Genomic DNA, 71450 nt, shown 5'->3' with positions numbered 1-71450 from the left:
AAAGAGTGTTTGGTCCAGGGAGCGGGGAAGAAGGAGAGAAGTGAAAGTTCTTTCTCACTACCATTCAAGGCCTCCTGCGATTTCCCAATCTGTCTCCACTTCCTCCTCTTCAAAATGGACCTGTTGGTGAGGTGAGGGTGTGGTGGGGAGGGGTGGGAAGGAATAGAAGTGGGAGGAGGCGCTATTTCAACAGAAGGACTGTCTGGGCATTCACATCTCTGCCTGTGGTGATCAGAGCTGTGCATGTGGACTCGCTCCTCCCAGTTATAGAAACACCCCTCCAGCCTCTCTCCTGGAGGGCCCACAGCGCCCCCATGTCCTCAGCCCCACTCAGGAGTGACCTGGGTCGCCTCTGCACCTACTTGGAGGAACTGGAGGCCGTGGAGCTGAAGAAGTTCAAGTTATACCTGGGGACTGCGACAGAAATGGGGGAGGGCAAGATCCCCTGGGGGCGGATGGAGCAGGCAGGTCCCCTGGAAATGGCCCAGCTGCTGGCAGCTCATTTCGGGCCACGGGAGGCCTGGCTGCTGGCCCTCAGCATCTTTCATCAGATCAACAGGAAGGACCTGTGGGAGAGAGGCCACAGAGAGGACCAAGGGAAGGGTAAGGAGGTGGTGATGGCCCGGGCTGAAGCTGCCGCCCACTGATTCCCTTCTTCTGTGTTTTTGTTTTGCTGTGTTTTTTTTCAAGATTTTTCTCCTGCTTCCTGTTTTAAAAATTAATTAATTTGTCTGCACCTGGTCTTACTTGTGGCATGTGGGGTCCTCATTGTAGCATGCCAGTTTCTCTCTGTAGTTGCATGGAGGCATGTGAAATCTTAGTTCCCCCACTGGGGATTGAACTTGTGCCCCTTACATTGGAAGTCAGGTTCTTAATCACTGGACCACTGGGGAAGATCACCCCTTCTCCTTCCTGATGATTGCTGGGCTCCCAAGAGCCACCTCTAACCCATCCCTCTGGTGCCTGGAGTATCTCCCTCTATCTTCTTCACCTGGAAAACTCCTATTCATCCGTCAGAACCCTGAAGGCACTACTTTCTCTGTGATTCCTTTACTCATTTTCTCCCTCCCCCTGCTCAATCACCCTGGCTGGCTTGAAAACCCCACTTTTCATACTAAGTGCTTAATAAATATATATTTTGGAGTCCATGAAAGAATAGAAGGTGCTCAATAAATAAGTACTGAATAAAAAAAATATGCCAGTACACATGGATAAAAGACATTTCAAAAACGCTAGTTTCTGGTGTGGGGCTGAAGGGGAGGAGGGATCCAAGCCGACTCAGAATGCCCTGGCTGAGGGGTTAATCAGATGGATGGAGGTGCCAATCACTATGATCGATACCTGTGGGCAGTGAGTTATTACCATGTAGACAGTTTGATGTAATGGAAGTTACTGTCGTGAAGGGCTAGTCAGATACGTGCCAGCTGATCTGGCCAAATTCCTCTTCCAGACGCTCCATCTGGTGGCCCACCCTCACTGGGCAGCGAGTCAGCATGTTCTCTGGACGTCTTGGCTGCCGCTCCGAGAAAAGGTGAGCCACGAGCCATGTAAGCTGGTGGAGCCACTATGGAAAACAGCATGGAGGTTCCTCAAAAAACGAAAACTAGAATTACCATATGACCCAGCAATCCCACTCTGGGGCATATACCCGAACAAACTCTAATTCAAAAAGATACACGCACCCCTTTGCTCACAGCAGCACCAGTCACAGTAGCCAAGACATGGGAATGACCTAAATGTCCATCGGCAGTTGAATGGATAAAGATAAATATATATATTACATCTTCTTTATCCATTCCAGCCTGAAGAAGCTGGAATGCTATTCAGCCATGAGAAAGAATGAAATCAGGCCATTTGCAGCAACACAGATGCAACTAGAGATTATCGCTCTAGGTGAAGTCAGAAAGACAAATACCATATGATATCATTTACGTGTAGAATCTAAAATATGGTGCAAATGAACCTATCCACAAAACAGACTCACAGACCTAGAGAACAGACTCCTAATTGCCAAGGGGGAGGTGGGTGGGGGAGGGAAGGACTAGTTTTGGATTATCGGATCCAAACTAGTCTATGTAGGATGGATAAACAACAAGGTCTTACAGTACCACAGTGAAGTATGTTCAGTATCCTGTGATAAATCATAATGGAAAAGAATATTTAGAAAACGAATGTCTATATGTGTATAAGTGAGTCAGTTTGCTGTACAGCAGAGATTGGTACCACACTGTAAATAAATCAACTATCCTTGCCTGTGTGCTCAGTCATGTTTGACTCTTTCGAGACCCCATGGACTGTAGCCCACCAGGCTCTTCTGTCCATAGTATTCCCCAGGCAAGAATACTGGAGTGGGTTGCCATTTCCTTCTCCAGGGAATCTTCCCAAGCCAAAGACTGAACCCGCATCTCCTTCACTGGCAGGCAGATTCTTTATCACTGGGCCACCTATTAACGTCAAGTGTGAAAATCGCTCAGTTGTGTCTGACTCTTTGTGACCCTATAAACTGTAGCCCTCCAGGTTCCTCTGTCCATGGAATTCTCCAGGCCAGAATATTGGAGTGGGTAGCTGTCCCCTTCTCCAGGGGATCTCCCCAACCCAAGGATCAAACCCAGGTCTCCCGCATTGCAGGAGGATTCTTTACCATCTAAGCCACCTGGGAAGTTAAAAAAAACAAAAAAAAAAAAAAAACAACAACAAAAAAGAATAGTTCCCATGTTGCTTCGGCTTGCCACAAGAAGGCAAGATCTGTGGTGTTGTACCGAAGTACCGAAGTTCCCAGGCTCCATCTAGAAAAGACTTCCAACGTCATCGCAAAGCAGATAGTTCACTAGACCACAGTTTGCATTAATGCATGCATTCATTAAAGGCTGCTGACCAATCTATCTTTCACGGTCCTTCATTCCTCTCCGTTAGATCCCCAGGAAACTTACAGGGACTACGTCCGCAGGAAATTCCGGCTAATGGAAGACCGCAACGCGCGCCTGGGGGAGTTCGTCAACCTCAGCCACCGGTACACGCGGCTCCTCCTGGCGAAGGAACACTCCAGCCCCAGGTGGGCCCAGCAGAAGCTCTTGGACACGGGCCGGGGACACGCGGGGACCGCTGGCCACCCGGCCAGCCTCATCCAGATCGAGGCCCTCTTCGAGCCAGATGAAGAGCGTCCGGAGCCCCCGCGCACTGTGGTCCTGCAGGGCGCGGCGGGCATGGGCAAATCCATGCTGGCCCACAAAGTGATGCTCGACTGGGCCGACGGGAAGCTCTTCCAAAACAGGTTCGACTACGTCTGCTACATCAACTGCCGGGAGATGAACCGGGGCACCGCAGAGCTCAGCGTACGAGACCTCCTGGCCAGCTGCTGGCCGGAGCCCTGCGCACCTCTCCAGGAGCTCGTCCGCGTGCCTGAGCGTCTGCTCGTCATCATGGATGGCTTTGACGAACTCAGACCATCCTTCCACGAGCCGCAGGGCCCCTGGTGCCTCTGCTGGGAGAAGAAAGCGCCCGCGGAGGTCCTCCTGGGCAGCCTGATTCGTAAAAAGCTCCTGCCCGAGCTGTCTCTGCTCATCACCACGCGGCCCACCGCTCTGGCCAAGCTCCAGCGCTCGCTGGAGCATCCCAGGCACGTGGCGATCCTGGGCTTCTCCGAGGCCGAGCGCAAGGAGTACTTCCACAGGTATTTCCACGACAGGGAGCAGGCCAGCCAGGTCTTCAGCTTCGTGAGGGACGACGAGCCCCTCTTCACTCTGTGTTTTGTCCCCATGGTGTGCTGGGTGGTCTGCACCTGCCTCAAGCAGCAGCTGGAGGGCGGGGGGCTCTTAAGACGGAGGTCGAGGACCACGACGGCCGTGTACCTGCTCTACCTCCTGAGTCTGATGCAACCCAAGCCAGGGACCCCCACCCTGCCGTCCCCGCCCAACCGGAGGGGGCTGTGCGCCCTGGCGGCCCACGGCCTCTGGGAACAGAAGATCCTCTTTGTGGAGCGCGACCTCCGGGAGCACGGCCTGGACGCTGCCGACGTCTCTTCCTTCCTCAACATGAACATCTTCCAGAAGGACATCATCTGTGAGACGCTCTACAGTTTCATCCATCTGAGTTTCCAGGAATTTTTCGCGGCCATGCACTACGTCTTGGATGATGGAACGAGCGGGTCCGGCCCCGAGCGGAACCTCAGCAGGTTGCTGACCGAGTACGCCTTCTCCGATAGGAGCTTCTTAGCCCTCACAGTCCGTTTCCTGTTTGGACTCCTGAACGAGGAGACCAGGAGCTACCTGGAGAAGACGCTGGGCTGGAAGGTGTCGCCTGGCGTCAAGACCGAGCTGCTCGAGTGGATCCGCCGCAAGGCTCGGAGCGAGGGGTCCACCCTGAAGCAGGGCGCCCTGGAGGTCTTCGGCTGCCTGTACGAGCTCCAGGAGGAAGAATTCATCCAACAAGCCCTCAGCCACTTCCAGGTGGTCGTGGTCAACAACATCACCACCAAGATGGAACACATGGTGTCCTCCTTTTGTGTGAAGAGCTGCAGGAACGCCGAGGTACTGCAGCTCTTCGGGGCTGCCTACCAAGCCCATGGAGAAGACGGGCTGAGATGGCCCCTGGCAACGTCGTAAGTATTTGCTGGGGCTTGCTCCCCGAGTTCATGTCCTTAGCCAAGTTCATGTTCTCAAAGCGGGTGACTTTTCCCTCCATCCTAGGAGATATTTGGCAATATGTGGAGAAGGATTTCGCTGTCACAGTTAGGGGAGATCAGACAGATGCTAGAGGTCTAGTGGGTGGAGGTCAGGGATGCTGCAAAAATATCCTATAATGCACAGGACAGCCTCCATCACTAACAACTATTTGGCTCCGAAGTGTCAACAGTGTCCAGGTCATTTTCTAGTTATTAAACAAGAACAAAAACACTAACAGTTGCTCAGTGTGTCCAGCTCTTTGAGACCCCGTGGACTGTAGCCTGCCAGGCTTCTCTGTCCATGGGATTTTCCAGGCAAGAATACTGGAGTGGGTTGCCATGCCCTGCTCCAGGGGATCTTCCTGACCCAGGGATGGAACCCAGGTCTCATGCATTGGCAGGTGGATTCTTTACCACTGAGCCACCAGGGAAGCCCTAAGCAATACTTATTAGGACTAAATAGTGGCCTATGTCAAGGAGAATGTATCCAGTCAACATATATTATCCAGGGTCTTATATCTGTGAGCTGGGCTATCCCTTTTTTTCAGTTTTTTTTCCTTGTTCTTGCCCTGCTGGGCTTAGGAGATCTTAGTTCCCTGACCAGGGATGGAACCTGGGCCCCTGGCAGTGATAGCACACAGTCCTAAGCACTAGACCTCCAGGGAATTCCCAGTGATTTTCTAATCTTACTATATGGTCTTTTTTTTTTTTTCTTAAAAGTTTTTTCACAATGAGGTGTAGTTGATTGACAATGCTGTGTTAGTTTCAGGTGTACAGCAAAGTGACTCAGATATATAATACATATATATATACTTTTTTCAGATTATTTTCCGTTATAAGTTATTATAAGATATTGAGTATAGTTCCCTGTGCTATACAGTAAGTTCTTGTTGCTGGGCATTTTTTTTTTTTTATAGATTGAAGACAGTATCAATAAGCCAGCCAGTGCCCCTAACAGAGCAAACAGTCAATGGAGAAGGAAGATAGACAAAGAATAGTAAATAAATCAATAGGCAAATGAAATGAAATTGATTAAGGTAGTTGCAAACAGAGTTATCTATTAGGAAGAAAGTAAAACCGGGTAATATTGTATAACAGACAGTGACTTGAAAGGGGAAGGGCAACATGAAAGGAGGTGGTCCGTGAAGGAAACTCTGAGCAAGTGACATTTTCTGTGTGTTTGTTTGGCTAGGACTTTGTTTTGGTTTGGGTTCCCTGAGGAATCACCTTAGAAGCAAAGATTTCAACGTAAGTGGAGTGGAAAGGAAACATTCTTGTTCCCTCTCCTCTCTTAGGTTGTGAAACTGGGGACTTATAAATTAGACTTACAAAAGACGAGATTCACAAGCTAAAAAAAAAAAAAATAGAAGTTTAGTGGCACGTCCATTCCTACTTACACGAGAATGGACCCAGAAATGAGTAACCCTAAGGGATCTGTAGAATTTGGGCTAAGGCATATATATATGGAACCTAGAGAGATGGCACTGATGAATCTATTTGCAGAGCAGCAGTGGAGACACAGGCAGACAAAGGGAACAGACTTGTGGGCACAGTGTGGGAAGGAGAGGGTGGGAGGAGTTGAGAGAGGAGCATGGAAACATACATTGCCATATGTAAATTAGACAGCCGGTGGGAATCTGCTGTCTGACTCAGGGAGCTCGACCTGGTGCTCTGTGACAACCTAGAGAGGTGGGATGGGGTGGGAGATGGGAGGGAGGTTCAAGAGGAAGGGGACATATATATACCTATGGCTGATTCATGTTGCTGTAAGGCAGAAAGTAACATAATGTTGTAAGCAATTATCCTTCAATTAAAAATAAATTTTAAACAAAAAGAATTTGGGCTTATGTACAGTCTTAACAAAAGAACAATATGTTTGTAGGGCTATGACAAGACTTGAGTTTCTGGTGTGGCAAGCTGTGGAAAGGCATATATGTGGGAAAACTGATGGAATAATCGTTTGTGCAGTCTCACAATGATTTCATCAGCTTTGGAACTGCGGGGGAAGAAGAATCCTCTTCCTTGAGGTTAGGGTCTCTGACTGGGCCTAAGAATTAAATTGACATAAGACAGCATTATGGGGGAAACACCCAAACTTTATTAAAAGAATGAAGACCGAAGAGCAGGTGATGCTGCTGGCCTGGGGACCACACTTGGGAACCACAAGTACAGATGAAAGGCTTTAAAGACCTCCCTGGGGCTTTCCCTGGTGGTCTAGTGGTTAAGACTCCGTGCTTCTGCTGCAGGGGGCACGGGTTTAATCTTTGTTTGGAACTTAGATTCCCCCACGCTGCATGCACTGCCAAAATAAATAAACCAATAAATTTAAAGAGCTCCCTGATAGTAACTCAATCAAGTAGTGGAGCTCTATGGTTTTCTGCCCTCTCTGAGTTGCTTGCTAATGCTTTTGGAAAAAAAAAATTACAATGGAATATTTCAAATATACACAGAGTATTTATATAGAGATAGATAGATGAATATATATATTCATCATTTATTTGACCAGTTAGCAACATTTTGCCAAATGTGCTTCATCTATTGTTCCCTGTCTTGCTTTTTATTTTTCCTCAAAAAAAAATTTGGGGGGGATTGTTCCTGCTAGGCTTGTGGAATCCTATTTCCTCAACCAAGGATTGAACCTGTGCCCCCTTCCCTCACCATGGCATCATCATTCCTAACAAAATTAACAATTCCTGGGAATTTCCTGGTGGTCCAGTGGTTAGGGGACTTCCCTGGTAGCTTGGACAGTAAAGCGTCTGCCTACAATGCAGGAGACCCAGGTTCAATTCCTGGGTCGGGAAGATCCCCTGGAGAAGGAAACGGCAACCCACTCCAGTATTCTGCCTGGAAAATCCCATGGACAGAGGAACCTGGTAGGCTACAGTCCATGGGGTGGCAAAGAGCTGGACACGATTAAGCAATTTCATTTTCACTTTCCAGTGGTTAGGGCTTCCTGCTGTCACTGCGAAGGGCCTGGGTTCAATACGGGATTGAACCCAGGAATCGATCAGCATAGCAAAAAACAAAAGCAACAACCAAAAAACACAATTCCTTAATATCTTCTAATACTCAGTCCATATTCAAATATAGAGCTTCCCTGGTGCATGCATGTGTGCTAGGTTGCTTCAGTTGTGTCTGACTCTTTGCAGCCCCGTGGACTGTAGCCCACCAGGCTCCTCTGTCCATGGGATTCTCCAGGCAAGAATACTGGAGTGGGATGCCATGCCCTCCTCCAGGGGATCTTCCCAACCCAGGGATCGAACCTCTGTCTCTTACATCTTCTGTATTGACAAGCAGGTTCTTTACCACTAGCGCTGCCTGGGAAGCCCTCAGGCTCAGTGGTAAAGAACCCACCTGCCAATGCAGGAGACACAGGAGACGTGGGTTTGATCCCTGGGTTGGGAAAATACCCAGGAGAAGGAAATGCTAACCCACTCCAGTCTTCTTACTGGGAAATTCCACGGACAGAGGAGCCTGGCGGGCAAAGAGTGGGAGACGACTGAGGGACTGAGCACACGTTCAAGGGCCAAACATCTCCGTAAACTGACCGTCCTGTCTGTCCTTCCCGCAGCCCCGAGAGGCACATTTTACCCGACATCTACAGCGAGCAGCTGGCTGCTGCCCTCAGCACCAACCCCAGCCTGGTGGAGCTGGCTTTGCACAGCAACGCCCTGGGAAGCCGGGGGGTGAAGCTGCTATGTCAAGGACTCAGACACCCCAACTGCAGACTGCAGAACCTGAGGTGAGTCCAGGCTGGTCTGTGAGCTTCTGGGGGCCCTACCGTTCCATCTCAAGGGGCTCCGTCAGAAAGAGCATAGGATGGGACTTCCCTGGTGGTTCAGTGGTTAAGACGTCCAGCTTCTACTGCCTGGGGCACGGGTTTAATCCCTGGTTGGGGAGCTAAAATCCTGCAAGCCACGTGGTGTAGCCAAAAAACAAAAAATCATAGGATGATGTTTGCTTGAGGTCCCATAAGAAAGCACCACAGGCTGGATGACTTAAGTGATGGACTTTGATTTTCTCAAAGCTGTGGAGGCTGGAAGCTCTGGCTCAGCGCGTCGGCAGGCTTGGTTTCCTCCGGGCCCCTCTCCTTGCCTTGCAGACGGCCACCTTCTTCCTGCATCCTCTCAGGGTCTTTCTTCTTTGTGTGTCTCTGTCCTAATCTCCTCTCCATAGAAGGACACCCGTCATATTGCACCAGAGTCCACCCTCATGACCTCACTTTAACTTAATTACCTTCTTGTAGTGATGGAGAAAAGAAGAGAGAATGGGGAGAGGAGGAATAAATTAGGGGGTGGAGATTAAAATATACACACTGTGTTGTTTTTGTTTAGTTGCTGAGTCAGGTCCCATTCTTTGCGATCCCATGGACTGTAGTCTTGACAAGAATACTACAGTTCGTTGCCATTGCCTTCTCCAGGGGATCTTCCCAACCCAGGGATCGAATCTGCATCTTACATCTCCTACGTTGGCAGGCGGGTTCTTTACCACTAATGCCACCTGGGAAGCCCCTTTACAAAACAACCCCAAACGAAATCACCTGGCTCTTTTCTTCTTTGCGTCTCAGGTTGAAGAGATGCCAAGTTTCCAGCTCTGTCTGCCAGGACCTGACGACCGCACTGATCGCCAACAAGCACTTACTGAGGATGGACCTCAGTGGCAATGCCCTGGGGCTGCTGGGTGCGCAGCTGCTTTGTCAGGGGCTCCGGCACCCCAAGTGCAGGCTTCAAGTGGTGCAGTGAGTGTCCCACCCCCCCCTCCCCAGGAACACTTCCTTCACCTCTGTGACCTCCTGGGACAAGCTGGTTGTGTCCCAGGGCTTGAAGCATCTCCCCAAATGCCAATCCCCAAACCCCTACCTCTCATCACAGCTGCCCTTAGACCCGTGACCTGAGATGCCACCCCTCCTGGCCTCTGCACTTTGTGCGAGTTGCTGAGTCACTTCAGTCGTGTCTGACTCTTTTGCCACCCCATGGACTGTAGCCCACCATGTTCCTCTGTCCATGGGATGCTCCAGGCAAGAATACTGGAGTGGGCTGCCATTTCCTCCTCCAGGGGATCTTCCCAACCCAGGGTTCGAACCCAGATCTCCTGCTTGGCAGGCATATTCTTTACCACTGAGCTCAAATTAGAGCTGCCCTTAGACCCTTGACCTGAGACCCCTGCTCTGGACTCTGCATTTTGGAGAACCTGTTTTTGGCCTCTTCTGACCCCAGTCATTTCCACATGGTGAGGAGTCCCTGGGGCCACCTGCCCACCCAGAACCCACACCCTATTTATTGACCACATCCTGAGTACTCAGAACCCCAGAGGTCTCCGTGCAAAGATCCTTTTCTTGTGCAACTTCCTGTTTGTTCAGTGCCACTGTTTTCCAAAAAACACCCTGCCTTCCCCCTCTATGTCTTCATAACTACTTCATTAATACTACTCATAAGAACGCTCCATTTTTTCCCCATTTTTTAAGACTTTTTTTTTTTGAATGTGGACAACTTTTAAACTCTTTATTGAATTAGTTACAATATTGCTTCTGTTTTGTATTTTTGGTTTTTTGGCCACAAGGCATGTGGGATCTTAGTTCCCCAACCAGGGATCAAACCCAGACCCCCCCCCGCAATGGGAAGGTAAACTCTTAACCGTTGGACCTCCAGGGAAGTCCCCCAACACTCTACTTCTGACAGTTTTATATGTGGAGTTATCCCCACACGAAGGCATGTGACACCAACTGGGTGTCCTGGAGTTTATCTTGGTTCTAACACTATCTACCTGGAGATGGCATCAGAGTAAGGCTTCATTGCCTGGAACCTGTGTCCCCTGCATTGCAAGGCAGATTTTAACCACTGGACCACCAGGGAAGTCCCATGTTTTTGCTTTTGTTTTATCACTTAGGAAATTAGAGATTTAGGAACTCTGTGCCAGGAGCCAGAGCAGAGACCTATGTGTGTGTGTATTTTTTTTTTTTTCTATTATCTCACTGCCCCTCATCTTATTCTTCCAAATCAACTTCTATTTACCCTTCAATAACCAGCTCAAATTCTCCCAGAGAGCCTTCCCTCATTGCACACCACTTGCCAAAGCTGGGTGAGGAGGCCCCTCCACCAGGATGTTCAACAAACAGTAACTCACGTTGATGGAGCACTGACCATGTGTCAGGCTGGTTCTACACCCACTGCTTTTAATAAATTATGTAATCCTCACAACAAACCTGAGGCCGGCATAATTATTATCCTTATTTTAGTCTGTGACTTGAGACATGGTGGCACATGTAACAGAAAGCTGAGACCTGATGAAAACTCTCTTGAGGGAATTCCCTGGTGGTTCAGTGGTTAGGACTCTGTCCTCTCGCTGCCAAGGGTCAGGGTTCAATCCCTGGTCTGAGAACTGAGGTCCCACAAGCCACTATAGGGTGCAGCTAAATAAACAAACAAAAAACCCCCCAAAAAAACAAAACAAAATGCTCCTTTGAGGTCAAAGTATGGGGGGTGGGGAACAGGTTGTTGAACCCTAGAGACCTTGCTCTGAACTATTACTCTGTGTACAGTGCCTCCATGAGACCACCTGTGTGTGTGTGTGTGTGTGTGTTGCTTAGTTGTGTCCAACTCTCTGCAACCCCATAGACTGCAGCCCACCAGGCCCCTCCATCCATGGGATTCTCCAGGCAAGAACAGTGGAGTGGGTTGCCATTTCCTTCTCCAAAAGGAACTGTAGAAAGAAAGAAAGTGAAGTCACTTAGTCGTGTCTGATTCTTTGCGACCCCATGGACTGTAGCCTACCAGGCTTCCCCATCCATGGAATTTTCCAGGTAAGAGTACTGGAGTGGGTTGCCATTTCCTTCTCCAGAGACCACCTATACTGGATCATAATTACTCACTCATTTGTCTTATTAGACAGGATTCTCTATCTGGAAGTGACAAAATCCTGTTTGTCTCTGTAACTTTAGGGACAATTGTAGGTTCGTGTCCAGCTCTTTTGAAACCCCATGGACTGTAGCCCACCAGGTTCCTCTGTCATGGAGTTTCCCAGGACCCAGGAAAGAATACTGGAGTGGGTTACCATTTCCTCCTCCAGGGGTTCTTCCTGACCCAGGGATAGAACCCACATCTCTTGCATTGGCAGGCAGGTTCTTTTCCATTGAGCCACCGGGAAAGTATGTTGGCTGATTAGATGGGGCAGGGCAGGAACCATCAGGATATGGAAAAGCAAAATGGCTCCCTCTTCAACTCTTCTCTTTCCTCCCAAGGTTGAGGAAGTGCCAGCTGGAGGCCGGGGCCTGCCAGGAGCTCGCCTCTGTGCTCAGCACCAGTCGCCATCTGCTGGAGCTGGACCTGACAGGAAATGCACTGGAAGACTCAGGCCTGAGGCTCCTGTGTCAAGGTTTGAGGCACCCAGTCTGTAGGCTGCGGATTTTGTGGTGAGTTCTACTGGTGTCTCTGTGAATCTGACTCCTCTAGGGACCTCATATGGGCTTCACTGTGGCTCAGAGAGTAAAGAATCTGCCTGCAATGCAGGAGACCCAGGTTCAAACCCCGGGTGGGAAATATCTTCAGGAGAAGGGAATGGCAACCTACTCCAGTATTCTTGTCTGAGAAATCCCATGGACAGAGGAGCCTGGCAGGCTACAGTTCATGGGTTTGCAAAGAGTTGATCACAACTGAGCACAAACACACACACAGTTATTTTTAACTTTTTGAGGAACCATCATACTATTTTCTGTAGCCACTGGACCATTTTACATTTCCACCCACAGTGCAAAGAGGTGCCAATTTCTCCATATCCTAACACCTGTTGTTTTCTGTTTTTTGGATAATGTCTATCCGAACGGGTATAAGGTGATATCTCACTGTGCTTTTGACTTGTGTTTTCCTAATGATTAATAATGTTGAACATTTTTTTTCATGTGATTTGTGGTCATTTATATGTCTTCTTTGGAGAAATGTCTATTTAGGCCTTTGGCCGTATTTCGAACAAGTCGTTTATTTGAAAACATTACTTTTAAGATTGGGGGCAGCCATTTGCAGCAACATGGATGGACCTAGAGATTATTGTACTAAGCAGTCACTCAGTGTTGGGGATTTTTTCCCCGGGACTTGGAAACGACGAACCTGAAAGAATGACACTCGGACAGTCTCTTGCAAGGACTGACAAGTTTATTTCTGCAATCAAGCCTGTTTATAAAAGCAGGAACAAAGAGCTTAGAATATACAGCCAACAGAATGCATACAGGGTTAACATCTAATCAGTAAAAATATTTCAAGGACAACGCGCTCTAAGTGACCCATGTGCTTATCCCATAACTCGTTTTCTCAAATAACATCCTTAATATTTATTATTAAATCTTGGCGCCGGGCATAACCAAAGGCAGGAAATGTTTTTCTGCCCGCAGCACACCAAGCCGGGATATTTCTGGCCCTTCGCCATTTTCCCAAGGACTTCCTCCAACCGGCTATTTTGTACTGCGCTTCCTAACAACTTAGAAAGAGAAAGACAAATAATATCACTTACAGGTGGAATCTAAAATGCTATCACCTATACGTGGAATCTAAAATATGACACAAATAAACTTATCTATGAAACAAACAGAGTCACTGTTGCAGACAACAGACTTGTGGTTGCAAAGGGGAAGGCAGGGTGGAGGAGGGAAGGACCGGGAGTTTGGGGTTAGCAGATGCTATTATAAACTGAATGGATAAACAAAGTCCTACTGTACAGCACAGGGAACTATCTTCAATATCCTGTGATAAACCATAATGGAAAAGAATATGAAAAAGAACACATACGTATAACTGAGTCATTTTGCTACACAGCAGGTATTAAGAGAACATTGTAAATCAAGTCTACTGTAATAATTTTTAAAAAAAAGATTGGGGGAAGGGAGGATAGCATCAGCATTGTACAGGAAACACTCCCAAACTGGATTTTCTGCAGGTTGAAGATCTGCCTCCTCACTGGTGCTGCGTGTGAAGACTTGGCGTCCACCCTCCGCGTGAACCAGAGCCTGGTGGAGCTGGACCTAAGCCTGAATGACCTGGGGGATCCCGGGGTGCTGCTGCTGTGTGAAGGCCTCAGGCACCCCCAGTGCAAACTCCAGACCCTCCGGTGAGTCCCCGCTTTCCTCACTTTCCTAGGAGTCCAAAGTCACAATTCCTGCCCTCCTGCCTGGGCTCAGGGGGGCTGTCTCCCTCCCCTCCTCTCCTAACCTCTAGCTCCCTCGGCCTCCTGTCAAAGGTTTTTCTGCCACAGGGCCTTTGCACAAACAGTTCCTTCTTCCTGGAATGCACTCCTTTTTTTTTTTTTCTTTTAACATTTATTTTATTATTTATTTATTTATTTAGCTGCCCCCAGGGTCTTACTTGCAGCATGCAGGATTTTTAGTTGTGGCATGCAAACTCTTAGTTGTAGCATGTGGGATCTAGTTTCCTGACTAGGGATCAAACCCAGGCCCCCTCATTGGTAGCCTGGAGTCTTAGCCACTGGACCACCAGGGAAATCTCCCTGAGATTTACGTCTGCTCTGATTTCTCCTTTTTTTCACCCTGATAATACCTGTTTCATCTGTTAGGATCCAAAGCAAATGCTTCTTCTTCATGCACACCTTCTCCAATCCCTAGATAAGATTACTTTTAGGATCCTATTTGACCTTATTTTTCTGTGTCACTTATCAGAATTTGTGTGTGTGTTGTTGTATTCCAGAAGTACAGGAACAACATTGTGGCAACAACGTGTTCCTGTGACTAGCATAAGATCTGGCTCAGAGATTATATTTTTAAATGATGAAACAGATGAAAAAGCAAATTTAAAAAAAAGAAAATGAGAAATTCCCTGGTGGTCCAGTGGTTAAGACTCTACACTTTCACTGCTGGGGGCTGAGGTTCAATCCCTAGTTGGGGGACTAAGACCCCAGAAGCTGCTGGGTGGGGCAAAAAAAAAAAAGCAGCAGGACTGTCAATTTCATCTTGCCCCTCCCCCATTCCCTCTCCCCACCTGTAAACACTAGTTTGTTCTTATATCTTTGAGTCTGCTTCTTTTGCATAATATTCACTAGTTAATACGGTAGCATTTTCGACCCCATTAAGCTGAAGACATCTGGGAATTCCCTTGTGGTCCAGTAGTTAGGACTTCCTGCTTTCACTGCTGAGGACCGGGATTCAATCCCTGGTGGAGGAAGTAAGATTCAACCCCTCTCTTTCCCCCAAAAAACTTCAGAAGAAATGAGACAGCTCTCTCCTGTCCTTAATGTCTTCCCAGGCTCTGCATTTGTCGGCTCAGCTCTGTGGCCTGTGAGGGTCTCTCTGCTGTGCTTGGGGTCAGCTCCCACCTTCGGGAGCTGGACCTGAGCTTTAATGACCTGGGAGACCGCGGCATGTCCTTGCTGTGTGAGGGGCTGCGACACCCCACCTGCAGACTCCAGAAACTGTGGTGAGTGCCTGGGAGGCAGGACTGCTGGGTGTGATGCTGGTCCCTGGCGGGGTGGGAGGGGATCTGTCCTGATCTTTTTTTCTGTTGGACGGTTATCCTTCCATGCCTCCATCTCTCTGGAAGATACGAGATGCTCAGAGGTGGAAAGAAAAGCTGTGTGAATGAGTCGCAGAGTAATTCATCCTCTGGAATGCAAACAGAGAGGCTATTTTTCCATCCAGTAATTGCCTCTAAACATGTTCTGTAAAACTCCCCTTTTCTCTGGGCATTTACTTGGGCAGATTTATAGCTTTCTGGTAACCTTTATGTAATAAAAGTTCAATCTGGGGCTTCCCAGGTGGTCCAGTGGCTAATAAGTCTCCTCGCTCCCAATGCAGGGGGCCTGAGTTCAATGCCTGGTCAGGGAACTAGATCCCACATGCCTCAACTAAGACCTGATGCAGTCAAATAAATAATAAATAAATAAATATATTTTTTTAAATTCAGTCTGGTCCAGAATAAACTTCAGTCAAATGTTAATGAACCTTTCTTCCTTCCCCTTTCTCCCAATACCAGCCCATCCCTTCCTCCCAAAAGACTTAGAATGAGAGGAGGCTGTGTCTATTTTTTTTTAATTAATTGTGTTAATTAATTATTTTTGGCTATGCTGGGTCTTCACTGCTTTTCTCTAGTTGCAAAGAGCAGGGGCTACTCTTTGTTGTGGGGCAAGGGCTTCTCATTGCCTTGGCTTCTCTTCTTGGGAGTCTATGCTGGTGGCTCAGATGGTCAAGAATCTCTTAGAGGCTCTAGGCAGGCAGGCTTCAGTAGCTGTGACTCACCGGCTCTAGAGCTCTGACTCAGTAGTTGTGGTTGCTCCCTGGCATGTGTGATCTTCCTGGACCAGGGATCGAACCCCTGCTCCCTCCATGGGCAAGCAGATTCTTAACCACAGGACCACCAGGGAAGCCCAGGCTTATCTATTTTTAATTTTCTTCCCTTCATGAATCTCTTGCTTATCTGGGGCCCTGGGTAACTGGAAACGAAGATGAGAGCTTAGGGACAGCATGTCTCCCTTTTATTTATTTATTTTTGGCCGCACTTGGGTCTTGGTTCCTGCGAGAGGGCTTTCTCTAGTTGAAGTACACAGGCTTCTCACTGCGGTGGCTTCTCTTTTTGTGGAACACAGGCTCTAGAGCACGGACTCTGTGGTTGTGGCTCATGGGCTTAGCTGCTCCTCAGCATGCGGGGTCTTCCCGGACCAGGAGTCTAACCCACATCTCTTGCACTGGCAGGTGGATTCTTAACCACTGGACCAAGGAAGCCCCATCTCTCCCTTCACTGGTGCGGCTAGGTTCCCTCTGGGATGTCAGTTCCACCCCCTCCCAGTTTGGCAGGTGTCCAAATGATACCTGTCTCATGGGGATCATATGTGTGTTCTCATGGGGACCCCAGAGGAGGTGCTCCTGACATGAAATGATCTGGGTCAAGCTCTTTCCACAATCCCCTCCCCAGCTCTCACCATATGTCCTACTCCTGACCCTTCTGTGCCTGTGAGGTGCGTGATTATACATCACCCACCTGGGTCTTTCTCTTCCATTTCAAGTCCTGAACTGTTGCCTTATACGTTGTTTGGAGGCACATATTGCTTCACAGCCTCAGCCAAAGATGAAAACATTTCCATCTAACATCCCAACTACAACAGCACTTCAATGCTACCTATTTTTACTGTAACAGCATGGAATACAAGAAAGAAACACAACTGAACAGAATAGAAACCAGAGAAAATCAGATGGCATAGTGTTGGGGGGGGGGGGCAGGAAGCAGCCCAAATCATGCTGACTTCTTTAAAAAAAAAAAGAAGAAGAAGAAGAAGATGGGGAAGAGCATTGATCAAGTTGTGTAACTGGAAGTGTAGGTTTCAGGTATGGCTTGATCTAGGCATTCAGATACTTGATCTCCATTATCTTCTCTACTTATTGCTGTATTGTCTCCATTATGAGTTAAGGTTAGCCTTGATCCAGTACATGGTGGCAAAATGCCTACAGCTCTATAGATGACTTCTTTTCAGGTGCAAATTCTGAACAAAAAATTCTCTAGGGAAAGCATGATTCTGATTCACTGTTTTGGATGGATCCTGTGCCCAGAGGGAACCACTTGTGGTGGCTGGGGACAAGGAAACCAACCAGCTTAGTCCTTGACACTATATCTACTGCTAGAGCTTGTAGACATTAATCCCTGAGATGGGGGTTTCAATGAGAAATTGGGATAGAATTACCAGAAGGACAAATTCTTGGCTGCAGAACCAGGATATCTATTACAGATGGAGCTATGAATTCAGAAATCTTTTTTCTTTCTTTCTTTCTTCTTTTGTTTTAAAAAATTAATTTTGGGGCTTAAATGGTGACTCAGTGGTAAAGAGTCTGACTGCCAATGCAGGAGACACGGGTTCAATCCCTGGTCCAGGAAGTCCTCACATGTCAGGGAGCAACTAAGCCTGAGTGCCACAGCTACTGATCCTCAGCTCGAGAGCCTGTGAGCCACAACTACTGAGACCATGAGCTGAATCAGGTGAAACCCAAGCTCTGCAACAAGAGAAGCCACCGCAATGAGAAGCCCAAGCACCACAGCTAGGGAGTAACCCCCACTTACCACAACCAAAGCCCACACAGCAACAAAGACTCAGCACAACCAAAAATAAATAAAAATAAATAAAATTTAAAACTTGAATTTTTATTGGAGTATAGTTGCTTTACAATGTTGTGTTAGTTTCTACTGTACAGCAAAGGGGACTGTCTTTAAATGCCTTTATGAAATGCTTTCCCTCACCACACTGCCCTTAACCTGGACTGATCTGATTCTAGTCTGCTTCTTTCTTAAAATGATCCCTAAAAACGTCACTCTGATTCCCTATGAAGCTGACACTTTCCAACACAAACTGCTGACATTTTCAACCACTTCTCGTCTTCCACAGGCTCGACAGCTGCAGCCTCACAGGCAAAGCTTGTGAGGACATTTCTTCTGCCCTGGGCATCAACCAGACCCTCACAGACCTTTATCTGACCAACAACGCCCTGGGAAACACAGGTGTCAGGCTGCTGTGCGAGAGGCTGAGCCACCCGGGCTGCAAACTCCGAGTCCTCTGGTGAGAGATGGTCCCTGCCTTTGGAGGAGACAGGACCCGGGGCTTGGGGTCAGGAGTCGTGTCCGACTCTTTGTGATCTCATGGACTGTAGCCTGCCAGGCTCCTCCGTCCGTGGGCTTCTCCAGGCAAGGATACTGGAATGGGTTGCCATTTCCTCCTCCAGGGTATCTTTCCCGGCCAGGGATCAAACCTGGGTCTCCTGCATTGCAGGCAGATTCTTTACTGTTTGAGCTACCAGGGAAAGCCCTTCCGTAAGATGATTATAAATTAAATTTGTTAACACAGGCTAGGGTCTTAAAAATGGGATGTAGCTTAGAGCAAGCTTATCTCCCAATAAGATTTGATTTACAATGATGAACTACTTAATGGAATTAACATATTGTAACCAAGCAGGATGTATAAGAGATTTGCTGTAAGGACTGAATGCCACGATAGTGGCCTGGAATATTTCCCTTCTTGTGTCCTCAGGTTGTTTGGAATGGACCTGAATAAAATGACCCACCGAAGTTTAGAGGCACTTCGAATGACAAAACCTTACTTGGACGTTGGCTGCTGAGTAGCTGGGCTGCTGGTTCTTCTCTTGAAGTCAGGACAGAAGAGGACCATCCCAGGACCCATGAATCAACGTTGACCTCTGTCTCTTTACTTCCTCAAGAGACAAGATCCTCTGCAGGATAATCTTTGCTGCTTGGGGTTTGTGCGATTTCTGGGCAAGAGGGTGGAATTTTAGTTTGGAGAATTGGTGCCATGGAGAGAATTCAAGGCAGGGTCCCAGATGATTCTAGAACAGAAGCTCTCAACTGAGGGTGATTTTTGTCAGCCCCCCTCCAACCTCCCCTTTCCCAGGACACCCGGCATTGTCAGAGGACACTGGGCTGGGAGAGTTGTTGGCATCTTGTGAAGTCCTGCTATAAATATCCTAGAAAATAAAAATACACCGACAGTCCCCACAACAAAGTGTTAGGGAACTGTTGACCATAATCACCCTCCTTGGCCAGGTCTGCTTGCCTGAGTTTTCTCACAACAGGAGGTCCCAATAAGGAACTTGGTGCTGCTTATTGGTTATCCATCTTAAATATAGCAGTATATTATCCATCCCAAACTACCCCTTCCCCTCTGGCAGCCCTAAATTCATGAGCAAGCTGAACTAGAGGTAATCTGACTCACTTAAAGCAATCCCTAGGCTGTCATAAGGGCTTCCCAGGTGGCGCTAGTGGTAAAGAATCCACCTGCCAATGGAGGAGATGTAAAAGACGCAGGTTTGATCCCTGGGTCAGGGAGATCCCCTGGAGGAGGGCATGGCAACGGTATTCTTGCCCGTAGAATCCCACGGACAGAGGAGCTTGGCAGGTTACAGCCCATAGGGTCACAAAGAGTGAGACTGAAGGGACTTAGCACATGCACAGGCTGTCATAAAGCTGAAGGCTAAGGAAACTTGTGGGCATACAAGTTGAGAGTACACCTTAAGGTGAAGGTATGAGTTTTCTGGCTTTGTAGTCAGAACTGCGTCTCCAGCATTACAGGCTGATTCTTTACTGATGAGCCGCCTTAGTTTAAAACTAGCAACACAGGACTCCAGGATTTAATTACTGGACACTCAAGGTTCCATGGCTGGAGTGGTTTGGGGAGGACTACAGGGCACTTCTGAGATGGGATGTCCCAATTATAATGATTTCCCACTACGAATGAGGTATAACATTTAGAAATTGTGAATCACCATTATTACACACCTATAACCATATCAACTGCATTTTAGTAGATTTCAGAATTACCTAATTATGACCAATAAAACTTTACATGAAGTTGTATCTCTAAATTCAATTCTAAGCACAGGAGTCCTGGCAACTGACTTTCCACATTTACCTATAGGTTAAGCATCTTGGCAAACTGCTAGTCCATTGATTCTAAGATCATAGTTCAGCCACTTGAACTTCTGAACAAATTTAATTCTTAACATTGAGTGTTAAATAGCCAGACTGTTTAGTTGCTAGGTCATGTCTGGCTCTTTTGGGACCCCATGGACTGTAGCCTGCCAGACGCCTCTGTCCACATTTTCCAGGGAAGATTACTGGAGTGTGTTACCATTGCCTTCTCCAGGGGACCTTACTGACCTCTAGGACTAAACTCAAGTCTTTTATGTCTCCTGCATTAGCAGTTGGGTTCTTTACCTGAGCCACCTGGGAAGCCAACAGATACAAACTGCCACTGTAGGCAGATTCTTTACTCCTGAGCACCAGGGAAGCCCTAAATTAACACCATTTAGGCACTTGTTTCGGAGAAGGCAATGGCAGCCCACTCCAGTACTCTCACCTGGAAAGTCCCATGGATGGAGGAGCCTGGTAGGCAGCCTACCAGGACAGGACTGAAGTGACTTAGCAGCATGCCCTTGTTTAACACTGCCAATCTGTGTGGAGCTTGTCAGAAAGCTAAATCCCCTTTTTAACTCCCCCTTTTTAAAAAATAACTGGGTATTTTATGTCCCAGGTGCTACTAGCCAAAACTTGGGGAAAATATGTTGAGACCACGGCAGCCATCCCTAAAACACTAGAGATGCTCCACCCCAGCTGCAAAGGGATGGAGGATCACACAGGAGGTGAGAATTAAGCAGAGCTTTATCTGCTGCTCACAATTTCTGACTCAATGAGCACATGTCCCCATCCCCGTGGTAAAACTGCACCCACAAAACTAGTCCCTGGTCCCTAGTTTGGGAACCAGGAAGTTTCTGGACATAGTTTGTGACCTTAGTCCCCAACCCAGGGAGAGATTGCTAGAGGCCTAGAAACCACTTCCAGGGATTAATTAATCCTATGAGGAATTAATGTTTTCCCCACTAGGGATCGAAGCTGCACCCTTAAGAATGGTCTAGGGACCCAGAGATCCCTGGAGGCACCCACTGAGATAGTCCCACTTTCCAGCAAGCCCCCAGAAACTCCTCATAGTGTTCAAGGACCAACTTTGGAAATAAATGACTAGAAAAATAAACAGGACACAATATAGGTATACTGTTTTATTAACATTTATGACGTTTATATATGACATAACATTTGACATTAACTAATTGAAATAAAATTATGATACGCAGAGCTTTTAATTGAGCAAGGGACGGGGTCGCACAGAGTAGGACACGACTGAAGCGACTTTGCAGCAGCATATTGAAGACGGCAAATTACAAAAACCCTGGAATTGGAAGTAAAACCCACCATTGATTAAACAGAAGTCCTTGGTTGCTGACAGAATCTCCGACTTGAGTCAGTAATGAAGAGCAGGATCGGTAAACGCGAGCAGATATCGCAGATTCCAATCCTTAGATGGTTTTCCCGAGCAGGGACGCTCGAAAATGGGAGCACTTTCCAGTCACAAATCGGCAAGCACCCCCATTTTGAGCATCCCGGTCTGGGTTACTGGAACCAGTTCTGACCCTTATCCTAGCAAGGATCTCTGTTAAAGTCACTGGTGATCTCTGTAAGTCATTGGTGTAAGGAGACGTTAAGCAAACTATAGACAACTTTCATACCAGGCCCCCAGTTAGTTTTCACCAAGTGGAAGCTACTCTCTCAACCGGTAACACTCAAAACATGGCGGCACTTCCCTTCGTAAAACGGAAGTGCCCCCACAGTTTGAGTACCACAGGCTGAGAAGTTGCGGGCCAGGATCACTAAGTAAAGGAATTAGAAGACAGAACGCTTCAAAGGATTAACACTAACCCAAACCGCAAGAGCAAGAGGGAAAGCTAACATGAAGTCCGATTATGAAGCTCGTGTTTACCCCCCGCCCCTGCACTATTACCATAGTACTACAACCTCGGTTAAGGAGAGTTAAATGCATGCTGAGGTTATTCGACTACACTTTGCCTTGGACTTCCCAACCAAGTCCTCTGCATTTGAAGCACGGAGGCGGGGAAGGTACAATCCCTGGTTGGGAACTAGGACCCCTCATGCCACATCGCGCGGTAGTGAAAAGTTCAGGCTGCCTCAATTTTCGCTGAAATGAGGCAAGAAAATTCCCCTCCCTAGATGTCGCTGGCTAAACACTATACCAACTTTGGGGACACAAAAGGTCAGCCACCAGAAGAGAATACACTAGGCTGGGCGAGTCGGGGTGGGATTCTCGGTGGTTACGCCTCTGTACTTTCAATGCAGGAGACGTGGGTTCGATCCCAAGTTGGGAATATCCTGCATGCCTCCTGGCTGAAAAAAAAAAAAAAAACGAAAAAAACTATTAGAATACATAAGTGCAGTTTAAATGAGAAAAGGTAGCTTCGAGTCAAACTAAGAGGTAACAACCCAGTGCAATTTCAGAAGACTGAAAGCAATAAAACTTACTGAAAATAGACGAGCAGCTGGAAAGAGAAAAAGGTGAACAATTTAAGGAAAAGAATGTGCAGGTGATACTCACAAAAAGCAGGATTTCATTGCTTCTCTAGCCAGGAAGTAAGGTCTCAGACCTGCCGACCTCTTATATAAGCCAAAGACCCAGCCTTTGCGGGGAAGACCACTCCCCTCCACAGGTCTCCACCCAGACCCACCCTGCCCCATTCTGAGTGAGACCCATCCTCCAGTATTTTTTTTTAAAACCGTCGACTCCTTCATTGTTTATACCATCAAAACAAACAAATTATAAACAAACTAGGAAAATACATAGAAGTACCCCCTAAGAACATAACTGTACCTTCTGGGGACTCAGTTATTCATTCAACTACTATTTACTATTTAGCAATATTTGTTGAGCACATAAGACATGCCAAGGCATGCTTGTTAGTGTCTGGGGTGTTTGGGGTGAATAAAACGACGGATTTTATAGTCTAGAATACTGTTTTTCGACTGAGGGTATTTTTTTTCCCTCCCCAGGGGATATCTGGCAAAGTTTGGAGACACATTTGGTTGTCACAACTGGGGAAGGCAATGGAGTACCTTCAGCCTTTTGTGGATAATGCCAGGGGTCTTGGCAAACATTCTAAACTATGTACAGCGCTTTACAATGTGAATAGTGTGGAAGCTGAGACTGAAACCTAGAGGAAGGGTGATGGAAAAAAAACGATCAAGAACACGTCTAATTCTGTTCATGTTATCTCTGAATCTCTGTGTATTCATACAAAGCATTGGTGTAGGGATCGCTTCGGAGTTCTTTAAATCCAGCACCCCATTAAAAGGTATTTTAAGTGTTTCTTTTTAACAACTATGAATATTACAATTTCTCAAAATATTTTCAGTATCTTTTAAAAATGTGCAGTTTTACTAAATTTATGCGTATTATTGAGATCTGAGTATTCTCCCTGTAAGAAATTCTGGACAAAGATAACAAGTCCATGGGATTTACTAAAGATTGTTGGATAAATTTCAAAAACTATATAAATAAAATGGTAAAACCAATAAATACATGTGCCTTAATGCTTAATGGCAATACAGAGTATATCTTTAGCCTATTTCATTAAGCCCCTGTTAGACATTTTCAATTTTTACAAATTTAGGATAATTTATTAATAGTGCTATAATGAGCATTTTTAATTAATATTTTTATTGGCAAATAGTTGATTGGCAATGTTGTGTTAGAATGAGCATTTTAAAATATTTCCTTTTCTGTTTTTTCTTTAAAGAATTTTTTTTTTTTTTACAATGAGCTTTTTTTTTTTTCCCGGCCACCCTGAGAGGCTTGTGGGATCTTAGTTTCACAACCAGGTATCAAACCTGGGCCCGTGGCAGTGAAAGCATTGAGTCCTAACCATTGGAACATCAGGGAATTCCCTAAAATGTGGATTTTTGAGAGCAGCTTTGGTAAAAATGGAGACATTGGTTTCCACCCAGATCTAACCTCGCCACTCCTCTCCACCTGGACCCTCTGCTCTGTCCCCAAACCCAGCAAGGTCCTTTTCATCACCTTATTTTCTCAGCCACTGACAGCTTTTTCTTCCTGCCCTTCACCCTCATGGAGCACGTTCAGGGCCGACCCCTATGTGTCTCTCACATTTCAAGGGCTTAGCATTTCTCTTTGTCTAATCACTAGCCACCAGTTCAATCACTTGTCACAGTTGTCCTTTGAGCTCAGCTCCCAGGGGACAGTGGTTGGTCTTATTCACCTATAGCCCCCCACCCCCAAATCAGCCCTGGGGCCCGCACTTAGTCAAAATGCAAGAAGCATTTGTTCTTAAGGGTGAAAAACTATTAATGCAATTGACTTTAAGAAATGTGAAACAAAGACTTCCATTCAAAGTTGATTTTAAGTAAATCCCGTGGAGAAGGAAATGGCAACCCGCTCTGGTATTCTAGCCTGGGAAATGCCATGGACAGAGAAACCCGGTTGCAAGAATCAGACGTGACTTAGCAACTAAACAACCACCAACATGCCCATTAAAATCTCAAGTTAATATGTTTATTAGCTGCTTTTTTCCAATTTTCCCCCAGCTTTATTGATGTACAATTGATTTGTTAACTATTAAAGTTTTATTGATGTATACTTGATTTATTAACTGTTAATGAACCTTAAGTCTCAAGTTAATATCTTTCCTCTTTGAAGGTATTAGTCACTCATTCCAATCCGACACGACAACCCCATGGAATGTAGCCTGCTAGACTTTGCTGACCATGGGGAGTCTCCAGGCAAGAATACTGGAGTGGATTCCCATTTCCTTCTCCAGGGGATCTTCCCAAACCGGGGGTTGAACCTGGGTCTCCTACATTGCAGGAACATTCTTTACCTTTCCTCTTTACTGAGCCACTTTTTTTTTCCTTCTTTATTTTTTTTTTTTTGGATTAAAAAATTTCAAAGATTTAAGAAATGAGATTCGATAGCCTGGGGTGGCTGGGGGAGACTAGGACTAAATGGAAAAAGTTTGCTAAATCAAACATTCTTCCTGCAGAATTGAAAGCTCTTCATTTGCAAATCACTAGACCTTGTTGTCATTACAATCACCTGGTCTCTCCACCGTCCCCACCCAATTCATACCTTTATCTGGCTGGTCTGCATACCAGTAAGAATAGCTTAAAAAAAAAAAAAAAGATCCTCAACAGTTTTTGAAATCCTTTTGTGTACAGAGTTCTTTGCTCAACAGTGAGGTACTGCCTGGAGGTGAATGGGTGATAATCGTGTTTTTTAAAAGGATTCCTACAATTTAATGTAAAGTTACTGCTTTGTGCTGAAGTTGAGAAGAAAAAGTGGGGGGAAGGGAGGACTATTTCCAGACTAGATGAAACACTTTAGAAGACCTTACCTGACAGCTGAAATTTATTAGACATCATTTAATATATCTGGCCACCTCATGCGAAGAGTTGACTCACTGGAAAAGACTCTGATGCTGGGAGGGATTGGAGGCAGGAGGAGAAGGGGACGACAGGATGAGATAGCTGGATGGCATCACTGACTCAATGGACGTGAGTCTGAGTGAACTCCGGGACTTGGTGATGGACAGGGAGGCCTGGCGTGCTGCGATTGATGGGGTCGCAAAGAGTCAGACACAACTAAGCTACTGAACTGAACTGAACTGAATATATCAGGGCTTCCCTGGTGGCTCAAGGATAAAGAATCTGCCTGCCAATGCAGGAGACTTGGATTTGATTCCTGAGTCAGGAAGATCCCCTAGAGAAAGAAAAGGCAACCCACTCCAGGATTCTTGCCTGGAGACTCCCATGAACAGAGAAGCTTGGTGGGCTACACTGTGTCCAAAGGGTGACACAGAGAGTTGGACACCACTGAGTAAGGCGATACTCAATATGGCCTTCAAAACCAATCAAGTACGCAGTTATGTTAGAACATCAAGTGAGTGCTAAATCCCTTCAGTCGTGTCCAGCTCTGTGACACTTGGGACACAGGTAGCCCACCAGGCTTCTCTGTCCATGTGATTCTCCATACAAGAATACTGGAGTGGGATGCCATGCCCTCCTCAAGGGGCTCTTCCTGACCCAGGGATCGAACCTGTGTCTTCTGCGACTCCCATGTTGCAGGCCACCAGGCCCCATGTTGGGCCACCAGGGAAGCCCTAGAACATCACAGGATATGGGAAAGAAATAGAGCAAACTTTTGAGAGTTGTAATGATACAGACACGAAACATAGTAGGTCTACTTGTCCAGAATTTTCCAGTTCTTTTAATTGCTTTCTTCCCTAATTTCATTGAATCATGCCTCTTCAAGGACACTTCATCCAACCAGCTTTTCTAAAATAGCAATTCCATGGAATTTCCCTGATGGTCCAGTGGTTAAGACTCCACACTTCCAATGCAGGGGGCACGGGTTTTATTATTGGTCAGGAAACCAAGATCCCACATGCCATGTGATGAGGCCAAAAGAAATACATGGAATAAATAAAATGGTACAGTTATGACTGATTCACGTTGTTGTATGGCAGAAACCGATATAATGTTGTAAAATAATTTTCATCCAATCAAAAAATAAATAAATAAATGAGCATGAACACATGAATATATTTCAGAAAGTGTCAAAGTTAGTGCACATTTGAAAAAAAAAATTGTAATTTTTGACATTCACCTCCATGCTGTATCTGGAGTACTTGGTATGCATAATTAGCTGATATTAAAAACTCATTTGCTTATTTCTTTGTCATCTGTTTCCAAAACGAAAATGTAAGCTTGATGAAGGAAGGACATTTTCTATTTTGTTCAGAACTGTGTCCCCAGTGCTTGGTCCATCACAGACTTTTGAAAATATTTACTGAATAAGTGAATCTGCCAACTGGAAAAAAAAAAAGAGTCTGGGAGAACACTTTAGAAAATGCGAGAATCCCTGTGAATGTGAATCTGTGTAATGATAATTTTACATTTTTTTGTTTGCAAAAACAAAAAGCATTTTTTTTTACATTTTACATGTTTTTGTTTGCAAAACAAAAAGCAAACCTCTACTTTTAGTAACGCCCACTGAGAACCAAGGGAGACGGCAATGGCACCCAACTCCAGTACTCTTGCCTGGAAAATCCCATGGATGGAGGAGCCTGGTAGGCTGCAGTCCATGGGGTCGTTAAGAGTCGGACATGACTGAGCGTCTTCACTTTCACTTTTCACTTTCATGCATTGGAGAAGGAAATGGCAAACCCACTCCAGTGTTCTTGCCTGGAGAATCCCAAGGACAGGGGAATCTCGTAGGCTGCAATCTTTGGGGTCGCACAGAGTTGGACGTGACTGAAGCAACTTAGCAGCAGCAGCAGCAGAGAACCAAGAGGAAACCTTAGGGAGGCATTTCAAATGTTGATCACAGTCACTTAGGATGGGGTGTGCTTGGAGTCACATAGCCCTCATTGAGAATATTTGTCAGGCATCTTAAGAGTTGTGTCCTGGTTTTCACCTTGATTATTTTGCATTTCCTTCAGGGTTCTTTACATTGTGTGGATAAGAAATTCATTTAAAGAGTATATGTTTTTATGACTTTTGCCTAATTTAACCATCTATATTCAAGCTTTGTGAGGAAGAAAGGGTTAGTCTCTCAGTCATGTCTGTCTTTGCAACCTCATGGACTGTAGCCCACCAGGCTCCTGTCCTTGGGATTCTCCAGGCAAGAGTACTGGAGTGGGTTGCCATGCCCTTCTCCAGGGGATCTTCCTGACCTGGGGATTGAACCTGGGTCTGACTCATTGCAGGCAGATTCTTTACCATCTTGAGCCACCAGGGAAGCCTGTGAGGATGGCCATTCTAATTAATATTGGTGATGGAATGAATGTAATTGATAAGAGAGAGGAAGGTATGAGAGTCATGAGCTTCCAAGTGTCAGAGGTGTTCGAATGTGTCTGACACTGTTGTTAACACCGAGAAGACATGAGTTTGCCTCAGCTTTAGATGGAAGCAAAGTCACGAGTTTTAAGTTTTTTTCTTTTTTGGCCACCCACGTGGCATGCAGGATCTTAGTTCCTAACCAGGGATGGAACCCATGCCCAGAGCAGCGGAAGTGTGGAATCTTAAACACTGGACCACCACCAGGGAAGTCCCAGGAGTTTTAATTCAGGGGATTCTGAAGGCGAATCTTGTAAGATCTTGCAAACCACTTCACTAATCAATTTCTCCAGTAGACACACAGCCACATAGTTTGGGGTGGCCTGTTCTGAATTCTTTCAGGGTACAAATTTTCTCAATAGGGGAGATGGATTGAGAGAATATCTGATTACAAGTTCAGTTTTTAAGTCATGTCTTTGTGACCCCATGGACTGCAGCACTCCAGGCTTCCCTGTCCTTCACTATCTTCTGGAGTTTGCTCAAATTTATGTCCATTAAGTCGGTGATGCTATCTAACCATCTCATCCTCAGCCGTCCCTTTCTCCTTTGGCTTTCAGTCTTTCCCAGCATCAGGGTCTTTCTCAAGGTGAAATGGCGATTTACAGCCAGAGTGTTGAGTGAGGGGGTCAGTGGATGCAAAATCCTTGAGAAGAGATACCAAAGTGAGGAGGGGTCTTACTAAGTGAGTCTAATAGGATTCTCATTAAGGCAGGTCAAGGACTCAGAGATTAAATGGAGGGAGAGGAACTTGATCTGGCAGGAGAGGTGATTAGCTCTCAAGGGTCAGGGAAAAGATTTAGCAGGATTCTTTGCTAAGACCCGGAAGGCAGGCTCAGGGTCAAGGGCAAGCTCATTATTCCCTCAATTACAAATTCTACCTGTGGGGCAGAAGGACAGATTTCGTGGGGCCAGGCTGCGGAAATTGATGCAAAAGCTAATGGCGATGGATGGGGGTGGCAATCTGAAAGGGAAAAGGGGACTTAAGGGCAGAAATTCCTTCCTTCTCCTCAGGAAAGAGGTTCAGACCCTCATTCAGCACAAATAATGAGATTTGATAGCTGTTTCAGAGAGTATTTTGAATATCACCAGCACACAAAGAGTAGGCAAACATCTGTTTAATAAAGGCAAATTTACTATGAAAGCCCTAGGGGTGGGGACTTGACTAGGTGGGACTTACTCTCATTCTTTGGATTTCTAAGAAATGACTGAGCCAGAACAGTTTTTTAATTTACGGCTTTTTTTCTTTTTTTAAAAAAGAAACTTAAGAAAAATTAAATAATGAAACTTTTCCTTTGGGAACAAGTTTAGATTTACAGAGAAACTGCAACATGTAGAGTTTCCACTATGCCTACCCCCAGTTTCCCCTATACATGAATACATTATAACTCCAACAAGGACTGAGAAACCCGCGCAGCCAAAGGCAGAAGTGGAGCCTAAGAAAACAGGACAACTGTGTGTAATGCGATGTTCTGAGTGGGATGCTGGAACAGAAAATGACATTAGGTTAAGGTTAAAAAAAAAAAGCCTAGGGAAAGCTGAATTAACCATGGACTGCAGCTAATAATGGGATTCCCTGGTAGCTCAGACGGTAAAGCGTCTGCCTGCAATATATTGGCTTTTTAAATGTAACAGAGCACAGAGAACTGGGTACTCTATAATAACCTAAATGGCAAAAGAATTTGAAAAATAACTGATACCTATAAAATTAAATTTTAAAATACATCATTAGTACATTGGTAGAACACACATGTTACAGTGAATAAACCAATATCATTACTGTTATTAGCTGCAGTCCATCAGTTCAGTTCAGTTCAGTCGCTCAGTCGTGTCCGACTCTTTGCGACCCCATGAATCGCAGCACGCCAGGCTTCCCTGGCCATCACCATATCCTGGAGTTCACTCAAACCCACGCCCATCGAGTCGGTGATGCCATCCAGCCATCTCATCCTCTGTCGTCCCCTTCTCCTGCCCCCAATCCCTCCCAGCATCAGAATCTTTTCCAATGAGTCAACTCTTCGCATGAGGTGGCCAAAATACTGGAGTTTCAGCTTTAGCATCATTCCTTCCAAGGAACACCCAGGGCTGATCTCCTTTGGAATGGACTGGTTGGATCTCCTTGCAGTCCAGGGGACTCTCAAGCAGTCCATAGTTAATTTATATTTCCTTAGCTTTGCTATTAGAACATTAGTACAACAAACTTGTTACATTTAATAAGCCAATATTATTATCAGCTGTAATACATGGTTAATTCGGTTTCCTTAGTTTTTTTTGGGGGGGGGTTACACTTGGCTGGGAGGGTTTCTCAGGCTTTTATTTTGGGACAGTTTTGAGGCCTTCTGCTCAGGTCTTATAGAATGTGCTTCAGCTGGGATTATGTGCTCAGTTGCCCAGTTGTGTCTCTCTCTTGGGGACCCCAGGAACCCTAATCTGCCAGCCTTCTCTGTTGGGATTGGTCTCCTGTTTTTCTCATAATTAGATTAGGAGCCTGGTGGGCTGCAGTCCATGGGGTCGCAAAAGTCGGACACAAGTGAACGGCCTTAAGAGTTTACATAGAGAGCCTGGGGACTTCCCTGGTAGTCCAGTGGTTAAGTGGAGAAGGAAATGGCAACCCACTCCAGTGTTCTTGCCTGGAGAATCCCAGGGATGGAGGAGCCTGGTGGGCCGCCGTCTATGGGGTCACACAGAGTCAGACATGACTGAAGTGACTTAGCAGCAGCAGCAGCCAGTGGCTAAGACTGAGCTTCCAATGCAGGGAGCACAGATTCGATCCTACATCCCACAAGGTGCTGCCAAAAATTTAAGAAATTTACACATTAAGAAAAAAGAGAGAGACATCCTGTTCCCAGAATAAAGCTACCACCAGCGATGTCTACAAAGAATATGTGGCAAGTATGTGTGTCAAGAAGGGGGAGAACCTGGAGGCCTGGAGATCAGACTCCCCTCTGAGTTCCATGGTCCCAGCCCAGCCCTAGCAAATGTTTGTTTACCAAACATTTGCTTTCATCTCCATGTGAATTGCCCTTCTCTCAAGTCCCATTCCACCAGCCTCAGCATCTTCTTTTGTCTTAGCTGAAGGTGGCATTTTAAGGCAAAGGTTTGGGCCAGTCTGGCTATTTACTCCATTTTCCTCAGGCTCCCTCATGTATTGTTGTTCAGGCGCTCAGTCGCATCCCAGTCTTCCCCCTGCAGTGGTAGCGCCGGGTCCCAGTCACTGGTCCATCAGGGAATTATTGATCTCATGTCAATTTAGAACAAGAGAACCTAGAAGAGGAGAGGCACATTTCTTCCTTCTGGACAACACTGACCAAGACTCTGTCTTTGACTTAAGCCTGATTGAGTCAGGCTCCCCTGTAGCCTCTTAACTACACCTCGACCTTGACTTGCCCGTGGCCCTCCCAGTCCAATCTTGGCAAAAAAATATGCCTGTCTCCACCCCACCCTTGTTAACCGATAACTTCTGATCTCTGATCAAATTCCTCATCCAACACCCCTGATGTCTAAACCCTTGGCTGGCTTTCAGCAAGAATCCTGTTAAGCGAGTTTAGTAAGTATCCCCCCACCATGAGGTCTCCTCCTGGTAATTTTCCAGCCAGTCACTCACCTTTACTCCACTGTTCAGGCTCTGACTCCCTGAATTTGAGCCCAATCTCAATCCCCCTGGGCTTCCCTGGTGGCTCAGATGGTAAAGAATCTGCCTACAATACAGGAGACCCAGGTTCAATTCCTGGGTTGGGAAGAAGCCCTTGGAGGAGGAAATGCCAACTCCCTCCAGGCTTCTCCTCATGGACAGAGGAGCTTGGTGGGCTCTAGTCTCTGGGCTCACAAAGTATCAGACTCAACTGGGCACAGCACATATTCTTTTCCAAATTCTTTTCCAATTTAGATTATCATAGAATTTTGAGTAGAGGTCCTTGTGCCATACAGCAGGTCCTTGATGGTTACCTGTTTTAGAATAGCAGTGTGTACATGTCCATCCTAAACTCCCAGTCAGTCTGTCTTTCCCCCTTTCCCCCCCTGGAAATCCTAAGTTCCTTCTCTAAATCTGTTAGTCTGTTTCTGTTAAGTCTTGTCAACTTAAAAAAGAAAGAAAGAAAGAAAGCACTATGTGAGAGTTGCGAGTTAAGTTTTCTTTGGGACAAAATGAGGACTGCAGTCTAGAGACAGACCTCAGATAGCTCTGAGAAACCGCTCCAGAGAGGCAGGGGGAAGGTCAGTCTGTATGTGATTTTTGGGAAGAGAAGTTATGCAATCAAGCACTTTTTTTTTTTTTTTTTCTGCAGAAGGTTTCTGCTAATCACGAGGAGGAGCAGATATCACCAAAAAGGATTTTAGTGCTTTCCTAGATATGAGGAGATACAAGAATTGGGCTCATAAAATCAGTTCCTGAAAATATCTAAATTTCTGAAGACCTGTCCTGCCAGTTTTTCCACTGAGCACAGCGTGCCTCCTTTCTGTGAGCTCCTTTGAAGGGCAACAGCTGCCACAGCTCACGATTTAGCCCTTGTAGAGTCAAGTGCGAACTTGCAGTTGATCATCTGTACCTTTTTTTGGCTTCACGGTGCCACTTATGGGATCTTAGTTCCCTGACCAGGAATTGAACCTGGGCCCTCAGCAAAAAGTGTTACCAAAAGCGTGTGTGGGGTCTGGCTGCCTGCCACTCAAAAGCAAATAATCAGGCCAGGTTGGCGGGAAGGAACGTTTGCTTTATTTCAGATGCTGGCAACTAGGTTGGGGGAGGATGGTGGACATCGATCCAAAGGCCAACTCCACCCCACCCCAAAAGGGGATGAGAGCTTTTATAGACAGGGGGAGGGGGGCTACAGGCGGAAACAGCACAGTCCTCTCCAACAGTCATCTTCAAATTGGTCATCAGTGGTCTGAGCAGCATCAACTTGATTGTGTTAGGTACAGTTAACCTTCAGTTTCAGGGTCCATTTTTTCGCATTTCTTCCCAGTCAATTGTCTGAATTGTGGCAGCTCATGTCCAGGGTGCAGTCTGGTCGCCCTGTAGTTAACTTCTCCACCTGCTGCTTTGGTATCTATAAGACAGCTCACAGATACGGCTCAGAATATTGTCCATAGCTCTTGAGAGGGAACTAAAGGTCCTTGACTATGTTGAATGACTACATTATTATTTAGTCTCCTTTGATTGTTTTCCTTTGTTTCAGCATTTCTCCTTCTCTGATCACACTTATTCTTTGACTAAAGTCTTCCACGGGCAAAAGGCAGGCAGAAGATATGGTGTGGGGGGCAAGGACCAAAGCATGGAGTCCTAATCACTGGACCACCTGAGAATTCCCAAGTCTTCACCAACTTTTAACAAGTGTCCAGTGGATTTTTTTTTAATACTTGTTCCAGAACCCGCACGGTTAAACACTCAGAACCATACCATTTATTCTAGGATTCTACACTCAGATGGGTTTTACTGATGATGTACTTTAAGAAAAAAGAGAGAGAACATGCTACAGTGATGAAGGTTTGGAGATAAGGGAGGGAAGGGATGGGCCATGAAGGACCTCTCTACTCAGCCCTGGGAATCATCTCAATAATTAGGTCCTGTTATCTGCTCTCTGGACTCATTTTTACCATCAACTGTGTTTCCAACACAATAACCATTAGCCATGTGTAGCTCTTTAAAATTTAATTAATTAAGAATTCAGCTCCTCACAAGGTCCTACTGAATAGCACAGGGAATTGTATTCAGTATCCTGAGATAAACCATAATGGAAAAGAATATTTTAAAAATTTATATATATGTATAACTTAGTCATTTTGTTGTACAGCAGAAATTAACACAACATTGTAAATCAACTTTATTTCAATTAAAAAAAAAAAAGAAACAGGTGGGGAAAAAAATTCAGCTCCTCAGTCTGGAGTTGCCAGGCAAAATACAGGATGAACAGTTATATCTGAAGCTTCGGAAATTCCCCAGGGGTCCAATGGCTGTGACTACACGTCCACTGCGAGGGGCATGGGTTTGATTCCTGGTGGGGGACTAAGATCCCGCAAGTCTTGCAGCAAGGCAAACAAAACAAAACCAAAAAAAGAGGATTCCTTCGAGATCTTGTAAGGGGTCACAGGAGCCACCAAGGTTAGTCTTGTACGTGTGTATGAGTTGCTTCTGTCCAACTCTTTGCCAGGCTCCTCTGTCCATGGGATCTCCCAGGCAAGAATATTGGAGTGGGTTCCCATTTCCTTCTCCAGGAGATCTTTCTGACCCAGGGATCAAAGTTGCGTCTCCTGCATTGCAGGGGCATTCTTTATATTCTGAGCCCCGCTGATCCTCAAATTCAGCTAGAATAAAGTTTTCTGTTTTTTTCTTGGATTGACTGATTTTTCATTGACAGAGAAGAGGTCTAGAAAATATTCCAAGGTATTACAGCTCCTGGAAAAGAGATTTCAGATGTTCAGCTCATTTCAAGGAACTGAGTCTCCTGAGCTAGATGCAAAAAGATATTTTTAACACAAAGAAGATAGCTTACTTAGCAGGAAATTCCTCTTGGATGACTCTAGAATCCTGAAGAGGTTTGAGGGTAGGGCTTAATCTCATTTTCTTTTGCATCTGTTTAGGATTTGCTAGGACACTTTTTTAGTGTCCTAAATCCAATTTCACTGAATATTCCTGAAGATTTCTTTTGAGCAATTTATTTGTTCATTAGGTATTAGTTGAAATCTATTTTCTGGGTCCTAATTCACTAGTAAGAAAGGGAGATATAATCCCTTAGTACTTGGGGTCCATGCTCAAAAGCTCAGAACCTGAGCTATGGCCACTGGGTGGAAGGGACAGTATGGGGTGACTCCTCTGGTCTGAGATCCTATGAAAGACATTCTAAAGAAAGCTTTGGGAGGAAAAACATTCCTCTTCCAAATCAGGTCTAGTAGCTGAAGGCCAGAAAACTAACAGTAGCAAGATTAACAGGAGAAAAGAAGCTTATTAACAAGTGCATGAGGGACCTCCCAGTATCGAGAAACTAGAGAAACTTTTACATAAGGCTTCCCTGGTGGCTCAGATGGTGTAGAATCCGCCTGCAATGCAGGAGACCTGGGTTTGACCCCTGGGTTGGGAAATCCCCTGTAGGAGGGCATGGCTAATCCAATCTAGTATCCTTGCCTGGAGAAGCCCATGGACAGAGAAGCCTGGCGGGCTACAGTCCACCGTGTTGCAAAGAGCAATTAACGCTTTAACTGAAGGGGAGCGCATAAGGGCTTCAGTGGGAGGGTATGGAAAGTTCTATGGGGCTTTTTGATGCTAGGGCTATGGGCCTTCTGCCTTGGCAACTGAATTTACAGGAAACTTCCCTTGGAGGAAGTGGTTGAGGGCAGCTATTTTTGGGGGAGGCAAATGAAGCTTATCTAAGATTTCTTTCTGCACTTTCAGCAGCTGAATTGTTTTTATTTTGGGATAAATATAATTTTGGGACAAAAGGAACTTCCCTGGTGGTCCAGTGATTAAGACTGCTTCCACTGCAGGGGTGCAGTTAAAATCCCTAGTTGGGGAACTCAGACCACATTTGTCTCACAGTACAGTCAAAACAAACAAACAACACACACAGGAATAAGGATAGTTTGGGGATTAAAGATTATTTTACGTGAACTCTGGGATTCCATGTGGGCCCCCATTTCAAAGGGAAGTAAGACAGGCAAGCATAGTAGGGTGAGGGGGTATGTAAAGGTGTTATAAAAACTCACATTCACAGGATAAAAAGTTTAATCTGAAAAGCTTTGTTTTGGAGCCATTGCTATGCTATGCTATGCTATGCTAAGTCACTTCAGTCGTGTCTGCCTCTGTGTGACCCCATAGACAGCAACCCACCAGGCTCCCCTGTCCCTGGGATTCTCCAGGCAAGAACACTGGAGTGGGTTGCCATTTGCTTCTCCAATGCATGAAAGTGAAAAGTGAAAGTGAAGTCGCTCAGTCGTGTCCGACTCTTAGCGACCTCATGGATTGCAGCCTAACAGGCTCCTCTCTCCATAGGATTTTCCAGGCAAGAGTACTGGAGTGGGGTGCCATTGCCTTGTAATGGGTACAGAAAGAGATAAGAATATTTTATGGAAAGTGGACCCCAAGGGAAGAGTTTTGTGCATAAATACAAGTTTTCTTGAGATGTTGAGCTGCCTTTGATACTGGATTTTAAGTTTCTTTACCTCTGAAGGGATCTGTTCTGTTTACCTTTGAAATCTTTGTTACTTTGGCTAAGTGAATATAGTCTCCCAGTGATCTATATGATTGTATCTGACTGAGTGTTATAACCCCTTTTGAAATTTGTCCACAAAACTTCCTGCTGCTGCTAAGTCGTTTCAGTCGTGTCCGATTCTGTGCGACCCCATAGACGGCAGCCCACCAGGCTCCCCCATCCTTGGGATTCTCCAAGCAAGAACACTGGAGTGGGTTGCCATTTCCTTCTCCAATGCATGAAAGTGAAAAGTGAAAGGGAAGTCGCTAAGTCGTGTCGGACTCTTAGCGACCCCATGGGCTACAGCCCACCAGGCTCCTCCATCTATGGGATTTTCCAGGCAAGAGTACTGGAGTGGGGTTCCACTGCCAAGGCCTGTGGCTTCTAGCACCCTGGGCAGTGAAAGCCAGAGTCCTAACTACTGGACCGCCAGAGAATTTCCTCTTGAATGTTTTTCCAGATTTTATGAGGCTGGAATGGTGGGGCTGGTGAGTAAAGCTGAAACTTCATAGTCAGGAACCCGATTTCTGAAATAGAAGCTCAATGAGAGCAGAAGAAGTGGGTGACAGAGGATGAGATGGTTGGATGGCATCACTGACTCAGTAGACATAAGTTCGTGCAAACTCCAGGAGATAGTGAAGGACAGGAAAGCCTAGCGTGCTGCAATCCACAGGGTCGCAAAGAGTCAGACATGACTGGAAGTGACTTACAATATAGCAGATACCCATTTCACAGACGGGCACACTGAGACCCCAGCAAAATGTGGTCCCAGCTGACAAATCAGCTAACTGAACAGGAAAGCAAATTTGGGGTGAATGTGGAGAAAGAAGAGGGGTTGAGTAGACTAGAAACAAATTTTGAGGAAGAGGTGTAACCCCCCAGGAAGACACATGTCTGCAGTTATCCCAGGACTTTATTTTGGAGTGAAAACTTCTGTTTAGTGAGTGAAATCTGTGACTCAACATGCTTCAGCTACAAATTGGCACTTGCCATCCACCTCTACAAGGATTAAATCCGAAGCTACTGCAGCTGCTGACCTTCAACACCCCCTGAAAGGAGCTCAGGGTGGAGAGCAGAAACTGTTGCAGAGAGGAGGCCAACTCTGACTCCATGTTGGAAACTGTTTCTTCCGCTTGCCTTTGTTATTATAATCATACTTAATGGCTTGCCTGGAGGACCCTGCCCTTCTGCCTGTCTGTAAACTAAAGTGCCTTTGTTCAGCTCAAGGAGAGATAATGTGCTCCTCCGCACCTGTGAACAGAACAGATTAACACACCCCTTCTGAAGGCTGGACCCCCCCCTTGGAGACGTTTTGCAGGCCTGAAGACCCTTCCACTACTTCCTCACTGCCTCTCCGTCTCTCACGCCTTTTGACTTTAGTCCCTCATTGCTTCTTTCTCTCTGATCTGGAAAGGAACCTGGCATCCAGACCCCAGTAAGATGGTGATTTTGAGGCGCTAGCCTGCCCTCTTCTCCGTCTGCCAGCTCCCGATTAAACTCTCTTCTTTGCTTCAACACCTCGCCTCTCGGATTCACTGGCCTATTATTGTGCAGCAAGCAGAGCAGCTTGGACTCAGTAACAAAATGAGGTAGTCTGTACTCCAGGAAAAACTGGCAGGACAGGTCTTCAGAAAGATATTTCCAGGAGCTGATTTTATGAGCCCAGGTCTTGTATCTTCCCATATCTAGGAAAGCACTAAAATCCTACATGGTGATGTCTGCTCCTCGTGACTAGTAGAAACCTGCAGGGAGAAAAAAAAAAAAAAAAAGTGCTTGATTGCATATACTTCTCTTCCCCAAAATCACACACATAGCTGACCTTCCCCCTGCCTCTTTCGAGCAGTTTCTCAGAGCTGCCTGAGGTGCTGTCTCTCCAGTGGCGGTCCTCATTTTGCCCCCAAATAAATTTACTTGGGGGCTTCCCTGATGGCTCAGTGGGTAAAGAATCTGCCTGCAATGTGGGAGACCTGGGTTTGATCCCTGGGTGGGGAAGACTGCCTGGAGGACGGCATGGCAATCTACTCCAGTATTCTTGCCTGGAGAATCCCTATGGACAGAGGAGCCTGGCAGCTACAGTCCATGGGGTCGCAAAGAGTCAGACATGACTGTGCGACAATCACAAGCACACAAACGTCCTTGGCTCCCAACTCTCACTACGTGCGTGTTTTTAAATCAACACAAGCAATCCATTGTTTGTGCCACCTGGGCTGTGACTGTCTTCTCCATCAGAGTGGGAGCACCTCAAAGCCAAGAACAAGACAGACACGTCTCTGGATTCAGCGTGGGTGCTGATGTGCAGAGAGCTTGCTGAGTGGCTGAAATGGACCAGTGAGTGATTTCACTGAGCCCTGGTTCAGAAGATCTGGCGGAGGAGCTCAGATTATGGCTCCATTTAGCAAATCTGCATTCCCAGTGCGTAAAGAGCATGTGCTTACATTTATTTACCCTGGACATGGCTAACGCAGTTCTCATAGTGACTTCAGGACTCAGAGATGTCAAGCCCCTTGCTTAAAAATCTAGAAGCTCCTACAAGCCAGGATTTACACGCTGACTCCAGATCTAATTTGTGTTATTACCCCATCTACTGGAAGCTTCTGGTATTTTTTTTGTTTTTGTTGGGATTTTTTTTTTTTTTTTTTTTTTTGGCCTCAGGTTGTTAATTGTCGTTCAGTCACTAAGTCCCGTCTGACTCCTTGCAACCCTATAGACCGCAGCACGCCAAGCTTCTCTGTTCTTCACTATCTCAAGTTTGCTCAAACTCATGTCCATTGAGTCCGTGATGCTATCTAACCATCTCATCGTCTGCTGCCTTCTTCTCTTTTGCCTTCAATCTTTCCCAGCATCAGGGTCTTTTCCAAAGAGTCCACTCTGCATCAGGTGGCCAAAGTATTGCCTCCCAATTAATGAGATAAGGTTAATGTGATAAGATTATCACAAGTAAGCCATGATGTCAGTCACTTTACATAGATTTCCCACTATGCCCAATTTCATTTTTTTCAATGATGATATTGAAAATTGCATTTTCTTTCTGTAAGGTATATAAATTAGGATTTAGGATTAACATATGCACACTACTGTATATAAAATAATCAACAAGGACCTACTGTATAGCACAGGGAATTTTATTCAATACTCTGTAATAACCTATATGGGAAAAGAATCTGAAAAAGAATAGATACATGTATAACTGAATGAGTTTGCTGTACACCTGAAACTAACACAACATTGTAGATCAACTATACTCAAATAAAAAATAATTTTTAAAAAAATGGAGGTGAGGGGGCATGGGGAAAGGAATGGAATTCTCTTCTGGTCCTATGGTTAAGACTTTGCTTCCACTACCAAGACAGGGTTAGATCCCTGGGTGGAGACCTCAGATCCAGCATTCCACACAGCACAACCAAAAAAAAAAAAAAATTCCAATGTTATGGTGTTATAGTCAGGGTGAGTGAGAATGACATAAAATAAGGGGATGCTAGATCATTCAGATCAGCCCTTGTGAACAGAGAGGACTGGGGTACATCCCAAAACAAATGATCAAATATCTTTGGAAATCTGTGCCCCCAAGTGGGCAAAAGATATGAACAAATAGTCCATGGAAGTGAAACTCGTTCTGCTGAAAAAAACCAGTGAGAAACCGAACTGCTGAAACATTGAGGCTGTACTTCAAAGTGAAAAATCCTATGGCAACAATTAAATCCAAAAAGCATTTGCTGGCTTCCCTGGTGGCTCTGAACTGTGGTGCTGGAGAAGACTCTTGAAAGCCGATTGGACTGCAAGCAGATCAAGCCAGTCAATCCTAAAGGAAAGCAACCCTGAAGATCCATTGGACGCACTGATGCTGAAGCTGAAGCTCCAATTCTTTGGCCACCTGATGCAAAGAACTGACTCATTGGAAAAGACCCTGATGCTGGGAAAGATGGAAAGCGGGAGGGGAAGGGGACAACAGAGGGCGAGATGGTTGGATGGCATCACCAACTCAATGGACATGAATTTGAGCAAACTCCGGGAGATGGTGATGGACAGGGAAGCCTGGCGTGCTGCAGTCCATGGGGTTGCAAAAAATCGAACACAGCTTGGGGACTGAGCACACACAGAGACGTGTGCAGGTCACTTTGGATAGAGGTCAAACTTGGCTTGTTGATCTTCATCCATTACCTGTTGTATACCGTCCCGTTCCTTTCATACACACTCCCATTCCTCAGACTTAAAGGCCTTGATTCCAGCTGCTGAAGGATCCAGCCTGCAAACAAGCCCCTTCCTCCTGCTGCGTCTCACTGGGCGGCAGCATCTCACCCAGAGGAGGATGCTCTGTGAGTATCCCTTTTTGCACTTGCCCTGCATCCACTCTGGCCTGTCCAGGATTTGCTCTGGAGCTAGACCACAATGTTCTTTTCAAAACGCACATAATTATCCTGACCTAAACCCAGCTCAAAAAAAACGTTAATGGAACCAAAGTCCTTGTAAAGGCAAATTCTTACCAGCCCTTACAGGGACTTAAATAACTATCCCTGCAAGCTCTGAATCATCATTACCCCTCTCTGTCTCATTAGATGTCAACCCCGCTCACTGTGCTTTGTTGCTTTTCTGAAGAGGGCTGTCAGCCTGATCCACTCTGCCTGGAATGCTTTTAGCTAGCTAATCACCACCCTGTGTGTCCTTTTAAAGGTAAATGCCATTTCCTCAGAAAATATGTTCCTGGCAAGACCAAAGTACCCTCTCTTTTTCTCTGCAAAACAGACCACATTTTTTTTTTTTTTTTGCAGGGTGTGGTGGGTCATACTCAGAAGCTTCTATTGTAATGATTTTTTTTTTGAAGATGGGAACTTTTTTAAAAAATGAAATAAAATGTTACAAAATGAACAGGAAGCATACCAGGTATAAGCATCTGAACCAATTCCAGATCTTACTGTCAACTGGCAGGAAATAAAGACCAATGGTCATTGCACCAGGAAGATTTGGCCAGAAAAATTCAGACCATGGGACACCCTTACAGGTCAAATTGCTCAAGTTCTACAATATAGACTAGAACAAAGGGAATATAATTTATGGGGAAGAGTCTGGGTGATGGGGAAGCAGCAGAAAAGGGAAGATTGTTCATCGATCTCTATTTTATTTCATGATGTGATTTTCTCTGCTCTGCTAGGACCATAAGTTCCTTGAGAACTGTTGTCATTCTTGAGTTCACCCATCCCAACAGTAGTAGTGTTTGATGTAGCTTCTTGCCCCCAAACATGTTTCTCAACCAGAAATGATGTCTTCCAACATGGGACTTAGAGCTGTCTGGCCACATCAACAAAGGTGCAGAGATGGTTCTGTGAGGCAAGTGCACTCACAGACCTCTGGGTGGCAGAAGAGGTGACCACATAAAATACAGGATGTTAAAAACAAAAAAAATACAGGATGCTCAAGACTTCCCTGGTGGTCCGGTGGCTCAGACTCTGCTCTCCCAATGAGAGGGGCCCGGTCTCGATTCCTGGTCAGGGAACTAGATCCCACATGCTGCAACTAAGACCTGGTGCAGCCACATAAATAAAAATAAATAGCAAAAAAAAAAAAAAAAAATACAGGATGCTCAGTGACATTTGGATTCCGAGTAAACAATGAATCGTCTGCTATTCAAAGAAGTATTCTCACATATTACAGGCTTAAATAACAGACAATTTCCTCACTTCAATAGCAACTCATTTTTTTCCCTACAAGAATGTCCCAAATGAGGGCTTCCCTGGTGGCTCAGATGGTAAAGAATCCGCCTGCAATGCAGGAGACCCAGGTTCGATCCCTGGGTCAGGAAGATCCCCTGGAGAAGGGAATGGTAACCCACTCTAGTATTCTTGCCTGGGAAATCTCATGGACAGAAGAGCCTGGCTGGCAGGCTATACAGTCCATAGCATTGCAAAGAGCTGGACACGACTGAGCTAACACTTTCAAACATTTTCACATGTCCCAAATATTCAATATATGGGACATTTATATTAAAACATTATCCATTGTATATCTGAATTTCAAATTGTACTGGATATCCTATAGTTCACTTGTTCAATCCAGCATGCTATCAGGGTAAGCTCATCTGGGGAATTCAGTGAGGCATCTCTCCAGAAGGTTTGTATTTTCAGCAAAAACTTGGAATGTGGAAATCTCACCGAAGGGATTGTATTGTCATGGCTCTTCATCACTTTCAGAAACCCTGCCAGACCCATGAATTCTCCACAAGGTCTAAAATATGGGCAGGAAGGATGGTTGGACTGGAGGAACTGGCTGGGTTTGGGCAGGTCGTCTGTCCAGAGTGTGCATCCTGCCAGGCTTCTGACCTTCTGTACCAAACTTCTTCATCCACCTCTCCCCACCCCACCCCATATCAATCTCTTTCATTCTCAGCCTCCTTACCATCATTGTTGTTATTGACCCCATGGACTGCAGCATGCCAGGCTTCCCTGCCATCACCAACTCCTGGAGCTTGCACAAACTCATGTCCATCGAGTTGGTGATGCCATCCAGCCATCTCATCCTCTGCTGCCGCCCTTCTCTTCCTGCTTTCAATCTTTCTCAGCTCCAGGGTCTTTTCCAGTGAGTTGGCTCTTAGCATCAGGTGGCCGAATTATTGGAGTGTCGGCTTCAACATCAGTCCTTCCAATAAATCTTCAGGTATTTCCTTACCATGGTTACACGTCTTACTTTATCAAGGGCTCAGCTCCAACGCTGACAGAACATCCAGACCAACCCAGCCAGGACAGCTGCTCCCACACCCATCCCAGTTTCCTCTGTGCCTGGGTGAATTTTCATGGTACTCGTTACCAGACAAACCATTTATACCTGACTACATGCTAATGGGAGCTACCCAGGTGGTACTGGTGATAAAGAAACTGCCTGCCAATGCAGGAGATGTAAGAGACTTGGGTTCGACCCCTGGGATGGGAAGATCCCCTGGAGGAGGAAGTGGCAACCCACTCCAGTATTCTTGCCTGGAGAATCCCATGGATGGAGGAGCCTGGTGGGCTACAGTCCATGGGGTCACAAAGAGTCAGACACGACTGAGCATGCACACACATGCTAATGAGCTGCACCGGAACTGGGAGCTCCTTCATTTAATGTTGTAAATGAGTAAAACAAAAATGAACCCAACCTTTTTAGGGTTGGTGATTCATAGCATAAGGGTTTGAAAAGAGTTGATTATGGCCGTGCTGCAGAAGAAGCGTATCTGTTTTAAGATATGGTCTAGAACACAAACTAAAAGGAAAAGGGAATCAACGAATCTTCAAGTGGAACACAATTTTACTAACAAGGTGTTAGTGTAAATGGAAATTTTCATGGAATAAGTATGACCCATATAGAGGAGTTTAAAAAAATTTGTTTGTTTTATTTGGCTGAGCCAGGTCCTAGCTGTGACATGCAGGACCTGCACTTGTGACATGTGGCGTCTCGTTCCCCAGCCAGAGACTGAACCCAGGCCACCCACATTGGGAACATGGAGTCTTAGCCACTGGACCACCAGGAAATCCCTAAAGGGAATATTTCACCTCCCTTGGTTCCCAGGATGAGCAGTTCTTGGAATGTAACTCCAGATTCCAATAATGTTGTTAACTGAAGGGCAATTCTGCTTTTTTTTTTTTTTTGGCTCAGAAAAAAATGCAATGTATTAGACATGCATGATTTGTACCCAACAATTAGGTTAGATTTAACAATCTCTATGGGCTTCCCTGGTAGCTCAGTAGTTAAAACGTCTGCCCACAATGCGGGAGACCTGGGTTCGATTCCTGGGTTGGGAAGATCCCCTGGAGAAGGAAATGGCAACCCACTCCACAATCTATGGAGATAGACATAGAGGTAAGTGATTACTCAGCTTCAGTGTATCATTTGTAGTCCAGGTGAGATCATCCATAATAGAATCTGAGATGTTTCAGGGGCTTCACTGGTGGCTCATTAATAAAGAATCTGCCTGCAATGCAAGAGGCCCGGGTCTGACCCTTGGTTGGGAAGATCCCTGGAAGAAAGGAATGGCTACCCACTCCAGTATTCTTGCCTGGAGATTCCCATGGACAGAGGAGACTGGTGGGCTACAGCCTAGTGGGTCGCATGCTGCAGGATGTGGCCACAAAAAGAAAAAAAGAAAAAGAATTAAGTAGTTTAAGAATGCTTGATTCTCTGCCCCTAGCTTCCTCTTGGTAAACTTGCAAGTGGACCACAGAGCAAGAGAGCCTCCAGTTGCAGGTGAGTCACTTGAGCAAGACAATGTCCCAGGGAAGACAGAGGGAAGTCAGCAGGCTTGTGGCAATGGAAAAATGACAGAGAATCTGACCTCCCGGCTTAATGATTAACTGAGACTGTTTCCCTTTAAAGATTGTTTTGGCTGAGGGGAACTGTCACGGACAAGTCCACGTTCTCCCCAGATTGCTGGCTTTTCTGAAGAAAGAATCTTTCTTCTCTATGGAAACCTGTCACTTGATGTATTGTCTGTTGAGCAGTAAGTGGCCAAACCTGCCGTCAGTTACAGATCTAAGTGCTGGGCTAGAATAGCCAATGAGTCAATGCTGGTCACCTTGCCTCTGAGTTAATATACCCAGGGTGAGTTCTCTCTCCTCATGCATGAAGATTAAACGTGGTAATTTATAGTTAGGATGGCCTACTGCTGGAGCCTGGGCTAATGCAGATTTTAAAGCATCGATAGTCTTTTCTGCTTATTCATTCAGCTGGGTCTGGTTGGGTAGAGTTTAGTAATACATAGAGAGGTTGGGTAATGCAGGAACATCTAGGCACCTAATTCTCTTGATGTCTGGTTAGACTTAGAAATGCCCTGAGATATCAGGAACTGAGAAAGCCAGGGTTCCCTTAATTCTTTCAGAATCAATCAACATTCTTCCTTAGATATGAAATGACTTAAATATTTCACAACTGGTGAGCAGAATTGTAGTTTGTCTGTGGAGGTATCATGCCACTTAGAGGCTAATTCCTATAACAGATGGATAGTGTCTAAACTCTCCATGACAGCTTAAAGTGAAAGTGATAAAACTCAGGGTGCCTGCATTGTAAGCAGACTCTTTATACCCTTTGAGCCATGAGGGAATCCCCTACTTTGTGTGGTTGCCTTTAAAAAAAAATTTACAATATTGTAAGTCAACTATACTTCAATTTAAAAAACACAGTCAATATAAGAGTCAACTACTACACTTAAGTCCTGTTTTGATGGACTGTGTCCAGGGTCTTACCTTATGGGTCACTTGATAGATTTCAGAATCTAGTCAGCCCTTCACCAGGACCCCCACCCTCTTCACTATTCCACTTCCTGCTGCCGGATTTTCCTTCCTGAAGACCAGAGCTCTTTGTCTCTTATCTCCTATTTTCCTTCCCTGCCTGTGCACTCAGCCCTCCCAGCAAACAGAGCTCCCTGAAGAAGGGGACCAAGTCACATGTCCTTTGTCCTCTTCCATCCCTTTGTGCAAGGCTGGATGCAGGCATGAGGCTCGCTAAATGCTTTTGTTGCTTGAATTAATATCAGAGATCTTAAGCTCCTCTCCTCCTGGTTGGGGTCCAGCTGGCCTTGGGGTCCCCACATTGGAGTGTCTCAGGTCAGGTGCAGACTGTGGGGAGCTGAGAAGTGTAAGAGGACTGGGAGGGAGCAGGATCTGAGTGGGGCCCCCAGTTTTACACCCTTTCTGAGATCTGTGAATTCAAGTGTCCAAAGAAATAATCAACAAACCATCTATGATGAGAATATGAAAGGGTTTTGTTTGAACCAAACTGAGGACCGTACTGTGGGTGAGAGATGCTCAGATAGTTCTGAGGAACTGCTTCAGTGAAGCAAGAGTTTTCAGTGCAGTCTTATACTTTATCCAAACAAAGAACATATATCAAACACGACAGGGTGTATTCCTTCAAGGCTTCAGAAAAAGACTTAGTACATAGTGAGACAGCAGGACCCTGGTGTCAAGGAAGGGAACTTTATCTTCCAGGGAGTGTTAACATGGATGCCATGAGAACAGAGTTGTTCATCCTTATCTTCAGAACAGATTTTCTTTACCTCAATGGTTAAAGCAGATGTGCTGTGAGGGTTGGGCAGGCTGTCTTAGTTCACACAAAGTTCAGGCTGAATCGTGTATAAGATAGACAGACTTCTCCACTTCTCAATATGTGAACATCTTCTCCATCACAAGCAGCTAAAAATCTTAGAACCATATTATCCAGCAATTATACCTCTGAGGATATACCCAGAAGAGTTGAAGCCACACTCGGGAAAAGACATGTGTACACTCAGTGTTCATGGCACCATTATTCACAGTAACTAAAACATGAAAGCAACCTAAGTGCTCATTGACCAAAGGATGGTTAAGCCAATGTGGTAGGTACCAATAGTAGAGTATATTCAGCATTTAAAGAGAAGGGAACATAACACATGTTACAACATGGATGAACCTAGTGGATATTATACTCAGTAAAATAAACCCGATAGTAAAGGACAAATATTGGATGATTCCACCGAAATGAACAACCTGGAGTAATCAGAGTCATTGAGACAGAAAATAGAAAGGTAATTGCCAAGAACTGGGAAAGGATAAAGGGGGATTTTTATTGTTGTTGTTGAATGTGTAGTTTCTGTTTGCCAGAGGAAAAATGTCCTGGAGTTTGGTTGCACAAAATGTGAATGTACTTAACATGGAGATGGAGTAGGACCCTAGGGTCCTTGACCCCCATGTCCTCTGCCTGCCTTCTGTCTGTGGGAAAAGCTTAGCCAAAGAATAAGTTTAATCCAAGACGTGAGAGCATGCGGAAACAAAGGACAGCAGCCAGAGGAGAACAAATAATAATACTGTGGTGACTAAGCATAGTCACGGACCTATAGTTCCTTCTCAAGGGCTACAGACAATATTCTGAGAGTGTGTAGAGACGGACACCTCCACCAGGTGCAAGAGAGTAACTAGCTGAGGACCAGAGTGTAGCCATGACAACAGCTGCCCCAATTCTGAGAACCGCCTCAAGGAAATGGGAACACACTGACCTTGTGACTGAAGAGTAACTGTACCTAAAACAATCAAGATGCTGCTGGTCCAACCATCCATGACCAGTTGCAAGATGACTGTCAGAGCTGACCATGCTGTTTCTCCATGTAGCCCCCTCCCTCTGTCTAAACCTCTTACCCGCTGCCTGTTGGGGTGGGAGGGGAGTCGACCTTTGGCAGGAGTGTAACGCCCTCCCCCCACTGCTGGTATCCAAAATAAAGCAAACTTTCCTTCCACCAACCTGGCCTCCTGAATGGCTTTTGAGGAGCCAGCAGCCAGACTTTGCTTTCGGTTACAAAATGACTGAACTGAATACTTAAAGACGGTTAAAATTTCCTGTTACGTGTATGTTACCCCAGTTAAAATCATCTTAGAAAATCTCGCAAGGGTAACCACAGAGGGCTGTGGTTAAGTGCTAACAGGAACTTTGCATAAGCTTCTGGTCCTCTCAGCCCCATCCCCACCCCAATTATCCAAGGTTAAGGGTTGTCTTCTGTGCTCAGGGACTTCCCTCTTTAAATTTTGGACAAACATCAGCTCCAGCCCTGTGCGCCTTAACCTCAGCCTCCCTGACTGACCCAGTGCTCCAGGCTCTGCTCCAAGGATCCAGTGAGTCTCGGGTCACCCTCTTCTGTGGGAAAGTGGGTGCTGAGTTCACATCCTCCCAAAGAGACCTCTGCAACCCCAGAGTGCAGGGGTCAGCCCGGCTCCAGCCTAAGGGTGGAGAGACCCGTTTTACAGATGAAAGTAGAAGCAGCTGGGAACTGTCTGTGTTTGTGTGAGGAGAGGAGGGGCTGGGAGAGATTGGATCAATGTCCAGGGGCTCTTGGACTGGTTTTAGTCTGGTGCTCACACAACCCTAAGATGACCCTCACATAGAGTTTGTGATTTGAGTACCACTGCCTTCAGTCTCTTGTCTCCTCTCTGCCCTCCACATCTGCTGATGCCTCCTCTAGGAGCTGAGCATTCTGCTGAAGACAATTCAGTGGTGTTTTGTGTTGAATTACCTTGGAGTTTTGTACACTCATCAACTCTGTGAAGCTGGCTCTCCAGTTTATCCCTGGCATACAATTTTAAAAGCTGTGGTGAAATACACATAAATTTGCCAACTTCACCATTTTTAAATGAGCCTTCAGCAGTACTGGGTAAATTTACACAGCTGTGTAACCAGTTCGCAGAATTCTTTTTGTCTTGTAAACTGAAACCGTGTGTGCATTGAACAATGACTCCCCATTTCCCCCCTCACCCAGCACCTAGCAAACCAGCATTCTACTTTCTGTCTGTGTAAATTTGACTGTATTAGCTATTTTATAGAAGTGGGATCATACAGTACTTGTCTTATGGTGACTGGCTTATATCACTTAGCATATTGTCCTCAAGTTTCCTCCATGTTATAGCATGGGTCAGAATTTCCCATATTTTTAAGGCTGAATAATATTCCACTGTAGGTATAGAGCACATTGTTTTTATCCGTTTTTCATGGATGGCCATTTGGGTTGCTTTCGTCTCTCAGCTAATCTGAATAATACCACCATGGGTGTACAAACGTCTCCTGTGACCTCACTTTCAGTTCTTTTGGGTGTACACTCGGGAGTGGGACTGCTCAACCACGATGGTAATTTCACTTTTGGTTTTTCGGAGGAACCACCATACTTTACCCACAGCAACTGTACCATTTTATGTTCCTAAAGACAGGGCTCAAAAGTTCATCAGCAGCGTTTGAACAAGAAGGAAACACAGGTCCAGGGAAGTATATGACTTGTTCAAGGGCAGAGAGGTGGGGCCAAGATCCTAATCATAGCTTCCTGACTCTTTGAATGCTTGCCCTCAACCATAATGCTCAACTCGGACCTTAGAGTAACATGGACAGAAGCCCCCTCCCCTTAACTCATGTTCTCTGAGTCAGCCTGGCCCTGCAGAGCAGTGTATTGGGGAGACATTCTATGTTCCAAAGGATAGAAGACAGAGTCTTTTGTTTCTGATTCAGAATGAAGATTAGTCCTCTCTTCCTCCAGGCTCTTGCGAGGTTGGTTTGGTTTTCCTTTTTTTTTAATTTTTTTATTTTTTATTTTTTTCTGTTTGCTCGAGACAGTTTATTGCTTATGTTATTTCTTCTGTTCCTTTTTTTTTTTTTTAATTTTTCAGCACTTTATTTATTTATTTATTTTTTTATTTGATAAATTTAACGCCTTTTATTGCCATACCTCATTTTACTGTGCTTTGCTTTAGTGAACTTTATAGATACATGTTTTTTTTTTTTTTTTCCTTGTTAATTTTCTGTTTAGTTGATCTATCCATAAGTGTGAGTGGGGTATTAAAGTCTCCCACTATTATTGTGTTATTGTTAATTTCTCCTTTCATACTTGTTAGGATTTGTCTTACATACTGCGGTGCTCCCATGTTGGGTGGATATATATTATATAATTGTTATATCTTCTTCTTGGATTGATCCTTTGATCATTATGTAGTGACCTTCTTTGTCTCTTTTCACAGCCTTTGTTTTAAAGTCTAATTTATCTGATACGAGTATTGTGACTCCTACTTTCTTTTGGTCCCAATTTGCATGGAAAATCTTTTTCCAGCCCTTCACTTTCAGTCTGTATGTGTCCCCTGTTTTGAGGTGGGTCTCTTGTAGACAACATATGTAGGGGTCTTGTTTTTGTATCCATTCAGCCAGTCTTTGTCTTTTGGTTGGGGCATTCAACCCATTTACGTTTAAGGTAATTACTAATAAGTATGATCCCGTTGCCATTTACTTTATTGTTTTGGGTTCGAGTTTATACACCATTTTTGTGTTTCCTGTCTAGAGAATATCCTTTAGTATTTGTTGGAGAGCTGGTTTGGTGGTGCAGAATTCTCTCAGCTTTTGCTTGTCTGAAAAACTTTTGATTTCTCCTTCATACTTGAATGAGATCCTTGCTGGGTACAATAATCTGGGCTGTAGGTTATTTTCTTTCATCATTTTAAGTATGTCTTGCCATTCTCTCCTGGCTTGAAGAGTTTCTATTGAAAGATCAGCTGTTATCCTTATGGGAATTCCCTTGTGTGTTATTTGTTGTTTTTCCCTTGCTGCTTTTAATATTTGTTCTTTGTGTTTGATCTTTGTTAATTTGATTAATATGTGTCTTGGGGTGTTTCTCCTTGGGTTTATCCTGTTTGGGACTCTCTGGGTTTCTTGGACTTGGGTGATTATTTCCTTCCCCATTTTAGGGAAGTTTTCAACTATTATCTCCTCAAGTATTTTCTCATGGTCTTTCTTTTTTTCTTCTTCTTCTGGAACCCCTATGATTCGAATGTTGTAGCGTTTAATATTGTCCTGGAGGTCTCTGAGATTGTCCTCATTTCTTTTAATTCGTTTTTCTTTTATCCTCTCTGATTCATTTATTTTTACCATTCTATCTTCTAATTCACTAATCCTGTCCTCTGCTTCTGTTATTCTACTATTTGTTGCCTCCAGAGTGTTTTTAATTTCATTTCATTCCTTTTTTTTTTAGATATTCAATAATAATTAATTAGAAACTTTTTTTTTTTTTTTTTGCTTTTTCATTGGAGGATAATTGCTTTACAATGTTGTGTTGGTTTCTGCTGTATGATAAAGTGAATCAGTCCTAATTATAAATATACTTTCTCCCTGGTTAGCCTCCCTCCCTCTTCCTATCCCATGTATCTACATCCTCACAGAGAGCCAGGCTGAGCTCCCTGAGCTGTGCAGAGGCTTCCCACTAACTCCATTTTACACATGTAGTGTATACATGTCAATGCTACTCTGTCAATTCATCCCACCCTTTCCTTCCCGCACTGTGTCCACAAGTCCAATCTCGATGACTCCATCTCAATTCTGGCCCTGCAAATAGGTTCATCTGTACAATTTTTTTAGATTGCATGTATATATACACACACACACACATTAATATACAATATTTGTTTTTCTCTTTCTGGCTTACTTTACTCTGTATAACAAGTTCTAAGTTCATCCACCTCACTACAACTGACTCAAATTCTTTCCTTTGTATGGCTGAGCAATTTAATTGCCTATATGTACCACATCTTCTCTATCCATGCATCTGTCTAAGGACATGTAGGTTGCTTCCATGTCCTGCCTGTTGTAAACAGGGCTGCAAAGAACATTCGCGTACATGTATCTTTGTGATTTGATTTGATTTGACTTTGGTTTTCTCAGGGTTTATGCCCAGTAGTGGGTTGCCAGGTCATATGGTAGTTTTATTCCTAGTTTGTTCAGGAATGTCCATCCTGTTCTCCATAGTGGCTGTGTCAGCTTACTTTCCCACCAACAGTGCAGAAGAGTTCCCTTCTCTCCACATCCTCTCCACCATTTATTGTTTGTAGATTTTCCAATAGTGACCATTCTGACATCTGTGAGGTGACAGCTCACTGACATGTGGACCCATTGGGGGAAGGAGAAGGTTGAACAAACTGGGGGATTAGGATTGACATGCATACACTACATGTGCAAAACAGAAAGCTAATAGGAACCTGCAGAGAGCACAGGAACCTCAGCTTGCAGCTCTGTGATGCCCTAGAGGGTTGGGGTGGGCGACGGGGTGGGAGGGAGGCCCAGCAGGGAGGGGACATATGTATACATATAGCTATTCACTGGGCTTCCTTCCCTTGTGGCTCAGTGGTAAAGAATTGGCCTGCCAATGCAGGAGACACAGTTTTGATCCCTGGATCAGAAAGATCCCCATGATTAGGAAATGGCAACCCACTCCAGTATTCTTGCCTGGAGAATCCCATGGACAGAGGAGCTGGCGGGCAACAGCCCATGGAGTGGCACAAAGTCAGACATGACTGAGTGGCTAAACAACAACAACAAAGCTGATTCACCTCTTTGTGTCGCAGAAACTAACACAACATTGTAAAACAGTTACACGCCAATAAAAAATCAAAAAAGAGAACACTCATATAAGTAAAATCAGAAATGAAAGAGGAGATATTGTAAATGGTACTTCAAATGTCTTATACACATTTCTTATACTATGAAAAAGTATACGCCAACAAATTGGATAACCTGGAAGGAAAAAATAAACAATCTGAATAAACCAATAACAAGAAAGGAGGTTGAATCAGTGATAAGAAACCTCTCAACACAGAAAAGATAGTTTCATCGGTGAATTCTACAAAACATTTGATTTAAAAAAATTTTTAAACAATTTTGGCTGCACTCGGTTTTTGTTGCTGCGGGAGGACTTTCTCTCCAGTTGCAGTGATCCGGGGCTACTCTCCATTTTCGTATGCATGCTTCTCCTTGTAGTTGCTGCTGTTTTTGTTCAGTCCCTCAGTCTTGTCTGGCTCGTTGCAACCCCATGGACTGTAGCATGCCAGATTTCCCTGTCCTTCACTGTATCCTGGAGTTTGCTCAAAGTCATGTCCATTGAATCATTGATGTCATCCAACCATCTCATCCTCTGTTGCCCCCTTCTCCTCCTGCCCTCAATCTTTCCTAGCATCAGGGTCTTTTCCAATGAGTCAGCTCTTCACATCAGGTGGCCAAAGAATTGGAGTTTCAGCATCAGCATCAGCAGGTAGATTCTCATTCACTTATGCCACCAGGGAAGTCCAAAAAACTAAGAATTTTAACAAACACAAAAGACTACATTTATTTCTAGACTCCTTCCTTGTATAAGATAATGGAGAAAAGCTGAGTTGTCAGTGTGTATTCTTTGGAGGGTCCCCTCATAATGGAAGAATCTTTGATGATACCGTGATTGGGAATTTTTTCATTCTCTTCTCATGTCACATGGTTTTCTTTCAACTCCCCTCTGACTTAGTTTCTGTTCTGTCAGGGCTAGAGATTTGGATGGTTTCCAAATGCAACCAAGGCAGGAACTCTACTGGTCCAAGGCACAGTAATGAATTCATGTCAAAAACAGGATGTATGGGGGGAGGGGGCAGAAGGCAAGAGAGAGAGAGTGAGATGAAGTGTTTCCATCTGAGATAGAAAAGAGGCAGGAAGTGAAGTGAAGTGAAGTTGCTCGGTCGGGTCCGACTCTTTGCAACCCTGTGGACTGTAGCCAACCAGACTCTTCCTTCCATGGGATTTTCCAAGCAAGAGTACTGGAGTGGGTCGCCATTTCCTTCTCCAGGGGATCGTCCCTACCCAGGGATGGAACCCAGCTCTCGCGCATTGTAGGCAGACGCTTTACTGTCTGAGCCACTAGGGAAGCCCAAAAGAGGCAGGAGGAGGAGGCAAAGACAGAAGGATTAAGATACTAAAGACTGGCGGTGAGAAGGTAGGAGCAGATTATCAATAGTGAATTACAGGTCACCATGAATGCAACATCAATTTAAAATATTCATATATAATGTATATGCAAAGCACCCAAACTCAGCAATGGTTATACAATTGAGAAATAATTTCAGATGCTTCAGGAAGTACATGAAAAAGAAAAGGTGTTAATATTTGAGAGATAGAGGTCAGAAGGCTGGGAAATTTAGGGGAGGGGTGATGATCAGGACACTCACCTTGAAATACAGGGTGGCTGTTCAATGAGAAAGGGAAAAGAAAAGGAATGTGAGCATATCTGTGATATCTCAGTCTCCGTGAGATGAATTAAAAACATGGGAAATTGTGTTGAAAAGATGAGAGGGTGGGGAGAAAGCAGCAGAGGCGGACCTGAGTGACTCTCATGAATCATAACAGGAAGACAGTACCTGACGATTGGGGTTGTCTACTGGGCATCCCTGGTGGCGTGGTGGTGAGAAGCCAATGCAGGAGAAGGTGGTAAGCCAATGCAGGTGGTAAGAAGCCAATTGGTCTCCTGCCAATGCAGGAGGCATGGGCTTGATCCCTGAGTTAGGAAGATCCCCTAAAGGAGAAAATGGCAACCCACTCTAGTATTCTTGGCTGGGAAATACCATGGACAGAGGAGCCTGGCAGGCTACAGTCCATGAGGTCGCAAAGATTCAGACACGACTGAGTGACTAAACAGCAACAAAAGCAAAAGAATTCTGTACGATGTTATATCAGACATGCCATTCTCAAGGCTTAAGTGTCTGTCCTCACATTACTTTAAACTCTGTATGTTTTCTCCTATTATATTATAGCTGTTTGAAAAGTCAGACTCTTAAAAAAATGATGTGGAATTTTTTTCAACATTTGTATGTGGACTTGATTCCAAATGTCCTTCTGTTATTAAAGAGGGGAGTGCTCCTTACTTCTAAATCCCCAATACCTATTTTAGATGTCTTTTTTTTTTTCTTCTAAATTTATACTCTCTTGTTTGGCTGCCTCAACCTGAATTATTTTTTTTTTATTTATTGAAGTATAGTTGATTTACAGTGCTGTGTTAGTTTCTTCTGTAAAGCAAGGTGACTCAGTTATGCATATGTATTGATATCTTCTTTTTCATTTTCTTTTCCTTGACTGTTTATCACAAGATATTGATTATAGTTCCCTGTGTTATACAATAGGACCTTGTTGTTTATCTAGTCAAGGCAATGGCAACCCACTCCAGTACTCTTGCCTGGAAAATCCCATGGATGGAGGAGCCTGGTGGGCTGCAGTCCATGGGGTCTTGAAGAGGAGGACACGACTGAGCGACTTCACTTTCACTTTTCATTTTCATGCATTGGAGAAGGAAATGGAAACCCACTCCAGTGTTCATGCTTGGAGAATCCCAAGGATGGGGGAGCCTGGTGGGCTGCCATCTATGGGGTCGCACAGAGTCGGACACGACTGAAGCGACTTAGCAGCAGCAGAAGCAGCATACGATAGTTTGCACGTGCTAATCCCAAACTCCCAATCCTTCCTTTTCCCTCTTCCTTGGCCATCATAAGTCTAGTCTCTATATCTGTGAGTCTGTTTCTATTTCATAGATAGATTCATTTCGGTCATATTTTAGACTCCACATATAAATGATATCATACAGTATCTGTCTTTCTCTTTCTGATTTACTTCACTAAGTATGATAATCCCATTATCTAGGTCCGTCCATACTGCTGCAAGTGGCATTGTTTCATTTTTCATGGCTGAGCAGTCTGTCAGTATGTATGTATGTCTGAATATATATATTTGTTGTTGTTTAGTTGCTAAGTTCTGTCTGTCTCTTTTGCGACCCCATTTACTGTAGTTAGCCACGTTCCTCTGTCCATGGAATTTCCCAGACAAGAATACTGGAGTGGGTTGTCATTTCCTTCTCCAGGAGATCTTCTGCAGGCAGACTCTTCACCACTGAGCCACTAAATATTTACACACACACACACACACACACACATATATATATATCACATCTTGTTTATCCATTCATCTATTTGTTGCAGGAAGGGGGACCTCTTCCAAGGCCCAAAACTGGACTCTTGTCTAACACTTGGAAATGAATTGTGCAAGGAGACACGTGTGCTGACAAAGCAAGAGATTTTATTGGGAAAGGGCACCCAGGTGGAGAGCAGTAGGGTAAGGGAACTCAGGAGAACAGCTCTGTCTCATGTCTTGCAGTCTCGGGTTTTATGGTGATGGGATTAGTTTCCGGGCTGTCTTTAGCCAATCAGACTCAGAGTTCTTCCTCGCGGTGCATGCCTTGTTCAGCCAAGATGGATACAAGAGAGAAGGATTCTGGGAGGTGGGTGGACAGGTGGTGTCTCCTTTTGACCTTTCCCAAATTCTTCTGGTGGGTGGAGGCTTATTAGTTACCTGTTCCTTACCAGAACCTCCTGTCATAAAACAGCTCATGCAAATGGTTATTATGGTGCCTGGCTAGGGTGGGCGGTTTCAACCAGCATACTTCCCCTAACATATTGATGAGTTTTAGGTTGTTTCCATGCCTTGGCTATTGTAAATAGTGTTGCTATGAACATAGGGATGCATGTATCTTTTTGAATTATAGTTTTGTCTGGGTATACAGTCCGAAGTGGATCCTACATCAACTCAATTTTTAATTTTTTGAGGACCCTTTATACTGTTTTCCATAATGACTGCACCACTTTACATTCCCACCAACAGTGTAAGAAGGTTCCCTTTTCTCCACACCCTCTCCAACATTTATTATTTGTAAACTTGTTAATCATAGTCATTCTGAACAGCATGGGGTGGTACCTCATCGTTGTTTTGATTTGCATTTCTCATGGCATCTGGTCCCATCACTTCATGGGAAATAGATGGGGAAACAGTGGAAACAGTGTCAGACTTTATTTTTCTGGGCTCCAAAATCACTACAGATGGTGATTGCAGCCATGAAATTAAAAGACACTTACTCCTTAGAAGGAAAGTTATGACCAACCTAGGTACCATATTAAAAAGCAGATATTACTTTGTCAACAAAGGTCTGTCTAGTCAAGGTTATGGTTTTTCCAGTGGTCATATATGAATGTGAGAGTTGGACTGTGAAGAAAGCTGAGCAGCAAAGAATTGATGCTTTTGAACTGTGGTGTTGGAGAAGACTCTTGAGAGACTCTTGGACTGCAAGGAGATCCAACCAGTCCATTCTAAAGGAGATCAGTCCTGGGTGTTCTTTGGAAGGAATGATGCTGAAGCTGAAACTCCAATACTTTGGCCACCTCATGCGAAGAGTTCACTCATTGGAAAAGACTCTGATGCTGGGAAGGATTGGGGGCAGGAGAAGAAGGGGACAACAGAGGATGAGATGGCTGGATGGCATCACTGACTTGATGGACATGAGTTTGAGTGAACTCCGAGAGTTGGTGATGGACAGGGAGGCCTAGCGTTCTGTGATTTATGGGGTCGCAAAGAGTCGGACAAGACTGAGTGACTGAACTGAACTGAATAATTATGAATGATGGCCATCTTTTCCTGTGCGAGTTGGCCATGTTTTATATGTCTCTTTTAGTGCCTATTTTAGGGTGCCTTTTGGCAATATTGTAGGTCTTCATAGAACCGTTCAACTTCAGCTTCTTCAGCGTTACTGGTTGGGGCATAGACTTGGATTACTGTGATATTGAATGGTTTGCCTTGGAAACGAACAGAGATCATTCTGTCGTTTTTGACACTGCATCCAAATACTGCATTTCGGACTCTTTTGTTGACCATGATGGCTACAACTAATAGAGTTTTGCCAAGAAAATGCACTGATCATAACAAACACCCTCTTCCAACAACACAAGAGAAGACTCTACACATGGACATCACCAGATGGTCAACACCAAAATCAGATTGATTATATTCTTTGCAGCCAAAGATGGAGAAGCTCTATATAGTCAGCAAAAACAAGACCAGAAGCTGACTGTGGCTCAGATCATGAATTCCTTATTGCCAAATTCAAACTTAAATTGAAGAAAGTAGGGAAAACCACTAGACCATTCAGGTATGACCTAAATCAAATCCCTTATGATTATACAGTGGAAGTGAGAAATAGATTTAAGGGCCTAGATCTGACAGATAGAGTGCCTGATGAACTATGGAATGAGGTTCCTGACATTGTACAGGAGACAGGGATCAAGACCATTCCCATAGAAAAGAAATGCAAAAAAGCAAAATGGCTGTCTTTGGAGGCCTTGTAAATGGCTGTGAAAAGAAGAGAAGTGAAAAGCAAAGGAGCAAAGGAAAGATATAAGCATCTGAATGCAGAGTTCCAAAGAATAGCAAGAAGAGATAAGAAAGGCTTCTTCAGCGATCAATGCAAAGAAATAGAGGAAAAGAACAGAATGGGAAAGACTAGAGATCTCTTCAAGAAAATTAGAGATACCAAGGGAACATTTCATGCAAACATGGGCTCGATAAAGGACAGAAATTGTATGGACCTAACAGAAGCAGAAGATATCAAGAAGAGGTGGCAAGAATACACAGAAGAACTGTATAAAAAAGATCTTCACGACCCAGATAATCACGATGGTGTGATCACTGACCTAGAGCCAGACATCCTGGAATGTGAAGTCAAGTGGGCCTTAGAAAGCATCACTACGAACAAAGCTAGTGGAGGTGATGGAATTCCAGTGGAGCTCTTTCAAATCCTGAAAGATGATGCTGTGAGAGTGCTGCACTCAATATGCCAGCAAATTTGGAAAACTCAGCAGTGGCCACAGGACTGGAAATGGTCAGTTTTCATTCCAATCCTAAAGAAAGGCAATGCCAAAGAATGCTCAAACTACCACACAATTGCACTCATCTCACACACTAGTAAAGTAATGCTCAAAATTTTCCAAGCCAGGTTTCAGCAATATGTGAACAGTGAACTTCCTGATATTCAAGCTGGTTTTAGAAAAGGCAGAAGAACCAGAGATCAAATTGCCAACATCTGCTGGATCATGGAAAAAGCAAGAGAGTTCCAGAAAAATATCTATTTCTGCTTTATTGACTATGCCAAAGCCTTTGACTGTGTGGATCACAATAAACTGTGGAAAATTCTGAAAGAGATGGGAATACCAGACCACCTGATCTGCCTCTTGAGAAATGTATATGCAGGTCAGAAAGCAACAGTTAGAACTGGACATGGAACAACAGACTGGTTCCAAATAGGAAAAGGAGTACATCAAGGCTGTATATTGTCACCCTGTTTATTTACCTTATATGCAGAGTACATCATGAGAAACGCTGGGCTGGAAGAAACACAATCTGGAATCAGGATTGCTGGGAGAAATATCAATAACCTCAGATATGCAGATGACACCACCCTTATGGCAGAAAGTGAAGAGGAACTCAAAAGCCTCTTGATGAAAGTGAAAGTGGAGAGTGAAAAAGTTGGCTTAAAGCTCAACATTCAGAAAACGAAGATCATGGAATCCGGTCCCATCACTTCATGGGAAATGGATGGGGAAACAGTGGAAACAGTGTCAGACTTATTTTTCTGGGCTCCAAAATCACTACAGATGGTGACTGCAGCCATGAAATTAAAAGACACTTACTCCTTGGAAGGAAAGTTATGACCAACCTAGATAGCATATTCAAAAGCAGAGACATTACTTTGCCAACAAAGGTCCGTCTAGTCAAGGCTATGGTTTTTCCTGTGGTCATGTATGGTTGTGAGAGTTGGACTGTGAAGAAGGCTGAGCGCCGAAGAATTGATGCTTTTGAACTGTGGTGTTGGAGAAGACTCTTGAGAGTCCCTTGGCCTGCAAGGAGATCCAGCCAGTCCATGCTGAAGGAGATCAGCCCTGGGATTTCTTCGGAAGGAATGATGCTAAAGCTGAAACTCCAGTACTTTGGCCACCTCATTTGAAGAGTTGACTCACTGGAAAAGACTCTGATGCTGGGAGGGATTGGGGGCAAGAGGAGAAGGGGATGACAGAGGATGAGATGGCTGGATGGCATCACTGACTCGATGGACGTGAGTGTGGGTGAACTCCGGGAGTTGGTGATGGACAGGGAGGCCTGGTGTGCTGCGATTCATGGGGTCGCAAAGAGTCGGACACGACTGAGCGATTGAACTGAACTGAACTTTGGCAATATTAGCTGGATGAATCTGTACACTGCTTCTTTCCTTGGCCACATATTTTACTAGTGAAAGAAAAGTGAAAGTGTTAGTTGTTCAGTTGTGTCCAACTCTTTGTGACCCCATGGACTATAGGGTGCCAGGCTCCTCTGTCCATGGGATTCTCCAGGCAAGAACACTGGAGCAGGTTGCAGTTCCCTCCTGCAGGGGATCTTCACTATCCACATCTCTATGTCTCCTGCATGGCAGGCAGATTCTTTACTGTCTGAGCCACCAGAGAAGCTTATATCATCTTGTTGAAGCATTTAAACTTTATTGCTGTTGGGGCAGAATATCGTGTCCTCTATCCTCTTAGGTTCTTTGTCTGGAGCCTGCAAAGTAGACACATGAAGAGTAGATAAACAGGAGAAAGAAGCCTTCTGTTTACATTTCCCAAGAAAGGAGGCAAGTGGGCTCTAGGCTAGATATTTACAATCTACCTTCTGTTCCCACTGGGAGACGGAAATGACAGGAACAGAGTAAATAGCTGGACTTTGTCTGCTGTGGACACGATAATATAACAATCATGGCACGGACAAAGAGGGGCTAAACCCTGTGTGTGTAAAAGATCAAGGGGTCACATATTTTCTATCTTTAGGGCACCGCACATGCACAGAAAGCCTCCTTGGGGGGCAAAAAGATGGGAGTGCCATCCCGTAATAGGTGATGTCCAGGGCCCCCAGAGGCCTGTGTGTTGGAATCCATCTAGGGAAAAAGGCTGCACACACTTGTCAGGGAGGGTCCGAAGGCAGGGCAGATAATTAGCCAAAGACAAACAAAGACAGGAAGAACCACCCTGTACAGATGATTTAACAGTCTCTTTATGGGCTTCTCCTCCTTCGGGAGGACACCCACAGCCTTTCTATTGTGTGTGAACTCTGCCTGGCTTCTGTCTTAACAAACCTCCTCTGTGCTCCCCCACGACTGTGCTGTGTCTCCAGTAATGCACGTTTATCATATTTTTAGTTTTTGCCTCCTGGAGAAATGCATTTTTTTACTGGGGGCAAGAACCAGGAGAACCTTGTTTCTAGTTTCTAGCCACTGGTGGACTAGAGATTAAGATTCCTGGTTTTTCACCCAGGCCACCCGGGTCCAATTCCTGGGCAGAGAACTAAGCCACTCCTCACGGATGATCTCTCTCCAAGATCATTGATGCTGAAGCCTGGGATTTCAAGGTAAACTGCCAGTCTCCCCAAACTGCTGGCTGGAGACTTCTGACTCTCTCTCTCTCCCATGACAACTTGCTTACTCTCACTCTCTGCTTTGTTCTCTTTTCAAGACCCACAGGGCTGAATCTAGGTCCGCACAGTGAAGGAGCCCTGCTGCTGCTGCTTAGTCGCTTCAGTCGTGTCCGCCTCTGTGTGACCCCATAGATGGCAACCCACCAGGCTCCCCCGTCCCTGGGATTCTCCAGGCAAGAACACTGGAGTGGGTTGCCATTTCCTTCTCCATTGTATGAAAGTGAAAAGTGAAAGTGAAGTCGCTCAGTCGTGTCCGACTCTTAGCGACCCCACGGACTGCACCAGGCTCCTCCATCCATGGGATTTTCCAGGCAAGAGTACTGGAGTGGGGTGCCAATGTTTTTCTCTCTCCTTTCCTCTTTCTCTTGTCTGCCTGATCTACAACTCCCAGCATGTCCCTTGCCCAAGCAGTGCTTCCTCATCAACTTTCGAGAAACACGCCGGGGATCAGAGCTGGGCGCCTACCGCCACCACCAGCAAATTGCTCCCTGCTGTGTTGCTGTTGCTCAGCTGCTCAGTCATGTCTGAGTCTTGCGACCCCAAGGACTGTAGCCAGCCAGGCTCCAAGTTTTCTTGCTCTTTCAGATTCTTCTGTAATTTTAAGATACTATATTTGTAAAAAGAAAAAATGCTAACAATCATTTGACCATCACATGGTTGCCACAAACCTTCAATTTATAAGAAAAGGCAGTATCTTTGAGGCACAATAAATCAGTGCATGATAGTGCTTGTACATGTATATGTACAGATTTAAAATATAAGTATAATTAATGCACAAATATGCATTTATATAAAAGCTGTGTATTGAAATATATATTTGAATATTCACTCTTTGTCTGAAATTCAGTATATCTAGGTGTTTTGTATTTTTATTTATTAAATCGCTCACTCCTTGGTGTCCATGTATACTCTCTGTATTCTACTCTCTTCTTAGAAGAGCATTAGTCATGTGGGGTTAGGAGCCACCCTAATAGCACAGGTATAGGAGTAAGAAGGTAATCAGTTAGCACCAAGCAGTCAGGGTTGCTGTCATCTTGAGGTGCTGGAAGGAAAATTGCAAGGTTCAGACGATTATATCAAGCCAAAGTGACATTGGGTGAAGGGAGTTACGGTACCTCCTAAGAGGCCAGTTGACTCAGAACAGTGTCGAGTATGACAGAATTTAAGAGATTCAACTGGGTGAGCAACAGAAATAGTCAGAGACCACAGTTACAAGTTCTTCAGGCAGCAGGACACCATCTGGGAAGGGAACCTTGTCTTTTCATGGACACCATAAGAAAGGAGTTGTTCATCCTTATTTTCAAAACAGATGTTCTTTATCTCAGTGGTTAAGACAGATGAGTTGTGAGAGTCAGACAGGCTGTCTTAGTTCACACAAAGTTCAAACTGAACCACAAATAAGCCAAAATGACTTCCCCATTCCTCAATATATGAACATTTTCTCCCTCACAAGCAGATAAAAATCTTAAAACCATATGATCCAGCAATTCTACTTCTGAGTATACACCCAGAAGAGTTGGAGAGAAGCACAGTCTGGAAGACATATGTGTATACCTGTGTTCATAGCAGCATTATTCACAGTAACCAAAGCATGAAAGAAACCCAAGTGTCCATTGACCAAGAAACAGATAAGCCAGGTGTGGCATGTACTTATAATACTATGGAGTATTATTCAGCATTAAAAATGGAATTCTAACACATGCTACAACATGGATGAATTTTGTTGACATTGTACTAAGTAAAGCCTGACAACAAAAGAGAAATAGTGTATGAACCCACAAGAATGAAGTACCTAGAGTGGTCCCAAAGAGTTGGACATGACTGAAGCAACTTAGCACTAGCTCTAGAGTGGTCAGGCTCACAGAGACAGAGGGTGTAATGGTGGTTGCCAAGACTGGTGGAGAAGAAAGGAAGAATTTTGTTGTATGGGTACAGAGTTTCAGTTTTAAAAGATGAAGAAAGTTCTACAGTTTGGTTGCCCAAAATGTAAATGTACTTAACTAAACTACACACTTAAAAAAGATTAAAATAGTTAATGCTACGTTCTGGGTATTACAACACAATTAAAAAAAACAAAAAACAAACAAAAAAACCCTCTCAGAAGCACCGCCTGAGGTAACCACAGAAGAATCAAGGGCTGATAGCAACTCTGCAGATGCTTCCTTCCTGCCCCCAACTCCATCCCCACCCCAACAAAAAGTTGTCTTTTGCTCACAGGGACTCCCCGCTTCGGTTCTTGGAGATGTCCCAGCTCCAGCCCCGCACGGCTTAACCTCAGCCTCCCTGACTGACCCAGTGCTCCAGGCTCTGCTCCAAGGATCCAGTAAGTCTCGGGTCACCCTCTTCTGTGGGAGACTGGGCGCTGAGTTCACATCCTCCCAAGGAGACCTCTGCAACCCCAGAGTGCAGGGGGTCAGCCCGGCTGCAGCCTGAGGGTAGAGAGACCCATTTTCCAGATGAAAGTAGAAGGAGCTGGGAGCTGTTGTGCTGTGTCAGAAGAAGTGGGGGGGTTCATCATCTTGATGGCTTTGCATCTTGTTTCCTCAGCAGATAGTAGCCTCGTGACCTCCGTCTAGGATGCTTCAGGATGCTCGCCAATTTGGTCAGAAGCTGGTGCGCAGGCGGCCACTGGGTCCCAGAGAGGAGACTGAGCATCACATGGCTGGTTGTCTGAACACCCTAGACCTGGTGATCATAGGCGTGCGCAGGATGTTGGGAGCTGGCGTGCACATCCTGGTTGGTACAGTGGCCAAGTACATCGCTGGACCAGCAATCATCCTCTCCTTCTTGGTGGCTGCCCTGTCTTCTCTGTTGTCTGGGTTCTGCTATATAGAATTTGGGGCCCGGGTACCAAGCTCTGGTTCTATGTATCTCTACAGCTATACCATCATGGGTCAGGTGTATGGCTTCATCATCGGCTGGAATCGCATACTGTCCTTAACTGTTGGTGAGATATTGGGGTACAGGAAGGGGTGGGGCTTCAGATCAAGAGACTAGGAGATATGAATGGGATCTTTGCTCATTCACAAGCAGATGTTATCCACCTTGCGGGGCTGTGCTGTCCTCAGTCACTGCAGTCGTGTCCAACTCTTTTTGACCCCATGGACTGTAGCTCTCTAGGTTCCTCTATCCTTGGGATTTTGTCAGGCAAGAATACTGGAGTGAGTTGCCATGTCCTGGTTGCCATGCCCTCCTCCCGGATCTTCCCAATCCAGGGATCAAACCCCACCTTGTGGGGGGAGATGGGTAATAGTGACAGAAAGGCTCTACAACTTCATTCTACTCAGTTTGATGCCATTGTTGATGTTCAGTCTCTAAATTGTGTCTGACTCTTTGCAACCCCAGGAACCGCAACACGCCAGGTTTCCCTTCAATCCTGCTTTCCTTAAACGATGAGACTAAGAACCTTGAGGGCTTCCCAGGTGGCTCAGTGGCAAAAATCTGACTGCCAGTACAGGAGACTTGGGTTTAATCCCTGGGTCAGGAAGAATCCCTGAAGAAAGCCATGGCAACCTACTCCAGTATTCTTGCCTGCATTATTCCACAGACAGAGGAGCCTGGTATGCTGCAGTCCATGGTGTCACAAAGAGCTGGACACGACTTAAGGGCTAAACACAGTGACAACAAATAACCCTGAAGGAAAGGGAACTCTAGGGAGTGTGTGTGTGTGTGTGTTAGTCACTCAGTCTTGTCCGACTCTTTGCAATCCCATGGACTATAGCCCTCTCGGCTCCTCTATCCATGGAATTCTCCAGACAAGAATACTGGAATGAGTTGCCATCTCCTTTTCCCAAGGATCTTCCCAGGCAAGGGATCGAACTCCGGTCTCCCGCATTGCAGGCGGATTCTTTACCATCTGAACCACCCCCTGCACAGGGAGTGGGTAGAGGGAGGCAAATTCCTCAGGATTATCTCCTCATCGTAGTGAAGACTTTGGTTAGCTGCTGACTTCCCGGGATTTTTCCTGACACTCTGATTTAAAATGCCAATTCCGATCCCACCATCCTGGTCCCACCTCCCTGTGCTTTTTGTTTATTTTCTGTAACTTTGATCTCCTAGCATATTAAAGAGTTGACCTATGTTGTGAATCATCTGGGCCTGCCCTCCCCACCTGATGAGAAGAAACTCTTTGAATCCCTAGATATTATGGGTTTTTTGTTGTTGCTGTTGTTCACTCCTCTCCCTAGATCATTGTGGTTCAATTTCTGTTTGCTCATAAACATTCCTTCTTCTGCTGCTGTAGGCACTGCCTGTATAGCCCGGGCCTGGAGCTACACCTTCGACAGCCTGACTGGGAACCACATCTCTCGGGGGTTAGAGGGAACTTTCTCCCTGTATATGCCCTACTACCTGGCCAAGTACCCAGACTTTTTCGCCCTGGGCCTGGTGCTGCTGCTCATGGGTGAGTCAGGGGTCAGAGTTAGGATGGGAAGAGTGAGATGTGAAAGGGAAGCTGGGTTGGGAAAGCCTCAGGGTTACTGAATGGAGAGGGGATTAGGACTGGGAAGGAAGGTTTGGAATAAGAAAGAGAGGAAGGCAAAACAAAGACCATTTTTTCCCTACCTTTGGACTATTGAAAATTTGGGCTGGATCATTCTTTGAGGTAGAGGTAATAGGTGGCTCAGATAGTAAAGAATCTGCCTGCAATGCGGGAGACCGGGGTTCCATCCTTGAGTCCGGAAGATCCCCTGGAGAAGGGAATGGTTACACACTCCAGTATTCTTGCCTGGAGAATCCCACGGCAGAGAAGCCTAGTGGGCTACAGTCTATGGGGTCGCAAAGAGTCGGACACGACTGAATGACTAACACTTTTGTTCTTTGGGGTTGGGGGCTGTCCTGGGCATTTCAGTATTTTTTTTTTAATCATTTTTTGGGGAATTCCCTGGTGGTCCAGTGGTTAGGACTCTGTGCTTTCACTAATAAAGGTGCAGGTTCAATCCTTGATTGGGGAACTAAGATCCCACCTGGCAAGCGGGTCACCCCTCCCCCCCAAAAAAGATCATTGTTGAATATTGAGTAGCAACGCTGAACTTTATGTACTATATACCAATGATACCCAGCTCTCCAAACTGTATCAATCACAATGTTTCCAGATGGTGCCAAAAGTCCCTTGTGGGATAAAATTACCCCAGTTGAGAATCAAAGTTGTTTTTTTTCTTCCTGGCCGCACTGGGTCTTCTTGTGTGACCTTCAGGCTCTTCATTGCTGTGCTTAGGCTCAGCAGTTGCGGCATGGAACATGGGATCTTAGTCCCTGGACCAGAGATCAAACTTATATCCTCTGCAATGCAAGGCAGTTTCTCAACCTCTGCACCATTAGGGAAGTACCAAAGATTTTATAAAATTATTTTTTATTATTTTTTTACTTTATTATTTTATTGGAATATAACTATTTTACAATGTTGTGTTAGTTTCTGCTGGACATCATTGTGAATCAGCCATATGTACACATATATCTCCTTCCTTTTGAGCCTCCCTCCCACCCCACAAAGATTGTTTTTAACTGAGAGGAAACTTTTCCAGTTTACTGAGATATAATTGACATACAACACTGTATAAGTTTAAGATGATTTAATAGACATGTATATTGTGAGGTGATGGCCACAATAAGAAATTAACCACCTGAAAGTGTACAATTTGGTGGCACTTAGTACATTCTCAATGTTGTGTAACCATCACCTCCTTCCAGTTCCAAACATGTACTTCACAACAAAAGGAAGCCCCATACCCACTGAGCAGTCACTGTCTGTCCACCACCCATAACCACCAGTCCTAGGCAAAAATGTGTTTACTTTCTATCTCTATGGATTTAGTTATTTATTTGGCCTCATCATGAGCATGCAGAACTTCCCCAACCAGGGATCAAACCTGTGCCCCCTGCCGTGGAAACTTGGAGTATTAACCACTGGACTACCAGGGGAGTCCTGGATTTAGTTATTTGGAAAGTTTCATTTTCCAATTTTACCCCACAGGACTACTGGTTCTGGGAGTTCATGTGTTACCCCAGGTTAACAAAGTGTTCATGGGCATCAACATTTCGGTCCTCAGCTTCATCATCGTCTCTGGCTTCATTAAGGGAGACCTGCACAACTGGAAGCTCACGGAACAGGACTACCCATTGAACACATCTGAATCCAATGACATTTATAGGTTAGGAGGATGTCCTTGACCTTAGTAAGGTGTGGCGTGAGAAAGGGTACCCATCTGGGAATCTGGGGGTTGAAGAGATCTTGGGCTTCTTTGGTGGCTCAGATGATAAAGAATCCACCTGCAATGCAGGAGACCAGGGTTCAGTCCCTGGGTCTTCCTGATCCTCTGGAGAATAGAATGGCTAACTACTCCAGTATTCTTGCCTGGAATATTCCACAGACAGAGGAGCCTGGTGGGCTACAATCTGAGTTTGAAGTTGGACACAACTGAGAAACTAACCTAAAGAGATCCAGGTGGAGGGGGTCCTGGAGCCCAGGACTTGTCATATTAAGGGAGGAGTCCAGTATACATGGCTGAACACACCTCACCCACGTTCTTTCTTGTTTCTTCTCTCACCATAGCTTGGGCCCTCTGGGTTCTGGAGGGTTTGTGCCTTTTGGCCTTGATGGGATTCTCCGAGGAGCAGCTTTATGTTTCTACATGTTTATTGGTTTTGATTCCATTGTCACTACAGGTAACATGGTCACCCTGTGTCCCATCCAGGGTGTGGGCACGGATTGGGCTGCCCTTGGGCATAGGGGTTTCTTTTGGAGGTTCAACAGGAAAGCGGATTTTGTGCTTTCACTCTGGTGTGTTTCCTGACCCAGTATTTCCTCTAATCCTGCAGGGGAAAAAGCCCAAAATCCTCAGCGGTCCATCCCCATCAGCATCGTGGTCTCAGTCTTGATCTGCTTTGTGGCATATTTTGGTGTCTCAGCAGCGCTCACCCTCATGGTGCCCTACTACCAAATTCACCCTGACAGCCCCTTTCTACAGGCTTTTCTCCATGTTGGGTGGGGCCCTGCCAGATATGCCGTGGCTGTTGGCATCCTCTGTGCTCTTTCATCCAGGTCAGTGGCATGGCTTTCTCCTCGTTGACTGTCAGATGCTCGGGTATCCCAGCCCTTGGGATTGAGAGATAAGAGAGAAAGACACCTTACCCCGTGTAGACGAGGGAGCGGATGCCCTGGTCTCTCCTGCTTCTGCACGTTCTCACTCCTCTCTGTTTTCTTTTCCAGCCTCCTGAACACCATGTTTGCCATGTCTTGGTTGATCTACACAATGGCAGAGGACGGGCTCCTTTTCCGATTTCTTGCCCAGATCAACGCCCGTACACGCACTCACATCAAGGTTATCATGATTTCTGGAGTCCTTGCAGGTAGATAAACAAAACCCACTGCCTTTGGATTATCTTCCTTGGCTTGCATATTTCCAGCTGTTTCTCACTCCATCCCCCCACCCTGTTTATGCCCTCCTTCTAGGGGTCTTGGCGTTACTCTTCCATTTCAGTGATCTGATGGATCTCATGTCACTTCGGTCCCTGCTTGCTAACTTGGTGGTCGATTTTTCTGTCCTTGTGCTCAGGTGAGACTCCACTCCACCCTGACTGGGGGTCTTTGACTTGTGGGGATTGATGGGGGCTAATCCTCTCTGCCTTCATGCTGCCTTCTAAATGTCCTGCTCTGCTTTTGTGGGAAAAAAAGATGGATTCGACTGTGTGATGTTGGGTGAGTAGGGACTGCTGTTCATGTTGCATCATACTTCTAATTCAGGTATCACTCAGACCAGAATTTAAGCAAGAACCAAAAAACAGAGGAAGGAAGTGAGATGGAGCTTGTAGTCAAAGAAAGGTCTTTGGACCCTGTACCTGAAGCCAACATCTCAAGGAATCTCAAGAGTCTGTGGTTCCCTGCCAGCACCATCCCCACCCAGACATCTGGCCAGATTGTCTATGGATGTGCCATAGTGCTTGGTGAGCACTGGGATCTGTCTCTGGCGGTATTCTGAAATTGACAAGATAAGGTGGGAATGTGTATTTCATCAGTTGAGGAATGCTGGAGGTATGATGAGCCTTCATGATGTGGGAAGTTTTGGGGAGGAGTGTGACCCAAGGTCTTGACATCTTTGGCTTCTGAAGTCGAACCTGTTCTGTTCTCCTCCACCTTGACCCTTGTAGTTGTCCTGCTGATAATCCTGAGCCTGATCTTGTACCGGTGGCCCAGCCAGGTGTTCTCTGGAGACCCCGTGCTCACAACAGTGGCTGTGCTGCTGCTGCTGCTCATCACTGGGGTCACGGCCATCATCTGGAGGCAGCCCCAGGACCCCACTGCTCTTCACTTCAGGGTAGGTGACCTCATGTGCCCAAAGTGTCCACCTTGAGTGAAGGAGGTCTGTGTGCTTTAGGTCTAAGCTTCCTTTGTTGGACCAGGGAAGAAGGGGAGTTGCTGAAACCTGTGGACCCTTCCCTGATCCACACTCAGTGCTTTACATGCACTATCTAAGTAGGCACTGAACACACAGCCTGAATGGCACTGAACTTGTCCCTCCCACATGGGATAGAATCTCCCTTTCAGATGCCTAGGGTGTGTTCAGGGATGAACCGACTCTGCCCACAGGTCCCTGCTCTGCCTTTCCTCCCACTGGTGAGCATCTTTGTGAACATTTACCTGATGGTGCATATGACTACTTGGACCTGGGTCCTATTTGGCATCTGGATGGGGATTGGTAAGTGACTTTCTGGAGTAAAGAGGCCTCTTGGATAAACGAACCCAATCTTCCTACCACCTCTCCCCTAAACTGTGTCAGATACCATGATAGGAGGTCTATTGGGCATTTATAAGTGAGGAGAGTGCCTGCTTTTACTTCTCACTGTCTCATTTCCCTACTAGGATTTGCCATATACTTTGGATATGGGATCCGACACAAGTTGGAGGAGAACACTGAGCAAGACACCAGCCTCCACCTCCCAAATGATGGACAAAGACATCCCTAGTGATGAATCATCTTAACCACAGGAGACAGATGCTGTGTGGAATCCCTCCATGCACTGGAGGATCTGCTTCGAGAGGCACTGTGAGCCTCTATGGACTGTGAAGGCAGAATGCATTTACAGCTGTGTATTTATTGCTAGTGGACAAAGTGACTTTAATGCTGCAAATGCTGAAGGAAGCATTTAAAAGCATAATCAGTTAAGTTCAGTCGCTCAGTTGTGTCTGACTCTTTGCGACCCCATGAATCGTAGCACGCCAGGCCTCCCTGTCATCACCAACTCCCGGAGTTCACTCAAATTCTTGTTCATCGAGTTGGGTAATACACACCCAGAAAAGAGAATTTTCATGAAAAATGTACAGAAATGTAACCAGAAACCAAAGGAAGAAATAAAATATTAACTTACACATAAGCAGTGTCCTCTTATGCCTGTTGTCAGTGAAAACACACAAATTGTCACAGGAGAAGGAAACACAGGTAACCATATGTGCAAGAGCTGTACTTCAGGGGGTTTCCCTGGCACTCCAGTGGTTAAGACTTGCCTTCTAATGCAGGGGGTGCCAGTTCGATCCCTGGTCGTGGGGCTAAGATCCCACATGCCTCACAACCAAAAATCAAAACATAAAGCAGAAGCAATAAAGACTTTAAAAATGGTCCACATTAAAAAAAAAAAAAATTTTTTTTTTTTAAAAAAGAGTTGCACTTTAGGGAATTCCCTGGAGGTCCAGGATTTAGGACCCAGTGCTTTCACGGCCAGGGCCAGGGTTCAATCCCTGGTTGGAGAACTCAGATCCTGCAAACTGTGCAGTGTGGCCAAAAAATAAGAAAACAAAACAAAACAAAACATAAATGCGAGTTTAAAAAAAGAGTTGCATTTTAAACATGAGAAAGCAGATGCATTGGAAGCAGAAGGAAAGAAGAGATACACTGTGCAAACAGTAACATAAGAAAGATGCATAGCCATATTAATATCAGATGAAAGAGATTTTAAGAAAAAGAGAATAATAATAGATAAATGGAATTATTTTACTGAGAAAGAGAAATGGTCATTTTCATCTTCTCCCTCAGGTTTACTGAGACATATATCACACTGTGTAATAAGCACTTTACTTTTCTGTCACGGACTATTAGAGTTAGATAGTAGAGTTGATGAGGAAAAGTTCTTTAATTGGAAAATAAAAACCCTGCATTGCCAGAGGTGAGGAAAGAGGGTGGGAAGTAATGATTGGTTGATGAATGGTTACGGTTGTGTGAAAATTGTTCAAGCATGTCCGACTCTTTGCAACCCCATGGGCTATACAGTCCATGGAATTCTCCAGGCCAGAATACTGGAGTGGGTAGCCTTTCCCTTCTCCAGGGGATCTTCTTATCCCAGGGATCAAACCCAGGTCTCTTGTATTGCAGGCGGATTCTTTACCAGCTGAGCCACAGGGAAGACCATGGTTATGGCTGGGTGGAACTAAAAGATAGGAAGCGAAACTAGAGAAGTAAAAATAAAAAGATGTTACCGAAGAAAATAATGCTTGAAACAGATTATGGACATGGAGGACATTGATTATTATGAAGTACCCAACTATTTGTGGGAATGAGCAGCTGCAGTAGAGAGAAAGAGGGATGGAGGTAAAGAAATTAAGCAGCAAAGTTGTTAAATGAGTTTTTTAAAAAATAGATAGAAGAGGATGAACAGAATTAGGAAAATCCTGCAAGTTCACTGTCCTGCAAGTCTACTGAAATACAGGCTGGGAAACAATGGAGATTGAAACTGTCGGGTTAAACTTTGATGGAAGAGGCTGACATCACCTGATCG

The 71450-nt window shown here is 45.2% G+C and overlaps 2 protein-coding genes across 3 annotated transcripts; both read left to right on the top strand.

Moving 5' to 3' along the window:
* Nucleotides 1-144: 144 nt before the first annotated feature.
* NLRP12 (NLR family pyrin domain containing 12) lies at nt 145-24969 on the top strand. Of its 2 annotated transcripts, XR_009731013.1 has the most exons (11): nt 145-603; nt 1451-1531; nt 2914-4597; nt 8232-8402; nt 9228-9398; nt 11898-12068; nt 13583-13753; nt 14902-15072; nt 18023-18193; nt 18662-18886; nt 23041-24969. XR_009731013.1 is itself a non-coding variant. In XM_061389166.1 (10 exons), the coding sequence occupies exons 1-10, from the start codon at nt 315-317 to the stop codon at nt 18747-18749; spliced, it is 3168 nt and encodes a 1055-aa protein (XP_061245150.1). In that variant the 5' UTR covers nt 145-314; the 3' UTR covers nt 18750-21289. The 2 variants fall into 2 exon arrangements, 1 of the variants encoding a protein (XP_061245150.1); XM_061389166.1 differs by lacking the exon at nt 23041-24969 and having other exon boundaries at nt 18662-21289.
* Nucleotides 24970-47542: 22573 nt separating this feature from the next.
* LOC133230997 (cationic amino acid transporter 3-like) lies at nt 47543-70055 on the top strand. Its single transcript, XM_061389146.1, is given in 15 exon segments — nt 47543-47674; nt 60527-60620; nt 62904-63009; nt 63234-63633; nt 64930-65088; nt 66658-66835; nt 67237-67349; nt 67503-67725; nt 67894-68033; nt 68137-68239; nt 68428-68627; nt 68832-68998; nt 69271-69379; nt 69544-69604; nt 69606-70055. Coding segments are annotated over 12 exon segments (1881 nt in total). The 5' UTR covers nt 47543-47674; nt 60527-60620; nt 62904-63009; nt 63234-63263; the 3' UTR covers nt 69664-70055.
* Nucleotides 70056-71450: the final 1395 nt, after the last annotated feature.

Source organism: Bos javanicus, chromosome 18 (assembly GCF_032452875.1).
Source record: "Bos javanicus breed banteng chromosome 18, ARS-OSU_banteng_1.0, whole genome shotgun sequence".
NCBI lineage: Eukaryota > Metazoa > Chordata > Mammalia > Artiodactyla > Bovidae > Bos > Bos javanicus.
The sequence above is the reverse complement of the archived record's forward strand: the minus strand, read 5'-3'. Positions and strand labels throughout refer to the sequence as shown.

Excerpts from the sequence above, each read along its gene's own strand:
- NLRP12 (XM_061389166.1), top strand. The coding sequence starts at position 315 with ATGTCCTCAGCCCCACTCAGGAGTGACCTGGGTCGCCTCTGCACCTAC. Across the intron at positions 13,754-14,901 it reads TGCAAACTCCAGACCCTCCG|GCTCTGCATTTGTCGGCTCA; the intron begins GTGAGTCCCCGC and ends ATGTCTTCCCAG. Across the intron at positions 18,194-18,661 it reads TGCAAACTCCGAGTCCTCTG|GTTGTTTGGAATGGACCTGA; the intron begins GTGAGAGATGGT and ends TTGTGTCCTCAG.